General features: G+C 64.6%; 4 protein-coding genes across 7 annotated transcripts in view; 2 read left to right on the top strand and 2 right to left on the bottom strand.

Moving 5' to 3' along the window:
- Positions 1 to 12,636, bottom strand: part of LOC142823579 (uncharacterized) — a 14,016-nt gene extending 1,380 nt beyond the window's left edge. Inside the window, exons 1-7 of the mRNA XM_075914834.1 lie at positions 12,621 to 12,636; positions 8,364 to 8,596; positions 4,267 to 4,303; positions 4,044 to 4,119; positions 3,857 to 3,971; positions 3,685 to 3,783; positions 396 to 438 (exon numbers count right to left, since the gene is read on the bottom strand). Of these exons, the coding sequence (XP_075770949.1) occupies positions 396 to 438; positions 3,685 to 3,783; positions 3,857 to 3,971; positions 4,044 to 4,119; positions 4,267 to 4,303; positions 8,364 to 8,596; positions 12,621 to 12,636 (619 nt within the window). The remainder of the gene's footprint in view (positions 1 to 395; positions 439 to 3,684; positions 3,784 to 3,856; positions 3,972 to 4,043; positions 4,120 to 4,266; positions 4,304 to 8,363; positions 8,597 to 12,620) is intronic.
- Positions 12,637 to 25,866: 13,230 nt separating this feature from the next.
- LOC112545017 (B-cell antigen receptor complex-associated protein alpha chain) lies at positions 25,867 to 31,646 on the top strand. Of its 2 annotated transcripts, none has more exons than XM_075914830.1 (5): positions 25,867 to 26,047; positions 28,091 to 28,555; positions 29,861 to 29,979; positions 30,732 to 30,797; positions 31,094 to 31,646. In XM_075914830.1, exons 1-5 carry the CDS (start codon positions 25,993 to 25,995, stop codon positions 31,205 to 31,207), a joined length of 819 nt encoding a protein of 272 aa, XP_075770945.1. In that variant the 5' UTR covers positions 25,867 to 25,992; the 3' UTR covers positions 31,208 to 31,646. The 2 variants fall into 2 exon arrangements, with proteins under 2 accessions (XP_075770945.1, XP_075770944.1); XM_075914829.1 differs by having other exon boundaries at positions 25,873 to 26,047; positions 30,729 to 30,797.
- Positions 31,647 to 34,171: 2,525 nt separating this feature from the next.
- LOC102446823 (histone-lysine N-methyltransferase PRDM9-like) lies at positions 34,172 to 54,222 on the bottom strand. The gene is made up of 11 exons (XM_075914832.1): positions 53,956 to 54,222; positions 51,941 to 52,048; positions 49,961 to 50,084; positions 48,841 to 48,945; positions 47,366 to 47,439; positions 45,009 to 45,141; positions 43,278 to 43,403; positions 41,336 to 41,607; positions 40,826 to 40,893; positions 40,117 to 40,307; positions 34,172 to 35,391 (listed from the first exon to the last, which is right to left on the bottom strand). The coding sequence occupies exons 2-11, from the start codon at positions 52,019 to 52,021 to the stop codon at positions 34,256 to 34,258; spliced, it is 2,310 nt and encodes a 769-aa protein (XP_075770947.1). The 5' UTR covers positions 52,022 to 52,048; positions 53,956 to 54,222; the 3' UTR covers positions 34,172 to 34,255.
- Positions 54,149 to 60,820, top strand: PRR19 (proline rich 19). 3 transcript variants are annotated; one of them, XM_075914828.1, is made up of 4 exons: positions 54,149 to 54,282; positions 55,411 to 56,334; positions 59,272 to 59,429; positions 59,691 to 60,820. In XM_075914828.1, the coding sequence occupies exons 2-4, from the start codon at positions 55,425 to 55,427 to the stop codon at positions 60,726 to 60,728; spliced, it is 2,106 nt and encodes a 701-aa protein (XP_075770943.1). In that variant the 5' UTR covers positions 54,149 to 54,282; positions 55,411 to 55,424; the 3' UTR covers positions 60,729 to 60,820. The 3 variants fall into 3 exon arrangements, with proteins under 3 accessions (XP_075770943.1, XP_075770941.1, XP_075770942.1); XM_075914826.1 differs by having other exon boundaries at positions 55,411 to 56,379; XM_075914827.1 differs by having other exon boundaries at positions 55,411 to 56,352; positions 59,691 to 60,819.
- The last annotated feature ends 5,479 nt before the right edge of the window (positions 60,821 to 66,299 follow it).

Here is a 66,299-nt window from a genome sequence, read left to right as displayed (position 1 = left end):
ATTCCCGCCCCTGCCACTGCCCCCCGGCCCCGCCGCTGCCCCCCATTCCCACCCCTGCCCCCCGGCCCCGCCGCTGCCCCCCGGCCCCGCCGCTGCCCCCCATTCCCACCCCTGCCCCCCGGCCCCGCACTGCCCCCCATTCCCACCCCTGCCCCCCGGCCCCGCCACTGCCCCCCATTCTCACCCCTGCCCCCCGGCCCCGCCGCTGCCCCCCAGCCCCAGAATGCTCCCTGTTCTAAGGTGCTGGTGGTACAAAGAGCTGCCGAGCACGGGGGGGGGGGGGAGAAGCGACAGGATTCGGGGCCCCAGTGTCCCCATCTGATGCTCCGGGAATGGGAGGGCGGGGGGGGGGGGCAGGTTCCTTCCTTCCCCCAGGCTCGGAGCACGACGCTCACCCAGTTCAAACTGCACATGGGGTGGGACCGGCACCCGCAGGAGCTGAGCAGAGAGAGAAGGGGGGTTAGAACGAAGGGCTTGTGATGGGCAGGGGGGCTGGGGAAGGATGGAGGGCAGGCGGGGACATGAGGGGGGCACGAGGGGGATGGGGGCAGGCAGGAGCGCGAGGGGGACACAAGGGGGGACGTGGGTGACGTGGGGGTGGTGGCAGTGCAAGGGGAACTCGAGGGGGCAGGGGGGGACGTGGGGGGTGGCGGGAGGGCAAGGGGGGCACAGGCGGATGTGGGGGCGGTGGGAGTGTGAGGGGGGCACGAGAAGGATGTGGGGGTGGGGTGAATGTGGGGGGGCACGAGAGTGCAAGGGGGGCAGGGGCGGATGTGGGGGCGGTGGGAGTGTGAGGGGGCACGAGGGCGGATGTGAGGGCGGTGGCAGTGTGAGGGGGCACGAGGGCGGATGTGGGGGCGGTGGGAGTGTGAGGGGGGCACGAGGGGGATGTGGGGGCGGTGGGAGCGTGAGGGGGGCACGAGAGGGATGTGGGGGCGGTGCGAGAGCAAGGGGGCACGACAGGGATGTGGGGGCGGTGGGAGCGTGAGGGGGACACGAGAGGGATGTGGGGGCGGTGGGAGCGTGAGGGGGCACGAGAGGGATGTGGGGGCGGTGGGAGTGTGAGGGGGACACGAGAGGGATGTGGGGGCGGTGGGAGCGTGAGGGGGCACGAGAGGGATGTGGGGGCGGTGCGAGAGCAAGGGGGCACGACAGGGATGTGGGGGCGGTGGGAGCATGAGGGGGCACGAGAGGGATGTGGGGGCGGTGGGAGCGTGAGGGGGACACGAGAGGGATGTGGGGGCGGTGCGAGAGCAAGGGGGCACGACAGGGATGTGGGGGCGGTGGGAGCGTGAGGGGGCACGAGAGGGATGTGGGGGCGGTGGGTGCGTGAGGGGGCACGAGAGGGATGTGGGGGCGGTGGGAGCGTGAGGGGGGCACGAGAGGGATGTGGGGGCGGTGGGAGCGTGAGGGGGCACGAGAGGGATGTGGGGGCGGTGGGAGTGTGAGGGGGCACGAAAGGGATGTGGGGGCGGTGCGAGAGCAAGGGGGCACGACAGGGATGTGGGGGCGGTGGGAGCGTGAGGGGGCACGAGAGGGATGTGGGGGCGGTGGGAGCGTGAGGGGGACACGAGAGGGATGTGGGGGCGGTGGGAGCGTGAGGGGGACACGAGAGGGATGTGGGGGCGGTGGGTGCGTGAGGGGGCACGAGAGGGATGTGGGGGCGGTGGGAGCGTGAGGGGGACACGAGAGGGATGTGGGGGCGGTGGGAGCGTGAGGGGGCACGAGAGGGATGTGGGGGCGGTGGGAGTGTGTAGGGGGCACGAGGGGGGATGTGGGGGCGGTGGGAGTGTGAGGGGGGCACGAGGGGGGATGTGGGGGCGGTGGGAGCGTGAGGGGGGGCACGAGAGGGATGTGGGGGCGGTGCGAGAGCAAGGGGGCACGACAGGGATGTGGGGGCGGTGGGAGTGTGAGGGGGCACGAGGGGGGATGTGGGGGCGGTGGGAGCGTGAGGGGGCACGAGAGGGATGTGGGGGCGGTGGGAGTGTGAGGGGGACACGAGAGGGATGTGGGGGCGGTGGGAGCGTGAGGGGGCACGAGAGGGATGTGGGGGCGGTGCGAGAGCAAGGGGGCACGACAGGGATGTGGGGGCGGTGGGAGCATGAGGGGGCACGAGAGGGATGTGGGGGCGGTGGGAGCGTGAGGGGGACACGAGAGGGATGTGGGGGCGGTGCGAGAGCAAGGGGGCACGACAGGGATGTGGGGGCGGTGGGAGCGTGAGGGGGCACGAGAGGGATGTGGGGGCGGTGGGTGCGTGAGGGGGCACGAGAGGGATGTGGGGCGGTGGGAGTGTGAGGGGGCACGAAAGGGATGTGGGGGCGGTGCGAGAGCAAGGGGGCACGACAGGGATGTGGGGGCGGTGGGAGCGTGAGGGGGCACGAGAGGGATGTGGGGGCGGTGGGAGCGTGAGGGGGCACGAGAGGGATGTGGGGGCGGTGGGAGTGTGAGGGGGCACGAAAGGGATGTGGGGGCGGTGCGAGAGCAAGGGGGCACGACAGGGATGTGGGGGCGGTGGGAGCGTGAGGGGGCACGAGAGGGATGTGGGGGCGGTGGGAGCGTGAGGGGGACACGAGAGGGATGTGGGGGCGGTGGGTGCGTGAGGGGGGCACGAGAGGGATGTGGGGGCGGTGGGAGCGTGAGGGGGACACGAGAGGGATGTGGGGGCGGTGGGAGCGTGAGGGGGCACGAGAGGGATGTGGGGGCGGTGGGAGTGTGAGGGGCACGAGGGGGGATGTGGGGGCGGTGGGAGTGTGAGGGGGGCACGAGGGGGGATGTGGGGGCGGTGGGAGTGTGAGGGGGGCACGAGAGGGATGTGGGGGGCGGTGGGAGTGTGAGGGGGCACGAAAGGGATGTGGGGGCGGTGGGAGTGCAAGGGGGCAGGGGCGGATGTGGGGGCGGTGGGAGCGTGAGGGGGGCACGAGGGGGAATGTGGGGGTGGCGGGAGTGCAAGGGGGGCACGAGAGGGATGTGGGGGCGGTGGGAGTGCAAGGGGGGGCACGAGAGGGATGTGGGGGGCGGTGGGAGTGTGAGGGGGCACGAAAGGGATGTGGGGGCGGTGGGAGTGCAAGGGGGCAGGGGCGGATGTGGGGGCGGTGGGAGCGTGAGGGGGGCACGAGGGGGGATGTGGGGGCGGTGGGAGTGTGAGGGGGCACGAGGGGGGATGTGGGGGCGGTGGGAGTGTGAGGGGGGCACGAGGGGGGATGTGGGGGCGGTGGGAGTGTGAGGGGGCACGAGGGGGGATGTGGGGGTGGCGGGAGTGCAAGGGGGGCACGAGAGGGATGTGGGGGCGGTGGGAGTGTGAGGGGGCACGAGAGGGATGTGGGGGCGGTGGGAGTGTGAGGGGGCACGAGAGGGATGTGGGGGCGGTGGGAGTGCAAGGGGGCAGGGGCGGATGTGGGGGCGGTGGGAGCGTGAGGGGGGGCATGAGGGGGATGTGGGGGCGGTGGGAGTGTGAGGGGGCACGAGGGGGGATGTGGGGGTGGCGGGAGTGTGAGGGGGGCACGAGGGGGGATGTGGGGGCGGTGGGAGTGTGAGGGGGCACGAGGGGGGTTGTGGGGGTGGCGGGAGTGTGAGGGGGCACGAGAGGGATGTGGGGGCGGTGGGAGTGCAAGGGGGGCACGAGAGGGTTGTGGGGGTGGGCGGATGTGGGGGGCGGTGAGAGCGCGAGGGGGGCGCCAGGCTCACCCCCGCCTTGTCCAGGAAGGTGTGGCAGAAATCCAGGAAGAGTTTCCGGCCCTCCTTGGCGCTCATGCTGTTGATCAAGTCCACGTGCAGGTAGCAGAGCTGAGGAGCGGACGGGGGTCAGCACAGGGGCACTGAGGAGCCCCCCCGACCCCCCGACCTGCCCCCCACTCACCACGGGGCTGGAGTCGAACTGGAGCACCCACGTGGTGCAGGAAGGCCATGAGGTAGGCCGGGTGCCGCAGCACCAGCTCCATGCTCTGGAAGACGCTGCTCTGCTCGTCGGGAGTCTGGGGGGAAGCCGAGAGTCAGCCCCACGGCCCGGCCCGGCCCCCCCTTCCCAGGGACACGGCCCCCCTCACCGGCTCCATGTCGTTCTCGAAGTACTCGTCCTCCGCCCCAATGATGGGGCAAGCTGGCGGCGCCGGGGCCCGGGCCCTGGGGGCAGAGAGAGGGTGGGACGGCCCCTGGGGACTCCAGGGGGAACACAAAGGGGTCAGGACTGAGGAAGCCCCCCCACCTGCGTCAGTGGGGGGCGCATCAGCATGGGGTACGGGGGACCCTCCCCTGCCCCCAGCCACTCACCTCGCTGTACGGCTCCATGCTGCTCCAGGGGACCCACCTGCCAACGGCACCAGGGTCAGTCCCAGCCCCCCAGTTCAGCCGGACTGAGCCCCCAAGGGAAAGGCTGCCCGCCCCTCCCCCGCAGGCGCTGGGGGGTTCTCCTGCGCACCGCGTCTCCCGGGCTGGCTCCGACATGGCGGCGCGAGCGGAGGTGAGCGGGATGAATGCAGGGTCTGTGCCGCACAAAGAGCCTCACATCCCCGCCGGCCTGACTCACCTCCCCCGCGCACGGCGGGGTGTGTGCGTGTGCGTGTGTGTGTGTGTACGTACGTGTGTGCGTGTGTGTGCTCACCCCCCCGCCCGCCCGCCCATGTGTACGTACCTGTGTGTGTGCGTGTGTGTGTGTGTATGTACCTGTGTGTGTGTGTGTGTGTGTGCTCACCCCCCCGCCCGCAGTGTGTACGTACCTGTGTGTGTGTGTGTGTGTGCTCACCCCCCCGCCCGCCCGCGTAGTGTACGTACCTGTGTGCGTGTGTGTGTGTGCGCTCACCCCCGCCCGCCCGTGTGTGTACGTACCTGTGTGTGTGTGTGTGTGTGTACTCACCCCCCGCCCATGTGTACGTACCTGTGTGTGTGTGTGTGTGTGTGTACTCACCCCCCGCCCGCCCGTGTGTACGTACCTGTGTGTGTGTGTGTGCTCACCCCCCGCCCATGTGTGTACGTACCTGTGTGCGTGTGTGTGTGTGTGTGTGTGCGCTCACCCCCGCCCGCCCGTGTGTGTACGTACCTGTGTGTGTGTGTGTGTGTGTACTCACCCCCCGCCCATGTGTACGTACCTGTGTGTGTGTGTGTGTGTGTGTACTCACCCCCCGCCCGCCCGTGTGTACGTACCTGTGTGTGTGTGTGTGTGTACTCACCCCCCCGCCCGCCCGCCCGTGTGTACGTACCTGTGTGTGTGTGTGTGTGTGTGCTCACCCCCCGCCCGCCCGTGTGTGTACGTACCTGTGTGCGTGTGCGTGTGTGTACGTACCTGTGTGTGTGTGTGTGCTCACCCCCCGCACGCCCGCATGTGTGTACGTACCTGTGTGCGTGTACTCACCCCCGTGTGTGTGTATGTACATGTGTATGTGTGCTCTCCCCCCCACGCGCACAGGTGTGTGTGTGTGTGTGTGTACTCACCCCCCCTGCCTGCCCGCGTGTGTGTACTCACCTCCCCATGTGTGTGTATGTACATGTGTGTATGTGTACTCACCCGCCCCCTTGTGGGTGTGTATGTACGTGTGCGTGTACTCACCACCCCTGCCCGCGGGGGCGTGTGTGTGCGTGTCACAGGCCTGGCTGAATGGGAGTGTGGGGGATTCCCCCCTCTTCCTCCTTGGGGGTGGAAATTGACCCCCTTAGCCTTCCCAAAGCAGCTGAAAAATGTTAGCTGGGGGAGGAGGGCAGAGGACAGTATGTGGGGGGAGGTGCGTGGGCCGGGCTGGGGCAGTACGTGGGGGGAGGGGCTTGGGCAGGGCTGGGGTAGTACGTGGGGGGAGGGGCTTGGGCAGGGCTGGGGCAGTACGTGGGGGGAGGGGCTTGGGCCGGGCTGGGCAGTACGTGGGGGGAGGGGCTTGGGCCGGGCTGGGGCAGTACGTGGGGGGAGGGGCTTGGGCCGGGCTGGGGCAGTACGTGAGGGGAGGGGCTTGGGCCGGGCTGGGGCAGTACGTGGGGGGAGGGGCTTGGGCAGGGCTGGGGCAGTACATGGGGGGAGGGGCTTGGGGCCGGGCTGGGGCAGTACGTGAGGGGAGGGGCTTGGGCCGGGCTGGGGCAGTACGTGGGGGGAGGGGCTTGGGCTGGGCTGGGGCAGTACGTGGGGGGAGGGGCTTGGGCAGGGCTGGGGCAGTAGCTGGGGGGAGGGGCTTGGGCCGGGCTGGGGGCATCAGGCTGGGAAGAAGAGGGAGGGGATGGGGGGCAGCCTGAACCAAGGGGGCGCAGGAGTTGACTCCCCTCCAGCGGGGCGAGGGCCCGGCCGTGGGGGCGCCCGTAGCCGGGACCTACCTCCAGAGGACACCTAGAGGCGGCTGCAGAGCAAACCGGCCCCCGCCGGGGGCTCAGGCCCGGACCCCGGGTCCCTCACGTGCCCCTCCCCCAGCCGGAAGGCCGCTCGGCTGGGCTGCGACACCAACACGAGGCCCCAAATTACTGACAGCGAGAGACTCGACTTCCTGCAGGAAACGCAGGGGGGAGCCACGGCCCCGCCCCCCCTGCAGCCGGGCACCCCCCAGGGACACACGGGCCTGTGGCGCCCCCCCGCCGCCGGCCCCCCGCCCTGCCGGCGCCCCCACGCCCGGCCCCCCCGCCCTGCCGGCGCCCCCACGCCCGGCCCCCCCGCCCTGCCGGCCCCCCCACGCCCGGCCCCCCGCCCTGCCCCCCTGCAGCCGGGCACCCCGCAGGGACACACGGGCCTGCGGCGCCCCCCGCCCGGCCCCCCGCCCACCCCCCCGCCCGGCCCCCCGCCCTGCCGGCGCCCCCTGGCCTGACCCCCCGCCCAGCCCCCCGCCCTGCCGGCGCCCCCAAGCCCGGCCCCCCGCCCTGCCGGCCCCCCCGCCCTGCCGGCGCCCCCCTCGCCTGACCCCCCGCCCTGCCGGCGCCCCCTGGCCTGACCCCCCCGCCCGGCCCCCCGCCCTGCCGGCGCCCCCACGCCCGGCCCCCCGCCCTGCCGGCCCCCCGCCCTGCCGGCGCCCCCCTGGCCTGACCCCCCGCCCGGCCCCCCGCCCTGCCGGCGCCCCCACGCCCGGCCCCCCGCCCTGCCGGCCCCCCGCCCTGCCGGCGCCCCCTGGCCTGACCCCCCGCCCGGCCCCCCGCCCTGCCGGCGCCCCCTGGCCTGACCCCCCGCCCGGCTTCCCGCCCTGCCGGCCCCCCCACGCCCGGCCCCCCCGCCCTGCCGGCCCCCCCACGCCCGGCCCCCCGCCCTGCCGGCGCCCCCTGGCCTGACCCCCCGCCCGGCCCCCCCGCCCTACCGGTGCCCCCCCCCCTGCCGGCCCCCCCACACCCGGCCCCCCGCCCTGCCGGCGCCCCCTGGCCTGACCCCCCGCCCGGCCCCCCGCCCTGCCGGCGCCCCCTGGCCTGACCCCCCGCCCGCCCCCCCCGCCCTGCCGGCGCCCCCTGGCCTGACCCCCCCCGCCCGGCCCCCCGTCCTGCCGGCGCCCCCTGGCCTGACACCCCGCCCGGCCGGCGCCCCCCTGGCCTGACCCCCTGCCCTGCCAGCGCCCCCACACCCCACCCCCCACCCTGCTCCCAGCCCTGCCGGACCCCCCCCATGACCCTCCGCCCTGCCCCCAGTTCTGCCGGCACCCCCACACCTGACCCTCGCCTCTACCCCCCACCCCTGCCAGTACCCCCCACATCTGACCCACAGCCCCTGCCTCCTCAGCCCTGGCCCCAGCACTGCTGGCACCCCCCATGCCCAACCCCCAGCCCTGCCAACCTGTCCCTGTGCCCCAGCCCTGCCAGTGCCCCCCCCACTCCCACCCCATATTCCCTTATGGCCTCCTCTTTCTGAGCCAGCAGCACCCCCCCCACCCCCCCATATCTACTCCAGCTGTTGCTGACAGGTGGAGGGTGGGGGGGGGGTCTCTGTGTCTACAGGCGGGGGGGGGGGGCGCTTTCCCAAACGCAGCCCCCGCTCTGCCGCGGGTCCCTGCCTGACCCGGGAGGGGCAGGTGGCAGGAAAAGGCCCGTGAAACATTTCACCAACTCCAGACATGGCAGGAAATGGGGGGGGGGGGTTAACATGCTCCAGCCCTGCCCCCCAGGTGCCCCATTTCCCCACCGGGCGCCCTAGCCCGGCTCCCTGGGCCAGCGCTGGGAGCCGAGGGGCAGAGCCGCGGGGCGGGGGCTCCTGCCCCCCCCCCCCACAGCCCGCTCCAGGGGGGTCATTCGGGGGCAGCTTGGGGGCCCGTCCGCCGCTAGGGGGCGCCACCTGGGGCGGGGCCAGCGCAGGTCCCGCCCCCGTACCCCGAACCCCTAGAGCCCTTCCCCCCCCCGCGCGCCCCGGCCCCGCCCCGCGGGGATTCCCACCGGAAACGCCACTTCCGCTCCGCGCCCCCCGCCCGGCCGCGTGGGGCGGGTCTCACCGGCCGCTCGCTCCGCGCCGAGCCGGGCCGGGCCGGGCTCAGGGCTCCGCTGCGCTCGGCTCCGCGGCGGGCCCAGGCCGGGGGAGGGAGCAGGAAAAGCCGCCGCCTTTTCCGGGCCCTCCCCCCCGCCTGCAGCGCTTCCTGCCCGGGCCCGAGAGCGCGGGACCCCCCCGCGCACCCCTCCCCCGCCTGCCCCCTCCCCGTGCACCCCCCCGCTCCCCGCCGCTCCCCGCCTGCCCCCTCCCCCGCCAGCTCCCTCCCGTGCACCCCCCCGCTCCCCGCCTGCCCCCTCCCCGCGCACCCCCCCGCTCCCCGCCTGCCCCCTCCCCAGTGCACCCGCCCGCTCCCCGCCTGCCCCTTCCCCCGTGCACCCCCCCGCTCCCCGCCTGCCCCCTCCCCGCGCACCCCCCGCTCCCCGCCTGCCCCCTCCCCCAGTGCACCCCTCCCCCGCCAGCCCCCTCCCCCAGTGCACCCCTCCCCCGCCTGCCCCCTTCCCCGTGCACCCCCCCGCTCCCCCCCTTCCCAGTGAACCCCCCGCTCCCCGCCTGCCCCCTCCCCCAGTGCACCCCCCGCTCCCCGCCTGCCCCCTCCCCCAGTGCAGCCCTCCCCCGCCTGCCCCCTTCCCCGCGCACCCCCCCGCTCCCCGCCTGCCCCCTCCCCAGTGCAGCCCTCCCCCGCCTGCCCCCTTCCCCGCGCACCCCCCCGCTCCCCGCCTGCCCCCTCCCCCAGTGCACCCCTCCCCCGCCTGCCCCCTTCCCCGTGCACCCCCCCCGCTCCCCGCCAGCCCCCTCCCCAGTGCACCCCTCCCCCGCCTGCCCCCTCCCCCAGTGCAGCCCCCCGCTCCCCGCCTGCCCCCTCCCCCAGTGCACCCCTCCCCCGCCTGCCCCCTCCCCCAGTGCAGCCCCCCGCTCCCCGCCAGCCCCCTCCCCCAGTGCACCCCTCCCCCGCCTGCCCCCTCCCCCAGTGCAGCCCCCCGCCCCCCGCCTGCCCCCTCCCCCAGTGCACCCCTCCCCCGCCTGCCCCCTTCCCCGTGAACCCCCCGCTCCCCGCCAGCCCCCTCCCCCAGTGCACCCCTCCCCCGCCTGCCCCCTTCCCCGTGCACCCCCCCCGCTCCCCGCCAGCCCCCTCCCCCAGTGCACCCCTCCCCCGCCTGCCCCCTCCCCCAGTGCACCCCCCCGCTCCCCGCCTGCCCCCTCCCCCAGTGCACCCCTCCCCCGCCTGCCCCTCCCCAGTGCAGCACCCCGCCCCCCGCCTGCCCCCTTCCCCGTGCACCCCCCGCTCCCCCGCCTGCCCCCTCCCCCAGTGCACCCCTCCCCCGCCTGCCCCCTTCCCCGTGCACCCCCCCCGCTCCCCGCCTGCCCCCTCCCCCAGTGCACCCCTCCCCCGCCTGCCCCCTTCCCCGTGCACCCCCCCCCGCTCCCCGCCTGCCCCTCCCCAGTGCAGCCCTCCCCCGCCAGCCCCCTCCCCCAGTGCACCCCCCCGCTCCCCGCCTGCCCCCTCCCCCAGTGCACCCCTCCCCCGCCTGTCCCCTTCCCCGTGCACCCCCCCGCTCCCCGCCTGCCCCCTCCCCCAGTGCAGCCCTCCCCCGCCAGCCCCCTCCCCCAGTGCACCCCCCCGCTCCCCGCCTGCCCCCTCCCCCAGTGCACCCCTCCCCCGCCTGCCCCCTTCCCCGTGCACCCCCCCGCTCCCCGCCTGCCCCCCCCAGTGCACCCCTCCCCCTCCTGCCCCCTCCCCCAGTGCAGCCCCCCGCTCCCCGCCTGCCCCCTTCCCAGTGCACCCCCCCGCTCCCCGCCTGCCCCCTCCCCCAGTGCACCCCTCCCCCGCCTGCCCCTTCCCCAGTGCAGCACCCCGCCCCCCGCCTGCCCCCTTCCCCGTGCACCCCCCCGCTCCCCGCCTGCCCCCTCCCCCAGTGCACCCCTCCCCCGCCTGCCCCCTTCCCCGTGCACCCCCCCGCTCCCCGCCTGCCCCCTCCCCCAGTGCACCCCTCCCCCGCCTGCCCCCTTCCCCGTGCATCCCCCCGCTCCCCGCCTGCCCCCTCCCCCAGTGCACCCCTCCCCCGCCTGCCCCCTCCCCCAGTGCAGCCCCCCGCTCCCCGCCTGCCCCCTTCCCAGTGAACCCCCCCGCTCCCCGCCTGCCCCCTCCCCCAGTGCACCCCTCCCCGCCTGCCCCCTCCCCCAGTGCACCCCTCCCCCGCCTGTCCCCTTCCCCGTGCACCCCCCCGCTCCCCGCCTGCCCCCTCCCCCAGTGCACCCCCCCGCTCCCCGCCTGTCCCCTTCCCCGTGCACCCCCCCGCTCCCCGCCTGCCCCCTCCCCCAGTGCACCCCTCCCCCGCTTGTCCCCTCCCCAGTGCACCCCTCCCCCGCCTGTCCCCTCCCCAGTGCACCCCCCCGCTCCCCGCCTGCCCCCTCCCCCAGTGCACCCCCCCGCTCCCCGCCTGGCCCCTCCCCCAGTGCACCCCTCCCCCGCCTGTCCCCTCCCCAGTGCACCCCCCCCGCTTCTCGCCTGTCCCCTCCCCAGTGTACCCCCCCGCTCCTCGCCTGCCCCCTCTGCAGTCCCCCCCCCGCTCCTCGCCTGCCCCCTCCCCAGTGAACCCCCCCGCTCCCCGCCTGTCCCCTCCCCAGTGCACCCCCCCTCTCCCCACCTGCCTCCTCCCCCAGTACACCCCCCCCGCTGCCCCAGTGCACCCCGCCTGCCCCCTTCCAGTGCACCCCCCGCTCCCCGCCTGCCCCCTCCACCAGTGCAGCCCCCCCCGCTCCCCAGTGCACCCCGCCTGTCCCCTCCCAGTGCACCCCCCCCGCTCTCCTCCTGCCCCCTTCCAGTGTACCCCGCTAATCCCTCTCTCCCCCGCTGCCTGCAGCGCTTCCTGCCCGGGCCGCGAGACCCCCCCCCGTGCACCCCTCCCCCTGCCTGCCCCCTTCCAGTGCACCCCTCTCCCTCGCTCGCATGCTCCGCTCCCGAGTGCACCCCCCCACGCACCCCTCCTGCCTCTTTCCAGTGCACCTTCCCCTGCTCCCCGCCTCCGCCTCCCCCACCTGCCCCCTTCCAGTGTACCCCTCTCCCCCGCTGCACTCCCCTACACCCTGCCTGCCTTCCCCCAGTGCACCCCTCCCCCACACCCCGCCTGCCCCCTTCCAGTGCACCCCTCCCCCACACCCTGCCTGCCCCCTTCCAGTGCACCCCCTTCCCCTGCTCCTTGCCTGTTCCCCTCCCCCACACCCTACCTGCACCCCGCTGCCCTCCCCTACATCCCGCCTGCCCTCCTCCAGTGCTCTCCCCTCCTCCACACTGTGCCTGCCCCCTTCCAGTGCACCCCACCCCGCCTGCTCCCTCCTCCATACCCCACCTGCCCTACTCCCCCACGTTTCCCGCCTGCCCCGTTTCTGTGTACCCCTCTCTGCTCGCCCCTTCCCCTGCTCCCCGCCTGCCCACTCCCCCAGTAAACCCCTTCCCACACCCCACCCGCCTGCCCCGCCCCCCACATTCCCTGCCTGCCCCCTCTGGCAGTCACCCCTCTCCTAGTGCACCCCGCAGCAGTCCTCCCGCCACTGCACCTCCTTGCCCTTCCCCCGCCCCCTCGCACCTAGCCACTGCTCTGCCCCTCCCCTCAGGACACCCAGCAGCCCCCGCTGCACCGCCCCCCGACTGCACTGGGGCCAGCCCGGTGCCCCCTCCCCCCAAATGCACCGCCTGGTACCCCAACCCTCCTGCACTGCTCTGCCCCCTACTATCCCGCCCCTCCCCCAATGGCTGCACCCCACATCTGCACCCGAACGCTCCGCCCACGCTCCTGTCTCCATCCTACCGGGCCCCCCCGCACGGTCACCCCAGCAGTTTGGGGTGCGCCCCCCAGTCCACGTGCCAGGCCCGATTCCCTGCTGGGGGGGCGTGTCTGCTCTAGGAAGGGAGTCTTCCCCCCCCCTTGGCGCGCTGCGTGAGCGCCCTCTGGCGGCGAAGTGCCGGTTCTGCGCCTTCCACTCCAGCCCCGTCGGACCCCGGTTCGGGGCTTGGGACCAGCGCGTGGGGGCGGGGAGCGGCGGGGCACGTTGGCTGCGCGGGGCCAATAGAAACTTGCTGCTAAGTGGCCGGGCGGGGCCGGAATCTCCCCGGGTGACCCCTGAGCGCTCAGCCTCCAGGGAAGACTGACCACGACCCCTCCCCCAGGCCTGGGGTGCGGCCCCTGGGGGGAGGGGGGGCTGGTCACACTAGTGACCACATGAGGATTTTCCCTTGTTTTGTGTGAGCCTGTGCCAGACCCACTGGTTTGCAGGAACATGGCGTGTGCCTCAGTTTCCCTGTGCATGGCACTGGTGTCTGGGTGGGGGTTTGTGGGGGCTGCTCCAGCTGCCAGCACTATGCCATGGCCAGCCCCTTCCTACCCTGTGCCCGGGGGGGGGTGTGGCCAGGTGTCACGGGATGTGGGGGGGTCCCCAGGCCCTGCCCCCCCCTACACCCTGACAGGACTCTCAGGCGGCAGGTAGAAGAGAAGGGCTGTTGGGTCCCAGGATTTGTTGTTACAGGAGCCAGGCGCAGCCAGCACAGCCCGGCCTGGGGGAGGGGGGGGCCTGAGCCCCGCCCCCCCCATGGCCAGCTAGACCCCCCCCGCCCGCTGTAAGCCAACCAAAAAACTAAACTAACCCACCTGGCAACCGGTCCCAGCCTGCCGGCAGCCCCGCCCCCCCCCCCCGTCCTGCCCCCGGGCGAGGTGTCACCTGCCCCCCCCAGGCTCAGGTCAAAGGGCAGCCTGAGTGATTGCTGTGGACATGCTGAGCTGGGGCAGCCCCCCTCAGTGAGAGCCACCCCCCCGCCAGGCAGCGGCGCAGTGCCCAGGGAAACTGAGGCACAGGCACTGGGTTACAACAGAGCCGCACAGGACAGTGGGACTCACAGAACAGGGCGAACACAATCCCAGCTGTGACTGGTGGCCTGGCTGGGGGAGAAGCAGTGGGTGTGTGACATCGCAGCGGGGTCCTGCCTCCTGCACCCCCGGAGCGGCACAAACAGACCCCCCAGCCAGTAGAGCAGAGGGAGTTTATCGCTTCTCCAGGGTACAGCCCAGCACAGATGTAATGTGGTTCCAGGGCAGGCCTAGGATGCCTCAGCCCCCATTGAGATGGGGGAGCCTGGGCCCCTAAATCCCAGCCCCTTGCTCAGGCTGCTTCCTCCATCATCACAGACAGAAACTAGAAAACCTTCCCGCCCTGCCCCAGCCAGCCCCCTCCCTTTGTCTCTCCCTGGGAGGCGACCGGTCGGACAGGTTGGGAGTCCCTTGCCTAGTGACTCAGCCCCTGTCCTGCTGGGCCCTGCTACAAACAGCCGCCAGCAGGGGTCACCCACAGCCCCCACCCGGCAGAGCAGCCGGCAAAGCCCTCCCACTACAGCAGTGTGTCAGGAGGCGGGGGAGGGCCCCAACTTAGGGCTCCCTGCCCCCACATGGACTTGACCTCCTGCTCCTGGTCCCTGTTCTCCAGTCTGGGTCCAGTCCCAGCGGGCTGCAGAATTGGGGGGCAGGGCCCTCGCGGCCCCCAGCAGCCCACCCCAGACAGACTCTGCAGGCTGCTGTTAGCTCAGACCCAGGCAGGGTGAGGCGACGGGGGCATCTTGCCCTAGAGTCAGGGTGCTCCGAGAGAGGCGGAGCCGCCGCAGGTTCCAGGCTGTATGTGGAGCCCTACCCCTCTGTGACAACTGGTGGCAGAAGTGGGATCAACTGCACTCTATGGACAGTGCATCCTGCAGCAAGTCCCGGGGAAAGCAGGCTCAGGGACAGACAGACGTGCTGGGCGGGGGGGCGAGGTTCCAGGAGGCAGAGGAGCCGATGGCTTCACCCAGGGAGAGGTTGCGACCCCGGAGGATTGGCACCCTCAGGGGATCCCCTCCCCCTGGACTCCCGGGGCCTCCCCTCCAGAGGAGCCCAGGGCAGGTTTGCTCCAGTCCGGGCTGACGGCACCGGGCCCTGGCTGAGGCCTCGCTCAGGCCCCGAGAGCCCCCGGCCCCACTGGGTCCAGACCCGCCCCCCGGCCCGTCCCGTCCTGCACAGCCCGGGCAGGGGAGCGGCCAGGCGCTACAATGGCGCGCAAACCTCCGGTAGCACCCGGCCCTCCCAGGAGAGCCTGGGCCTGCCTCTTGGGCTGGGGGGGGGCAGTCCCGGGTGGCTCTCACCTTGGCCGGCTCCGGCTCCGGCCGACCGCTCCCCCCCTTGTGGCCCAGACACCTCCCCTCGGCCAGCCCCACCCTGCACTTCCCGGCTCCTCCGGTCAGCCCGGCCCCCGGGAGACGGCCCGGCCCCTCTGCACCCGGCCACGTGGTCCTCCCAGGCCTGGCCACAGACACGGGATCGTGGAGAGAAGCCAAAGCCCAGTCCCCCCCCCCCAGTAACTGGCCCCCCAGGCGCTGGGAGGGGGCCGGGCCCCTGAGGCCAAAGGGCAGGACCAGGAACTCAAAGAGCCCCAGTGGGGTGATGGAGCCGACTTCCCCCGGGCCTCCGGGTCCCAGCAACTGCCAGTCCCCTTTTGGGCAGGTCCATGGCAGTGAGGAACCGGCCCCCCCTTGTCTGGGGTCCGTCAGCCCTGGCCATGGGTCGGCATCGGGCGCGGGGAGGGCGCCGAGTTCCCGACAGTCCACGCAGACCCGGACTGTTCCGTCTCTCCACTGGCCCGTTGGCCTGGGGTGACACACTGAGCCCAGGGGAGCCCACAAGCCCCAGAGCGGGGCCGACATTGGACCCCTGGTCCTTGAGAACCTCCTGGGGGACCCCCCCCGCTGAACAGGGCCAGCAGCGTCTGCCACCGGGTCTGCTCGCTAGGGGCAGGGCCGCGGCCCCGGGGCAGCGCGTCGTGAAATCCACCCCAGACCTATTGTCACGTCATTGGATTCTAAAGTGAGCAGCCAGCTCCCTGCTGCGCCCACGGGGGGGGGGGGGGTGCCCCAAGTTCTGTACAAAGGGCCGTGTGAGGTGTCACATGGAAGCTTTTGCTACTGAGTCTGTGTGACACTCGTGTGACATCACATCGGGGTCCTGCCCCTGCCCCCCCGGAGCGGCGCGGACAGACCCCCCCAGCCAGTACAATGGGGGGGGGGGGTTTATCGCTTCTCCCGGACACAGCCCAGCACAGATGGGATCTGGTTCCAGGGCCTGGGATGCCTCAGCCCCCTGGAGATGGGGGAGCCTGGGCCCCTAAACCCCAGCCCCTGCCTAGGCTGCTTCCCCCATGATCCCAGCCAGAAACTCAAACTCTCTCCCAGCCCTGCCCCCCGCCCGGTGCTGGTCTCCCCCCCCCCTTTGTCTCCCCCGGGGAGGCTGCGCCGGGGTGTCTGGTGAATCCACGTTTGGGGGAGTCCGTGGGAATCTCCCCTCCCAGCGCAGGGCCCCGGGGCACAGAGCAGACAGGCCCCCCCCCCCCCGCACCACAACTCGTGCTTGTGCGGCGTCTGTGCGAGGGGCTGTGACGGGCTGTGGGCTGGCGCTGGGCATGTTCTGTGGGTGACAGAGCAGAGCCTGGGCTGCCTGCTGTGCGGGGGGCTGTTCGGTTTGACTCTAACTAGCAGGCCTGCGGACAGGGCTCCCGGGAAGCCAGCACACGCCCGGGGCAGGCGTCTGAGGCCCTGCAGACCCGCCAGGGCAGAACGGCAGCCGGCATGAGGGACACGGACAGGTCCTGCTCCCGCCTGGGACACACCAGGGACGGAGAAAGCCCCGTGAGGCGGGATCCATCGTGTCTGTGATCTTGCTACTGATCCCAGATGCAGCCTCGCGAGGGACAGAGCCGGGGAGGAGGCCGGCCGGCCTGGCACAGGAGGGGCACCGGAGATGGCTAAGCTGGCAGCTTGGAACGTCTCTGCTGAGCGCCAGGCGACTGGCGCGTGTGACGTGTTCTCAGCAGCCCGACTCGCCGCCTTTTCTTTCCTTTGTTAAGAACCCTTCGGATTTCAGACTCTAAGGGCCCGTCTACACTAGCCCCGTGTTCGAACTAGGGAGGCTCGTGTCGGCATTCGATCTTGCAAATCAAGCCTGGGATTTAAATCCCGCACTTGATGTGCATCTTCCCGGCCGGGCGCCGTTTTTAAATCCCCTTCGTCCCAACCAACAGCCTGCGGCTCCACGCGGCCGTTAAGAGTCATTCGAACGAAGTCCTGGACTGAGGAGAAACAGGTCACTGGGACCAAGGACTCAGTTCGAATGATCTTTACCTGCCGCGTGGAGCCGCGTGGAGCCGCGGGCGGGCAGTTCGGACGAAGGGGATTTAAAAATGGCGGCGCCCGGCTGGGGATATTTAAATCCCGGGCTTCCCTTGCAACTCGAATGCCGACATGAGCCTCCCCAGTTGGAGCTCGGGGCCTCGTGTACAGACCCTTTGGGACGGTCTCCAGTCGCGGTTTTGAGAAACTCGCCCTGAGCTGACGCGGTCGCGATGCCCAGACCCGGCCCGGCCCGGCACAGGGCAGAGTCGGCAGGATCCACGGGACCTGGTCCATTGCACTTTGGATCAGGACCCCGCTGCTCTAGATTTGATGCTGGTGTTGAGAGTCCGTGGGTTAAAGAGCAGCCGCGATGAGTCAGCCAGTCTGAGGCTCCGGCTACACTGGAGCCTTCTTGCGGAAAAGCTCATGCAAATGAAGCGCGACGTGGACTATTGCACTTTGCATTTGCATGACTAATTAGCAGCCGCCTTGCGCACCCAGGAGCTGTGTAGACGGCTCCTTTTGGCGCAAACCCTCTTGCGCAAGAGCCGTTCTGCCGCGCGTCTCCAGGAAGGTCTGTGCTCGGAGAGAGGCATCGCCTGCCGGGAGAACGCGGCGCCACAGCTGGGATCGTTGGCAGCGGCCAGGGATGCGGCAGACGAAGCGAGCGGGCAGATCCAGTGAGGAGACCGGGACCTGAGGAATTCCTCTGCGAGCCGGGCACAGAGGGCTCAGGCAAACAGACGCAGCTGGAAGAAAGCCAAGGCAGCCCGAGAACACGCAGAGAGCAGGGCAGAGCTGGGCAGAAGAACCAGACAAGCCAGGGACAGAACAGCCAGATGTGAACTGAGCTTCAGGAATTGGAAGAAGAGCAGAGACTGTATCCGGGGAGCTCAGCGTGTCACCGCGTGGCTGGGACACGGCCCATGTGTTTAACCAGGCTGATGTCCTAGCGCAGCCCAGCACGGATGGACGCCGCTCCGCTGTGTCCCTGTGGCTAACAGGGAGGGATGGGAAGGGCTGCGTGTGACTCTGGCCAGTGGTCTGTGGCTTGCCGGTCACTGGGACCACAGGGGCGTTTCTCTAGATGTTTGCCTGGGGCAGGGGGCCGTGTGTCTGTGCAGGGGGCCGTGTGTCTGTGCAGGGGACCGTGTGTCTGTCTGTGTCTGTGCAGGGGGCCGTGTGTCTGTGTGTGTCTGTGCAGGGAGCCGTGTATCTGTGCAGGGGGCCGTATGTCTGTGTGTGTCTGTGCAGGGGGCCGTGTGTCTGTGCAGGGGGCCGTGTGTCTGTGTGTGTCTGTGCAGGGGGCCGTGTGTCTGTGAAGGGGGCCGTGTGTCTGTGTGTGTCTGTGCAGGGGGCCGTGTGTCTGTGCAGGGGGCCGTGTGTCTGTGTGTGTCTGTGCAGGGGGCCGTGTGTCTGTGTGTATCTGTGCAGGGGATCGTGTGTCTGTGTGTATCTGTGCAGGGGGCCGTGTGTCTGTGTGTGTCTGTGCAAGGGGCCGTGTGTCTGTGTGTGTCTGTGCAGGGGGCCGTGTGTCTGTGTGTATCTGTGCAGGGGATCGTGTGTCTGTGTGTATCTGTGCAGGGGGCCGTGTGTCTGTGTGTGTCTGTGCAAGGGGCCGTGTGTCTGTGTGTGTCTGTGCAGGGGGCCGTGTGTCTGTGCAGGGGGCCTTGTGTCTGTGTGTGTCTGTGCAGGGGGCCGTGTGTCTGTGCAAGGGGCCGTGTGTCTGTGCAGGGGGCCTTGTGTCTGTGTGTGTCTGTGCAGGGGGCCGTGTGTCTGTGCGTGTCTGTGCAGGGGGCCGTGTGTCTGTGCAGGGGGCCTTGTGTCTGTGTGTGTCTGTGCAGGGGGCCGTGTGTCTGTGCAGGGGGCCGTGTGTCTGTGTGTGTCTGTGCAGGGGGCTGTGTGTCTGTGCAGGGGGCCGTGTGTCTGTGTGTGTCTGTGCAGGGGGCCGTGTGTCTGTGTAGGGGGCCGTGTGTCTGTGTGTGTCTGTGCAGGGGGCCGTGTGTCTGTGCAAGGGGCCGTGTGTCTGTGTGTGTCTGTGCAGGGGGCCGTGTGTCTGTGCAAGGGGCCGTGTGTCTGTGTGTGTCTGTGCAGGGGGCCGTGTGTCTGTGTGTGTCTGTGCAGGGGGCCGTGTGTCTGTGCAAGGGGCCGTGTGTCTGTGCGTGTCTGTGCAGGGGGCCGTGTGTCTGTGCAAGGGGCCGTGTGTCTGTGTGTGTCTGTGCAGGGGGCTGTGTGTCTGTGTAGGGGGCCGTGTGTCTGTGTGTGTCTGTGCAGGGGCCGTGTGTCTGTGCAAGGGGCCGTGTGTCTGTGTGTGTCTGTGCAGGGGGCCGTGTGTCTGTGCAAGGGGCCGTGTGTCTGTGTGTGTCTGTGCAGGGGGCCGTGTGTCTGTGTGTGTCTGTGCAGGGGGCCGTGTGTCTGTGCAAGGGGCCGTGTGTCTGTGTGTGTCTGTGCAGGGGGCCGTGTGTCTGTGCAGGGGGCCGTGTGTCTGTGTGTGTCTGTGCAGGGGGCCGTGTGTCTGTGCAGGGAGCCGTGTGTCTGTGTGTGTCTGTGCAGGGGGCCGTGTGTCTGTGTGTGTCTGTGTAGGGGGCCGTGTGTCTGTGCAGGGGCCGTGTGTCTGTGTGTGTCTGTGCAGGGGGCCGTGTGTCTGTGCAGGGGGGCCGTGTGTCTGTGTGTGTTCTGTGCAGGGGCCGTGTGTCTGTGCAGGGGGCCGTGCGTCTGTGTGTGTCTGTGCAGGGGGCAGGTGAGTGAGGGTTCTGGGTGCCTGTCTCATGCCTCAGAGGCAAGGCTGGAGTCAGAAGCAGGGCAGGGGACCCCAGGGGTCAGGACAATGCTCCTCTGGGGTCGATTCCTCACTGCGGGACAAGATGAAGCTCTGGAGGGTGATGGGCTGTTGGCGACGACGCTTGTGAGTCTGAACTTGCACGAGTGGAAGTGAGTCGTGCGAGGGAGCTCAGCGTGAGCAGCCAGTGTGTGGACACCGGCCACTCGAGATAGCAGTGGGACAGTGAAGGAAGCTGTGTCAGTCGCGAGCCGTGTGCCGAGATCAGCCAGGGGGAGGGAGACACTGGCCCGCTGGTGTCTGTGCGGGGAGGGGGTTCCTCCGAGCCCCGTGTCTGAGGAAGGTGTCCCCCCGCCTGTGCTGGCTGGGAGCAGGGCGGCTGTGCCAGAGTTGGGACGGGATACAGCTAAGGCCCAGAACGGGGTGGCCCTGGGTTTGTGGGGTCTGCTGGGGAGGCTGCTGTGGCGGGTGGGCCCAGGCAGTGTCTTGCAGGAGCGCAGAGAGCCGACGGTTGTGGGGCTCGTGTGTTACCTGAGGAAGAGGGAGCGGTTCCTACCCGTGTGCGCTGGGACAGGGACCTTCAGGGGCCAGTCGGGAGGGCTGCAAAGGGAGGGAGACGTCGGCCCCTGGATCTCGTGAGCCCGGCTGTTTGCCGGAAGGGGGTTGTCCAGGAATCCTCCGGGGGGCAGGGATGCCCCAGGGAGTGAAGGGTCCCGGAGGGGCGGTGGCTCAGCAGGGCGCGGTTGCTCACAGGAGCTCATGGGGAAGCGAGTCTCGTGGTCATTTTGGTGAACGCTTTGCCGGGCTCCAGGGAGTGAAAGTGGAGGCAGCCGCCTGTCGTGTGAGACGCTTGTGCCGGTGCCCGACGGGCAGACTCGTTCTGTTGCCAGTGACTCCACAGACGTGGGTTTAGAAGGACCCAGTGTGGATGGGAGGGAAGGTCTCAGAGGGACCAGACGAGGCAGGAACAGCCAGAGAGTGGGAACAGTCTTGGAGAGCCAAGCGGCTGCATGTGGCCAGCTGGCTGGGAAGTGGGTGTGTTTGGGAGACTGTTCCCAGGCTGGGGATGAGGGCGGACGGCGAGTGTCTCAGGTTCAGGGCAGAACGGCTGTGTGGACAGTCTCTCTAGCATGCAGGGGTGGCAGGCGGACACTGGGGACACTTGCAATCGCTCCGGGAACTTAACCCCGAGTCCAGGCGGAAGCAGAGGCTGGTGCTGGCCGGAGGAGAGATTTCACGCCAGTGAGAGCGGAGCGTGTCTCCGGGAGGCAGAGAGCAGCTCAGACGCAGGGCGTCAGAAGGGGGCGGAGCCAGAGCGATGGCACAATGAGTGTTGTCAGGCTACACTGTTCCGATTGCTCATGTCAGCTTCTGTGACCAGCGTGCTGGTGTTACCCAGAACTGTGGAAATGCCTGATGTGCGGCTGTTTTGGAAAGACCATTGAACCTGTCCAGAAACGTACCAAACGTCAGACCGCCTGTTAAAGGACCGGGTGATGTTGATAGTTCACGGTTAATGCCTGTATCTGGTCTTGGAACTTCTTACAGCACAAAGGAGGTTCCAGCCATAATGTGCTGTGTGGAAGGGGAAACTGAGGCACGCCACCATGATGTTTTCCTGGCTAAGGGCCAAGATGCCTACACTGTGTGGGATGAGAATCCCCACAGTAACTCAGTGGTCACTGGAGTTCAGACAGTTGCCAGCGCTGGCCTGGACAACTTTACTATTTTCTGGGCCCTGCATTTCAAGAAGGATGCGGAGAAATTGGAGGGTCCAGAGAAGAGCAACGAGAATGATGAAAGGTCAGAGAACAGGAGCTCTGAGGGGACTGTGACGTAGTGGAGGTACCTGGCTGGTTTCTATGCTGCTGGCTCTGGGGTAACCCCACTGGCTGCCGTGGGGACCACGACCCAGCAAAACAGGATGAGTCACTATGCAAACGAGTATGGCCAGACACCCCCCATGGAGAGGAACAAAGGAAGGTGGAATGGTGCCATCTGTGCAGCTGGTGGGGTTGTGCAGAGAGAGGGGCTTGCCTGTGCGGAAAGCAACCAAGGCCCAGCTGATTACCCAGCTGGAAGAGAATGACCAGCCACGGGGCCAGGATCTTGTCCCCAGGGGAAGCAGCCAGACTCCCCCCCCCCCCCCCCCCCCCCGAGAGTGTGTCAGGCTCAGAGAGGGGGAGGAGACAGCGTCTCCCGGGAGGCCTGCAAGCCGTAGCCCATCTAGGGTAGGGGCCAGCCCAGCGGAGCTGCGGCGGCTGGAAATCCAGCTGCGGATCAGGGAATTGGAAGTAGAGGACCGAGAGAGGGACCGCCAGGACCGAGAGAAGGAGCGCCAGGACCGAGAGAGGGATCGCCAAGATCGAGAGAGGCAGCGGCAGCATGAGCTGGCCATGGCAGAGCGGAGAACCAGCGGGGCACCGGCTGCGCCAAGTGCGGATGGGCCCCAGGGTCCCAGGACTGCCAGACGCTTGGAGAGGCTCGTGGTGGCCCAATTGAAGGACATGGGTGACATAGACGGGTTCCTCAGCTCCTTTGAGAGGGCCTGTGGACTGCAACGGGTCCCCCCAGCTGACTGGCTGCAGGAGCTCATCCCCGCACTGAGCCAGGAGGCGGCCGGAGTGCTCAGTCAGCTGGAGGACCTACAGCCAGGGGATTACAACCGAGTCAAGGAGGCCCTGCTGCACAAGTTCGGGCTGACCCCCGAGATGTACAGGAAGAAGTTCCGGGGGGTACAGAAAGGGCCACGGGAGACCTATGTGGACCTGGCCTCCCGCCTGTCACAATACGGCCGCAAGTGGGTGTCCGGAGTCGGAGCCCAGACCGCAGAGGAGCTGCTCAAGCTGGTCCTGATGGAGCAGTTCTATGAAGCGTGCCCACCCAAACTGAGGCTGTGGCTCAAGGACCGGAGACCAGAGAACCCCCAGGAGGCCGGGAGACTGGCGGACGAGTTCACGGAGAGCCGGTCCGGGTGTAAACGGGAGTCCCAGAGAGAAAGAGAATCGCGCAGAGACCGGTTCTCGGCGGAGCAACGGAGAGAGACACCTCCGAGGCGAGACCCAGGGACCAGGACCAGTCATCGATACCCCAGAGAACCAGCCAGGCCCTGGACAGAGACAGCCCAAAGCCTAACTTGCCAGCGCTGTGGGCAAAAAGGCCACAAGAGGGCTCAGTGCACCAGGTCCCGGGACCGGGGACTTTCCAGGGTTAACTGGCTGGGGCAGGAGGAAGGGCAGGCTGCCCCAGAGGCAGGGGCTGGCAGGCAAACCTCAGCTCAGAGAGAGGGGAAGGATGCTCAGTGCACCTCCCCTGGGAGGTCTGATTCTCAGGAGGCGGATTTCTCCGTGTACCGGGTGGGGGCAGGACGGCCCCTGCGGAGCGAGTGCCTCATACCCCTGGAGGTGGATGGTAGGAAGGTGACGGGCTTCTGGGACACGGGGGCGGAGGTGACTCTGGCCCGATCCGACATAGTGGCCCCGGAGCGGATACTACCCCACACCCAGCTGACCCTGAAGGGCATAGACGGGTCCCCGTTTAAGGTGCCTGTAGCCCGGGTGCATCTGAAATGGGGGGCCAAGGAGGGCCTCAAGGAAGTGGGGGTGCACCCGCACTTGCCCACCGAGGTGCTGATGGGGAATGACCTAGAGGAGTGGCCCCATGAATCCCAGCGGGCTCTAGTCACTACCCGGAGCCAGAGCCAGCGGGGGGCTGACAACGTGGGTCCAGGGAAGGACTCCTGGCAGCGTCCTCAGGGTCCCCTCCCAGCGGACACGGGGTCCAGCCAGGCTGGGACTCCGGACCTAGGCAGAGGTGGGGGACAGGTCCCGATCCCTGCCTCAGCAGCTGAATTCCAGGCTGAGGTGCAGGCAGACCCCTCCTTGCAGAGGCTGAGGGACCAGGCTGGCCTCCGTGCAGCTCAGCCCCGGGGGAGAGGTGGCCAGGAGAGATTCCTGCGGGAGCGTGGACTCCTGTTCTGGGAATGGCTTCCCCCCAGGAAGGTGAGGGCATGGAAGGTCCAGCGGCAGCTGGTCGTCCCCTGAAAGTATCGCCTCAAGCTGCTGTATTTGGCCCACGACGTCCCCGTTGGGGGCCACCGGGGGATCCGGAGCACCCGGCTGAAGCTGCTCCAACACTTCTACTGGCCGGGAATCTTTACAGCCGTGCAGCGGTACTGCCGGTCCTGTGACTCCTGCCAGAGGGGCGGGAAGGCCCAAGACAGGAGGAAAGCGGCTTGGGGGTCTCTACCCCAGATAGACCCTCTGGGCTTGCTGCGAGAGCTATGGGAGGGGAAGTCCCCCCTGGATGGAGCATCGGGGATGGAAGCCGCTCTGGCTGTCCAGAGAAGGCTCGCTGGGCTCATGGCCCTGGCCCGAGAGACCCTGGCCAGAGATCAAGGCCAGCGGAAGGGTGGGTGTGACCCCCGAGGACAGGCCTGCGCCAGTCGCCCTGGAGCGGGGCAGCGAGTGGACAGAGGGAAGCCAGCTCATGTGGGGCCTCGCCACGGCCGGCCCGAGTCAAGGGGAGCACCCATGTCCCCGGGGCGGGTTCCCACGCAGAGGAACCAAACTTCCCTAGGTCACGAGCGGAGTGACCCTGCTCAGTTCGCTCTCGGAGGGGGGAGAACTGTGACGTAGTGGGGGTACCTGGCTGGTTTCTATGCTGCTGGCTCTGGGGGAACCCCACTGGCTGCCGTGGGTACCAGGACCCAGCAAAACAGGATGAGTCACTATGCAAACCAGTGGCCAGACACCCCCCATGGAGAGGAACAAAGGAAGGTGGAGGCTGCCCTGGCTGGGGGGCAGGGCTGGGAGAGGGTGAGTTAGTTGGTGTCTGGGAGCATGGAGGAGACAGCCTAGGGAGAGGAGCTGGAGTTTAGGGGCCCAGTCTCCCCCATCTCAAGGGGGCCTGAGGCATCCTAGCCCAGCTCTGTGACCAGATTCCATCTGTGCTGTGCTGTATCCTGGAGAGGCAATAAACTTCCTCTATTCCACCGGCTGGTACAGTCTGTTTGTGCCATTTCGGGGTGCAGGAGACGGGGGACCCCAACGCGCCGTCACAGGGAGGCTGAAGGAATTGGGTTTGTTTAGTTTAGAAAAGAGAAGACTGAGGGGGACACGAGCCGTTTCCAGGTGTCTAAAAGGGGGTCACAAGGAGGAGGGAGAAACCTTGTTCATCGTGGCTCTGAGGCCAGGACAAGAAGCAAGGGGCTTAAACTGCAGCCCCCCCCCCCCCGCACCACAACTCGTGCTTGTGCGGCGTCTGTGCGAGGGGCTGTGACGGGCTGTGGGCTGGCGCTGGGCGGGTGACAGAGCAGAGCCTGGGCTGCCTGCTGTGCGGGGGGCTGTTCGGTTTGACTCTAACTAGCAGGCCTGCGGACAGGGCTCCCGGGAGGCCAGCACACGCCCGGGGCAGGCGTCTGGGGCCCTGCAGACCCGCCAGGGCAGAACGGCAGCCTTTGGATTTGAGACGCTAACGGACCGGCCCAGCGGGCTCTTGGGTGAGATCCGGAGTGAACTGACCGGGGCTCGGGGGCTGCTTCTCTGGGGCCGGGAGGACCCGTCCGGGGAGGTGAGCTGGGTTCTAGAACCCTCCCGTGTCAGGCCCGGGGCTGACTGGGGCACAGGGGGAGCCGGGGTGGCCGAGGGGTTTTGCTCGTGAGGTTCCTGCTGGCCGGGTGGGCAGGTGAAGCGCTCGGTGGGGCTGGCGTGTGGCCTGGGAGGTCTCCAGTCTGGGGCTGTACGGAGCCCTGGTTCTGAGCAACTCGCCCTGAGCGGTGCCCAGACCTGGCCCGTCACACGTATTTCTTCCCCGTCCGGGTCGCCCGGCCCAGGATCCATCGCCCCTTCCGAAGGCTCCTCTGTGACGGGCAGGGCCTCAGACCTGGCCTGCCCCCCCAGCAGGAGTCACAGGCCTGCAATCCCGGTGAACAGCGCCGGACCCCGGCCAGTGACCGTTCTGCGCCGTGTGCCGGGCCGGGTCTGGGCACCGCTCAGTGCGAATTGCTCAGACTCAGGGCTCCTTACGGCCCCAGACCGGAGACCGGCCGCACTGAGCAAACCCCCCAGACGCCCGTCTGCCAGCCCCCCACCCCCCACCAGTGTCTCTGCAGGCAACGGGGCACCCGGGCCCCTCTTCTCCCCTCCCCCCAATGTTCCCCCCTCGCTGGGACCAGCTGGGCCAGGCGCCGGGTCCCCTCAGCCCCTTGTCTGTCTGGCCGGGGTGGCCGTGGGCTCTGAGCGGGGCCGGGGGCACCAGGGCGCCAGTCGCCGGCTCCAGATCTGGGCTGGGCCCTGCAACGACAACACCCCCCCTCGTCACATTGAACCAGTCACATCCGGGCGCTGAGTGCCCCATGCAGGCAGCCCCCCCGAACCCCGGCAACTCCCCCCTTCCTCACACAGGCCCCCCTGCTGGCCCTGAGCTGCAGCTGCCTCTGGGGAGGGGCACATGTTCTCGCTCAGCCCCCCTGGGCCCAGCACTGCGGAACCTCCCAGCCAAGCGTGACCTGTGCAGCAGCTGCTCCGGGGGCCGGGCGGGCACGGGGGGCAGGACGCTGGGGGGGGCAGCGGGCACCGCGGGGACAGGCAGGACCCGGACGGATGCTGAACAAAGCAGAGCTGGCTGCAGGCTCCTCCGCTGCGCCCGGCACCACGCGCCGCGAAGCCGCCCGCCATGGGGACGGGGCCAGTGTGGGTCTGTGTCGTGCTGCCCCTCTGCCTCCTGCCGGGTAGGTGCAGCCGGGACCCTGGGCTGGGAGCCCTGGCAAAGGGGGGAACGTGCCGCCGCAGCTGTGAGCTGGGCCAAGGGAGACGTGCAGGCTTGGCCCCGGGGAAAGACTCCCTGCTGCCCTAGAGGGGCTTGTCCCCCACCCTGCCCCCCACCCAGCCAGGGGCAGACCAGGGAGCACCCCCCAGAGCCCCGTATCCCCCCCCAGCCAGGGGCAGACCAGGGAGCGCCCCCCAGAGCCCCATATCCCCTCCCCACCCAGCCAGGGGCAGACCAGGGAGCGCCCCCCAGAGCCCCGTATCCCCCCCCACCCAGCCAGGGGCAGACCAGGGAGCGCCCCCCAGAGCTCCGTATCCCCCCCCCAGCCAGGGGCAGACCAGGGAGCGCCCCCCAGAGCCCCGTATCCCCCCCCAGCCAGGGGCAGACCAGGGAGCGCCCCCCAGAGCCCCGTATCCCCCCCCACCCAGCCAGGGGCAGACCAGGGAGCGCCCCCCAGAGCCCCGTATCCCCCCCCACCCAGCCAGGGGCAGACCAGGGAGCACTCCCTAGAGCCACGTGTCTGCCCCCCCACCCGCACCAGCCAGGGGCAGACCAGGCTGCGCCCTGTAGAGCCCCATGTCCCCCCCCCCCGCACCAGCCAGGGGCAGATCAGGCAGCGCCCCCAGAGCCACGTGTCCCCCCGCCCCGCCCAGCCAGGGGCAGAACAGGGAGCACCCCCTAGAGCCCCGTGTCCCCCCCCCCCCCGCCCAGCCAGGGGCAGACCAGGGAGCACTCCCTAGAGCCCCGTGTCTGCCCCACCCGCACCAGCCAGGGGCAGACCAGGCTGCGCCCCCAGAGCCACGTGTCCCCCCCCCCGCCCAGCCAGGGGCAGACCAGGGAGCACCCCCTAGAGCCCCGTGTCCCCCCCCCCCGCCCAGCCAGGGGCAGATCAGGCAGCGCCCCCAGAGCCACGTGTCCCCCCGCCCCGCCCAGCCAGGGGCAGAACAGGGAGCACCCCCTAGAGCCCCGTGTCCCCCCCCCCCGCCCAGCCAGGGGCAGATCAGGCAGCGCCCCCAGAGCCACGTGTCCCCCCGCCCCGCCCAGCCAGGGGCAGAACAGGGAGCACCCCCCAGAGCCCCGTATCCCCCCCCAGCCAGGGGCAGACCAGGGAGCACTCCCCAGAGCCACGTGTCCCCCCCCCCCCCCCGCCCAGCCAGGGGCAGACCAGGGAGCACCCCCTAGATCCCCCCCATCTCCTTGTCTCCGGAGCAGGGGCAGGTTCAGTTTCCTGTCAACAGAGGCAGAAAGGGGAACCGAGAGCAGCGGGGAGGGGGCGTCTCTCAGCCCCTGGTGCGCACGGCCCAGTGTCGGTTCCTTCTCCTCCGCGCTCGGGTGGGCTTGGATGCAAATTTCTGATCAAACAGCCAGAGCCTGGGGGGGGGCAGTGCTGTGCTCCAACCACTAGCCCCGACTCCCCTCCCCAAACTGAGCTAGAACCCAGCAGCCCTGGCTCCCAGCCCCCTAGACCACTAGAGAGGGCCCCATTTCACCCGCCTCCCACCGGTTCCTTACTCCGGGGTCAGGTGGAGACAGGGAGCTGGGGAACGGGGGGTCAGTAGGAGCAGACTGGCCCGGTGGGGTGGGGGAGCGGCAGGAGCGGAGTGGCCGGGGGGGGGGGGGGAACTGGCCGAGGGCGTGGGGGGGCTGCTGGGGGGGGGGGGGATTCCACTTCCTGATACTTTAATGTAATTCACAGATTGCAAAGTCCCAGAGGTTCTGGCGCCAGGGAGGGGCTGGGAGAGGGGGGCAGGGCGGTTCCCCAGGTCAGATCAATGCGGCCCCACCGCCTGCAGGAGGAGAGGGGCAGGGCAGGGGCGGGGCAGGGGCGCCCCATGTAGCTCGGGGGTGGTACGGCCCGTAAGGTGCTGCCATTAGTCACCTGAGCCCTCCAGTCCGGCATCAGCTGGGCTCTGCTGCTCCCCTGTGCCCCTCCCCGCCCCCCTGTGCCCCTCCCCGCCCAGGCCTGTGGCTCCGCCGGTGACATGAGCTGTCCCCAACCCGGCAGGTCGCCGCTGTGAAGCCTCCGGAACCACAACTGAGCCGTGCAACGCGACCGGCTGGAACGGGACCAACATCCCCCCGGCCTCCCGGCCCCCCTCCCCCAAGCCCCCGGTGGTCGTGGTGCCAACCCGCGTGGCCTACCAGCGCCGGGAGGCGCAGGGCGCTGTGGCCGTGGAGGCCGGCCCCCCCTCCGTGACCGTCACCGAGGGGAGCCCGGGGCGGCTGGACTGCCGCTTCCAAGCCCCGCCCGGGGCCCAGGTCACCTGGAGCCGAGTCTGCTCCGGGAACTGCAGTGAGCTCCTGGCGGTGCTGAACATCAGCGGGCCCGGCGTGGCCATCGACACGCGGAACAGCGTCTCCTCCCTCGTCTTCCACCGCGCCCGCAAGAACGACACCGGCCTCTACTTCTGCCAGGTGCAGAGCCAGAGGAACTGGGCCCAGTCCTGCGGCACCTACCTGCGTGTGCGCAGTGAGTGAGCCGCGTCCCCCGCGCCGCCCTCTGCCTCGGCACCCCTGTGTCCCCCTGCCTCCGGCACCCCCGTGTGCCCTGCCTCCGGCACCCCCGTGTCCCCTGCCTCGGCACCCCCGTGTCCCCCCCTGCCTCGGCACCCCCGTGTGCCCTGCCTCGGCACCCCCGTGTCCCCTGCCTCGGCACCCCCGTGTGTCCTGCCTCGGCACCCCCGTGTGTCCCCCTGCCTCGGCACCCCCGTGTCCCCTGCCTCCGGCACCCCCGTGTGTCCCCCTGCCTCGGCACCCCCGTGTCCCCTGCCTCGGCACCCCCGTGTGTCCCCTGCCTCCGGCACCCCCGTGTCCCCCTGCCTCCGGCACCCCCGTGTGTCCCCCTCTGCCTCCCGCACCCCCGTGTCCCCCTCTGCCTCCGGCACCCCCGTGTGTCCCCCTGCCTCCGGCACCCCCGTGTGTCCCCCTCTGCCTCCGGCACCCCCGTGTCCCCCTGCCTCCGGCACCCCCGTGTCCCCCTCTGCCTCTGGCACCCCCGTGTCCCCCTGCCTCCGGCACCCCTGTGTCCCCCTCTGCCTCCGGCACCCCCGTGTGTCCCCCTGCCTCCAGCACCCCCGTGTCCCCCTGCCTCCGGCACCCCTGTGTCCCCCTCTGCCTCCGACACCCCCGTGTGTCCCCCGCTGCCTCCGGCACCCCTCCCCCTGCCCTCCCCTCTGCCTCCGGCACCGTCGTGTCCCCCTGTGCCCCCGGAACCCCTTCCCCTGCCCACCCCTCTGCCTCCGGCACCCCTGTGTCCCCCTCTGCCTCCGGCACCCCCGCATCCCCCTGTGCCTCCGGAACCCGTCCCCCCACGCCACCCCTCTGCCTCTGGCACCCCCGTGTCCCCCTCTGCCTCTGGCACCTCTGTGTCCCCCTCTGCCTCCGGCACCCCCGCATCCCTCTGTGCCTCCGGAACCCCTCCCCCTGCCCACCCCTCTGCCTCCGGCACCCCCGTGTCCCCCTCTGCCTCCAGCAGTCCCTGCCAGGGGGTGGGGGCAGCTGCCTGGTGCCACAGGGGCTGCACAGCAGGAGCCTGGGGGAGCTCCCTTGCCTGGGGCAGCCCTAGGCGGGGGGGCAGCACAGCCTGGCTCCCGGGGGGTGCTGGAAGTGCCATCCCTGGAGGGTTCAGGCCTGGCTGGGCTGCCCGAGTGGGGGCTGGGACTCCCAGGTCCCGTCCAGCTGCTAGGGTGCTGTGACCTCACCCTGCTGACATGGGGGAGGGGAACCTCGCCCCACCCCAGACGCGGTCGCAGACCTGACCCCTCCCCCGTTGCAGAACCCGCCCCTGTTCCCTTCCTGAACATGAGGGAATCCACCAAGAACCAGCTGATCACGGCGGAGGGCATCCTGCTGCTGCTCTGCGCCGTGGGGCCCGGCCTCGTCCTGCTCTTCAGGGTGAGTGGGGCCGGGGGGCAGGCGAAAGGGCAGGCTCGCTCTGGGGCAGGGTCTCCATTGGCTGTGATGGGGGGGGGGCTGTGACGGGCTGTGACGGGGGAGGGGGCTGTGACGGGGGGGGCTGTGACGGGGGGGGCTGTGACGGGCTGTGACGGGGAGGGGGCTGTGACGGGGGGGGCTGTGACGGGCTGTGACGGGGGAGGGGGCTGTGACGGGGGGGCTGTGACAGGGGGGGCTGTGACGGGCTGTGACGGGGGAGGGGGCTGTGACGGGGGGGGGCTGTGACGGGGGGGGGCTGTTCACTCCTGTGGCCCTGGGCCCACGCCGGTCGGGCGGTCACTGGTCACTGCTGGGCTGGGGCTGACCCCTACTGGCTGGTGTGGGTAGCACTGCCCAGAGGGGGGGTCCCTGGGGCAGGCAGACCATGACTAGCAACTTCCCAGCTGGCCAGGGGAGGGGGGCGAGCAAAGGGGCACCGGGGAGGCGGGGCAGGCTGAGCGCGGGGGAGCGTGGAGGGGGCAGAGTGACGCCAGTTCGGGGGTTCAGGGGCCTGTGAACCCCTCCCCCCGGGGCACTAGGGCCGTCGGCCTGCCCCATGGCCACGCCCAGCCTGCGCCGCGCTGCGTCTCGCAGCAGTGACCCCTCTGCTCCACGGGCCGGCGCAGTCACATCTGGCCGCGGTCGGGGTGCGGGGTCGGGGGCCCCACGTGCCGGCACACGCCCTGCCTCACCCCCTTGGGTTGCTGCAGAAGCGGTGGGAGAACGAGCGGCTGCTGCAGGCCAAGCAGAAGGCCTACGAAGAGGAGAATCTGTACGAGGTGAGCGGGGCCCCGTGGGAGCATCGGGGGCTCATGGGGGGGGACTCAACCTTTGCCCCTCACAACACTAGGGCAGAGCGGGGTCACTAGACTGTGCCCGAGGGGCGCTGGGCTGCAGGCAGTGGGGGGTTCTGTGGGGGACCCTGGCCCGTATCACAGTGGTTCTAGACACCCCACCGCTGCGGTGGGAATACCGTGGGGCCGGGGGAGGTGTCAGCTGACACCCCTTGGCGTCGGTGGCGAGGGCTGAGCCCCTCCATTGGCCCCAGACAAGCCAGCCCGTTTCGCTGCTCTAGGGCCTGAACCTGGACGAGTGCTCCATGTACGAGGACATCTCGCGAGGCCTGCAGGCCACCTACCAGGACGTGGCCAACATCCGAGTGCTCGACATGCAGCTGGAGAAGCCGTGAGGGGTCACTGTGGGGCTGGCAGGGGGACTGGCCAGTTTGCCCCCAGGCTGCCATGCAAGGCCTCTGGCAAACGCTTGTGACCTTGGCTGTGAGCCATATGTCTGGGTACAGGGGTGAGGGGAGGGGGGCGGCTGCTCATCACCAGGGGACAGCCTGTTGGGCCACGTGTCACTTGAACACGGTCCACGTCACAATGGTGCCTGTTCCACACAGGGCAACAGGCGGGGAAAGCTGCCGGGGAAATCTGGCAGCAGCGGGCACCCTGCCGGCAAGGGAAGAGGGTGGGCCCCTGGGTGGGCCCCTGCACCCTCAGCCAGGTACCGCTCACTCGGGGACAGACTGCCAATGCGCTTGTCTTCCAGCCAGCCCGTCGCAGCTGGCACAGTCGCTAGTTTGGATGAGCTAAGCTTCATTAAAGCAGCAGCATCTTGCGAGCTAACCGGTCCAGAAAGCCTGTTGTTTTCCCTGCCGCCATGTCTCGTCCAGCCGCCTCCTGCTGTCACTCCAGTCTCGGTTTCCAGGTGTTTCCTCTCTAGAGGAGGGGCTGTGCTGGAGGCGGAGCGGCGGCGACGGGACGGGTTTCTCTGGTTTTCCTTTCTTTTGCCAAGGCGTTTCTCTGCTACTGGGGCTTCTCACGGAGGATGTGGAGGCAGAAAGGCCCCATCACGAGCTGACTCGCTCCCAGCCAGGGTTACGCCCCGAGGTCTAGTCTCCAGCGCCTCGCAGGACGACGGAGGCTTCTTGCTGAGGTGCAGCGCCTCACTCCTGCCCCAAACGGGGCTTCTCTAGGTTCAGATTCTTGGGGACTTTGGCATGGAGGGGTGTGCACTGCCCTGCCCAGACTCGGGAGACTCGCCCTTCTCCCCGCCTCATGCCCCAGCTCTGACATCGTGCGGCTGCTCTGCTCCCACTAGCAGCCAGGCCCCTAGGGACGGGGCAGGTGTTTTTCCGGCATGTCTTGCTGCGATGCAGGACAATCATCCTTCGCCTCCTGTCAGTCAGTCTAGCCCCATGGCCTGTTTCTCTGCACAGACCATCAGCTGAACCCGTTGGGACATGCTGCAGCTGCAACTGCATCTGAACAGGGGCCTCTCCCTGATGCTCTGAGCTACCCCAACAGGAATATTTGCTGCTCAAGAACAAGCCGTTTCCTTTCCAGAGGGAGTGGCTGCTGTTGGCCATGACAGGCTGTGGCTGTGTAAGGCGGAGGGGGAGGGGGCATGAGGTTAGAACAGACGGGGTCAGGCCAATGGTCCATCCAGCCCAGCGTCCTGTCTGCCCACAGCGCCAGAGGGAGGGATAATCTTCATGCGATCCCTCCTGTCACCCACCTCCAGGGAAACAGTCACCCAGGGACACCATCCCTACCCATCCCGCCTAACAGCCATTGCTGGACCTCACCTCCGGGACTCTCTCTAGCTCTTTTTTGTTAAGTTCTAGCCTTCAGCACAGCCCCCGGCGAGGGGTTCCACAGGCTGACTGTGCACGGAGTGAAGAACAACGTCCTTTGGTTTGTTCTGAAGTGTGTGGGAACAGAGCGGTATCCGCTCAGCCCTCTCAAGCTCCGCTCCTTTACCCCATTTACCACAGTGACAGCGCCGTGCGGCTCCACTCTTTCAGCTCAGAGTCCAATGGTTTTGTGGCCCCCTCCCCTTTACTGTCACAGTAACTGTCGGAGTAAACTTGTGCGAGGGACAGTGCTACATACAGCCCAGCGACCACAGTGACGTCATGCACTCGGCTGCACAGGCTAGAGTAACGTTCCCATGGCTCTTGCACTGAGGGCTAGGAGCTGGAGTCCAGGGCAGGTGCCGTACTACCAGCACAATCCAGTGTCTTCCCTCCAGCAGCCCTCTCTCCCCTCCTGCATTCCCTGGTTTGCAGAGGGTTACGTTTAGCCTCTGTACGCTAGGAGGGAAGCTGGGCAAACTTCACTCGCATTAACTACATTTTGGGACAATGAATAGAAATGTGAGTCTGCTGCTCCATCTGCTGGAGCAGGTCCTGTAGCTCAGGCACAGAAGCGGATGCCCTGAGCGCCTGCTGCTTTGGGCTCCATCTCCACGCAAGACTATGAGAGCCGTCTCTTTAGAAGCTCATTTTATTAACACCAGCTTAAAGAAATTCTGTTCAGACGAAAACTATTGTCTTCCCGAGATGGAGAGAATGAATTAATGGGAACAAAACCTGAGTAACAGAGTTAACTGGCAGAGAGCTTTGGTAAGTCAGCCCCCGCGGGAGACTGACCAGAGCTCCAGGCGCCGCCCCACCAGTACCTATCCTGAGTTAGTCCCCAGCCTTGCCTTGCTCGCTTGACCTCCTGTTGATACAGTCGGACTAACTCTTGCCTGCTGCCTGGCTCCTACTGCACTAGCCATGGGACCTGGTGTGACAGGCTGGTGAGAGGAAGAACCAAGAGGTTTGTATAAGGACCCCCGTGCTCTCACCCCGGCCTGGCACCCCCTCAGACAGTGGCAAGGCTGCACAAAGCACAGACAGGGGTTGGAGGGGATTCCTGCACACCCAAGCCTAACAGCACCGCTTTGCTGCTGCCCTTGTTGGGCACGAGCCAAGCCTCCTCCAGACAGGCCCAGCAGGACGCTGAGGAAAGCAGAGGGGCCGAGGCAGCGGCCCAGCTTAGTGAACAAAGGCCCTCGGGGGTAGGAGGGAAGCGCCCCTCCACGCCTATAGGAGCAGAGCGGAAGGGCGTTACCCTGAGCACCGCGGTCACTAACCCAGAGCTCCCTGCCACACCCACAATCCCGCCTCCGGGGAGGGGCCAACGCCCAGAGCCCGGCCCGCTGGGCCGTTACTGTAAGAGAAGCGGCAGCCGGAGGCCTGGGCCCGTCACATTGTCGCGGGAACACCGCGCTCTGGGCAGCGAGGCGGAAGCGCCAAAGGCTGGCTGTGACAGCCCCGCCCCTTCCCCTCGAGGCCACGCCCCTTCCGGGAGTGCGGAGCCGCTCCCTGGCTTCCACTGATTGTCGTGCAGCCCTCGTGTCAGTCAGCTGCCCGCTCTCACAGCTGTTGTCCCCGAGGTGTTTCCCACTAGGCGTGGGTGCGGCGGTGTCTGGCGAGGTGTGACGATCGGCTGAACCTCTTCCCGCACTCCGGGCACTGAAAGGGCCTCTCTCCCGTGTGGGTGCGGTGGTGTTTGGTGAGGGTGGATGAACAGCTGAACCTCTTCCCGCACTCCGGGCACTGAAAGGGCCTCTCTCCCGTGTGGGTGCGGCAGTGGGTGGCGAGGTTGGATGACTGGCTGAACCTCTTCCCGCACTCCGGGCACTGAAAGGGCCTCTCTCCCGTGTGGGTGCGGCGGTGGGTGGTAAGGGTGGATGATCGGCTGAACCTCTTCCCGCACTCCGGGCACTGAAAGGGCCTCTCTCCCGTGTGGGTGCGGCAGTGGGTGGCGAGGTTGGATGACTGGCTGAACCTCTTCCCGCATTCCGGGCACTGAAAGGGCCTTTCTCCCGTGTGGGTGCGGTGGTGTTTGGTGAGGGTGGATGAACAGCTGAACCTCTTCCCGCACTCCGGGCACTGAAAGGGCCTCTCTCCCGTGTGGGTGTGGCGGTGGGTGGCGAGGTGGGATGATTGGCTGAACCTCTTCCTGCACTCCGGGCACTGAAAGGGCCTCTCTCCCGTGTGGGTGTGGCGGTGGGTGGTGAGGTGGGATGAACAGCTGACCCTCTTCCCACATTGATTGGATTTCTCTCCCATATGACTATGCTGATGTTTAACCAGGTGTGATGGCCTGTGGAAATTTTGCCCACACTTGCTGCAGGAATACCACTTCTGTCTGCAACTGCCACCCCGCTCCTCCCCTGCATCACTTGGTGTATGTGGCTCCCTCTTTGTGTCTGTCCACTGCTGTGGTGGCAGGTTTGACAATAAAGCAAAAGCCTCTCTACCTCCTACCCCTTCTCTCTGTCCTTGTAAAGGTGCTTTCTTTCCCCGTGCACTTTTACTCACAGAGCTGCAATTTGGTGTCAGCTGCTGTGTTGGTGGGTCCCACGGGAAGGCAAGACCTCCAGTTTTAGGACAAGATTCCCCTCCCAGAGCATCTTCTTCAGTCTGCAATCCAGTGGGCAGGTGCTTATGCTTCAAGTGTTGGCTGAGGTAATCTTTGCTGCTGAAAGCCAGCCTGCAGCGAGGGCATGGATGGCAGTGTGGCTCCTGCCCACGCACTGTGTCCAAAAAACAAATCAGAATTCAGATAGGAAGTGACAATTGTTCCAATGTGCTGACCCTGCCAGAGGCTCTGTGCTACTATCCTGCCACATAGGAAGGGCCAAGAGCACCAATTAGTTTTAGGATCCAGAATGAACCATTCCCTGGAGTACCGGACCTTATGGGTGACGCCTCTCCAGGGTTCAGTTTGATTCCCTGAACGTCAGCCAGACTGGGACCGAAAGCCATGCCTAGTTGTCCGGGGTCCCTGCCACGAGTGTCATTTTCTTTCTCTTCTCTCCCAGCTGGTGGGGTTCTAAACCAGTCCCTGCAGGCCCCTCTCTCCCAGGGCCAGCGGAGTAAGCCATGGCAAAGAGTTATATCGATTGGCATTTAGAAATTGCCCTCCCCCGTAGTCCTTAGGAGCTAAGAGCAGAGACCTCCTCTCCGTGATGACCCTCCAGTGTCTCCTCCCCCTCTTCGCCGCGCTGGGTGTTTTGCAGCGATAGCTGTGCATTGATGCTCTGAGCCCAGGGGCACTCGGCAGTGGAGACCTGATGACTTTGAGGAACCCCTGGCTACACCCCTCCAAAGCCTTCCCCCACCTTTAAGCTGCTCTTGAAGATATCAAAAACAACTTGTATAGATTTAGTTTCTGAACTCGGGCATCCTGGACAGTGAGGGTAGCAGGTGGCTTTGCACCCATGGTAACACTGAAGCTATTTTTACCCACTCTTTGTAGATCACCTGACAGAGTCCTGGCTGGTTAGTTTAATTTTAAATACTGTTCTTCCTGTTTTCAGTCTCAGCCTTCAGCTCCCATTAGAAAGCAGATTCTGAGGTCGAATTGGGTTGGAAAATAAAGTCATGGGAAGAGCAGGAGGGGCACCTGACAGTGTTGCAGCTGTTAGGCTGGGAACTCCCGCATGTCAGCAGCTGCGTCTCCCCTGGGTCCCTGTCTCTCAGCTATTTGATATAAGGAACTTGGTGGCTGCCGTCCTAAACGGTGCCAGGGAGATCCCAGAGACTGGCTGTTGAGAATCACTGAGCTGAGAACCCCCTATACATGGATGTGTTGGAGGTTTTGCCAGTAGCTGAGCAGACGGCAGCTGAAGAGGGAGGTTCTTCAGCAGACCCTCTTCTAGGGCAGGGATAGTCAGCAGGCAGGCCAAGGACCGAATCCAGCCCACCCGATGCTTTGAACAGACTGAAATGTTGACTTATTGCCATTCTAGTTATAGCAATGTGCAAAATGTTTCTCCAGAGTTTGGATTTTGGATATACCCAGGGCTGTTCATACAGGTTTCGGGGCCTGGGACACCCCCCTCCACCCCAGGCTCCACTCCTGCCCTGACTCTTCCTGCCCCTGCTGCGTCCCTCCGCCCCATCGCACCTCTTCTCCCAAGCCCCCTCCCCTGAGTGACAGCAAGGGTCCCCAGCCCGCTGGACTCTGCAGAGCCCAACCCCCAGCCTCATGGCTTGGGGGAGTGGAGCAGGCTGGGGCTGGGGTGCTCTGCTTCCCTCCACTGCAGTGAGGCAGAGCATTCCCTCTGGCAGAGGGCGGGACGGCGCAGGGCAGGCTGGTGGGTCATGCCACCACTGGTGAGTGAAGGGGTGGGCCTGACACCTGCTGCCAGTGCCAGGCCCTCCGTTAATCCTCCAGCCCCCTGTCCCCCACAGGACCCCGCTCCCTGCAAGTGCAGGACCCGGGGTGGCTGCCCCAAATCATCCTATGTGCAGGATGGCTTGGGCTATATCTTTGACAAAACAATGGATCCCTTTGTTCTAGGGAGAGCAGAGCGCTCCCCGAATTAGGCCCATTCCAGCCATTAGTGGCAGTGCTGGCTGCAGCGTCGCCCTTCCCCAGCTCCCCTCATCGCAGTTACACTGGAGATGGCCCCAGGGCGTTCGTGACAGAGAGGGCAGGGTGAGACGTGGGAGTGCCTGGTGCTTACGGACTGTGCCGTGCACACAAGCCAGGGGCAGGGTGAGACGTGGGAGTGCCTGGTGCTTACGGACTGTGCCGTGCACACAAGCCAGGGCAGGGTGAGGCGTGGGAGTGCCTGGTGCTTACGGACTGTGCCGTGCACACAAGCCAGGGGCAGGGTGAGGCGTGGGAGTGCCTGGTGCTTACGGACTGTGCCGTGCACACAAGCCAGGGGCAGGGTGAGACGTGGGAGTGCCTGGTGCTTACGGACTGTGCCGTGCACACAAGCCAGGGGCAGGGTGAGGCGTGGGAGTGCCTGGTGCTTACGGACTGTGCCGTGCACACAAGCCAGGGGCAGGGTGAGACGTGGGAGTGCCTGGTGCTTACGGACTGTGCCGTGCACACAAGCCAGGGGCAGGGTGAGACGTGGGAGTGCCTGGTGCTTACGGACTGTGCCGTGCACACAAGCCAGGGGCAGGGTGAGACGTGGGAGTGCCTGGTGCTTACGGACTGTGCCGTGCACACAAGCCAGGGGCAGGGTGAGGCGTGGGAGTGCCTGGTGCTTACGGACTGTGCCGTGCACACAAGCCAGGGGCAGGGTGAGGCGTGGGAGTGCCTGGTGCTTACGGACTGTGCCGTGCACACAAGCCAGGGGCAGGGTGAGACGTGGGAGTGCCTGGTGCTTACGGACTGTGCCGTGCACACAAGCCAGGGGCAGGGTGAGGCGTGTGAGTGCCTGGTGCTTACGGACTGTGCCGTGCACACAAGCCAGGGGCAGGGTGAGGCGTGGGAGTGCCTGGTGCTTACGGACTGTGCCGTGCACACAAGCCAGGGGCAGGGTGAGACGTGGGAGTGCCTGGTGCTTACGGACTGTGCCGTGCACACAAGCCAGGGCAGGGTGAGACGTGGGAGTGCCTGGTGCTTACGGACTGTGCCGTGCACACAAGCCAGGGCAGGGTGAGACGTGGGAGTGCCTGGTGCTTACGGACTGTGCCGTGCACACAAGCCAGGGGCAGGGTGAGGCGTGGGAGTGCCTGGTGCTTACGGACTGTGCCGTGCACACAAGCCAGGGGCAGGGTGAGGCGTGGGAGTGCCTGGTGCTTACGGACTGTGCCGTGCACACAAGCCAGGGGCAGGGTGAGACGTGGGAGTGCCTGGTGCTTACGGACTGTGCCGTGCACACAAGCCAGGGGCAGGGTGAGACGTGGGAGTGCCTGGTGCTTACGGACTGTGCCGTGCACACAAGCCAGGGGCAGGGTGAGGCGTGGGAGTGCCTGGTGCTTACGGACTGTGCTGTGCACACAAGCCAGGGGCAGGGTGAGGCGTGGGAGTGCCTGGTGCTTACGGACTGTGCCGTGCACACAAGCCAGGGCAGGGTGAGACGTGGGAGTGCCTGGTGCTTACGGACTGTGCCGTGCACACAAGCCAGGGGCAGGGTGAGACGTGGGAGTGCCTGGTGCTTACGGACTGTGCCGTGCACACAAGCCAGGGCAGGGTGAGACGTGGGAGTGCCTGGTGCTTACGGACTGTGCCGTGCACACAAGCCAGGGCAGGGTGAGGCGTGGGAGTGCCTGGTGCTTACGGACTGTGCCGTGCACACAAGCCAGGGGCAGGGTGAGACGTGGGAGTGCCTGGTGCTTACGGACTGTGCCGTGCACACAAGCCAGGGGCAGGGTGAGACGTGGGAGTGCCTGGTGCTTACGGACTGTGCCGTGCACACAAGCCAGGGGCAGGGTGAGGTATGGGAGTGCCTGGTGCTTACGGACTGTGCCGTGGACACAAGCCAGGGCAGGGTGAGACGTGGGAGTGCCTGGTGCTTATGGACTGTGCCGTGCACACAAGCCAGGGCAGGGTGAGACGTGGGAGTGCCTGGTGCTTACGGACTGTGCTGTGCACACAAGCCAGGGCAGGGTGAGACGTGGGAGTGCCTGGTGCTTACGGACTGTGCCGTGCACACAAGCCAGGGGCAGGGTGAGGTGTGGGAGTGCCTGGTGCTTACGGACTGTGCCGTGCACACAAGCCAGGGGCAGGGTGAGGCGTGGGAGTGCCTGGTGCTTACGGACTGTGCTGTGCACACAAGCCAGGGGCAGGGTGAGGCGTGGGAGTGCCTGGTGCTTACGGACTGTGCCGTGCACACAAGCCAGGGGCAGGGTGAGGCGTGGGAGTGCCTGGTGCTTACGGACTGTGCTGTGCACACAAGCCAGGGGCAGGGTGAAACGTGGGAGTGCCTAGTGTTAACGGACTGTGCCGTGCACACAAGCCAGGGGCAGGGTGAGGCGTGGGAGTGCCTGGTGCTTACGGACTGTGCCGTGCACACAAGCCAGGGGCAGGGTGAAACGTGGGAGTGCCTGGTGCTTACGGACTGTGCCGTGCACACAAGCCAGGGGCAGGGTGAAACGTGGGAGTGCCTAGTGTTAACGGACTGTGCCGTGCACACAAGCCAGGGGCAGGGTGAGGCGTGGGAGTGCCTGGTGCTTACGGACTGTGCCGTGCACACAAGCCAGGGGCAGGGTGAAACGTGGGAGTGCCTGGTGCTTACGGACTGTGCCGTGCACACAAGCCAGGGGCAGGGTGAAACGTGGGAGTGCCTAGTGTTAACGGACTGTGCCGTGCACACAAGCCAGGGGCAGGGTGAGGCGTGGGAGTGCCTGGTGCTTACGGACTGTGCCGTGCACACAAGCCAGGGGCAGGGTGAGGTGTGGGAGTGCCTGGTGCTTACGGACTGTGCCGTGCACACTAGCCAGGGGCAGGGTGAAACGTGGGAGTGCCTGCCGTGCACACAAGCCAGGGGCAGGGCCAGGCTGTAGCGCGGTACCTTTGGGTGGCGCTGCGCTCTTCCATCTCGTGCCCCACTTGATGCCCAGCTCCTTGCCGTACTCGTCCCCGTACCAGACCAGGAGCTCGCAGTGCGGCGGGATGGCCCTGCACACTCTGTAGTAGATTTTCCCATGATACTGGAAAGCAACAAGGTTCTGTTCTTCCTCATCCCGAGCACAGTTAACGTACCTGCACGTTCGCCGGGAAGGAAAGGTTTGTTAGCCATATGGTCTTTGGATGGGGAAGTGCCAGTCGAAGAGCGAGACAACACAGCAGTGACATGGCCACAGCATGTTCCTTAATGGGATGAATAGATTAGTGGTCCAAGCCAGGAGATTTCAGATGTCACTGGCTAGGCACTGAAAGCTACATCGGGTGGAGGAAAGCCAAATATCTGCACAGCTTCCGTAGAAAGGGAATTCTGAGGAAGGAAGCTTCCTTCTCTGTGCCTGGGTACGAGAGGGCTAATGCCTCTCCCCATCCAGGCACTGTTTTGGTTTTGGAGTTTGTGGTGCAACCTTAATGCTGAGACTGTGATGCTGTGAATGCTGACACGACAGGGGAAGTAACTTCCTGCTTGGAGGCTGTTTCTGGGGCCACAATCTGTAAAAATGAATCCTGTGTCTTCATATACCTGAAACACTGACCCTCCCGGAGCCAAGATTCTCTAAGGTCACACTGGAGAGGACAGGAGAACAGGGACTTACCTCATCCAGTTGGCATTAGCTTCATCCTTTCCATCGATGTACATGTACCAGTTTCTTCCTCTGGTGATCTGGAGTGGAACCAAAGACGACTCAAGAGGGCACTCTTCCATCAGCGAATGAGGGAAGTAAGTGACAAAGGTCATTCTTTGGGTTCACTGTGTCCTGAACATAGTTCAGAAGAAATCCACACACACAACTGGCAGGGCCAAAGCAGCGCTCACAGTGACACATCCAATGGGGCTGCCCGGTGTGACTGACAGGACAACCTGGGCCTTGAAACAGTGTCTCCCAAACTCTGAGAGTGCTACCACCATCAAGTAAACTAAGCCAACTGCACCCCCAGAATAGACACTGTGAGAACGGCTGATGTAAGGGCACAGTACTAAAACATTAATGAATAGAAGGGAGCCTGTGCCAAGGAGCACGCTTCGCCTCCTGCCTTTCACACTCCGATGCACTAGAACATGGCCCAGTGTTATATGGACACCCAGCACGATGGGCAATTCATACCAGCCAGGAATAGCCATTGTGTGCGGCTTCCTCCTCCTCCGTTATCCTTCCATCGTATGGGCCAAAATGAACTCCCACTGGTAGGGTGTCCGCCTCATTCCAGACTCCAAGCCCAGCCTGTGGGATACTTGAAAGCCCAATTCTCATCCCTGGGGGCAACGTGAGAGCTGCTCTCCTCTCCTGTCCTGTCTCTACTACTGGGTCTTTGATGAAAACCGGGGGGCCGTGAACTGAACACTCATCAGTGAAGAAGGTCAGGCACGCCTCGCAGACTAGGAGAGGAAGAGAAATAGAGACGGACTCCATCAGTTAGTGTCTGCTCCACTCCCCTCGCCCCGTCTGCACACCTGGCCATTAATCCCATCACACAGGCGGGTGAGTTACATCCTGGGCAGCTGCTCTGCAGCTGTTATACGTGGGCTGAGCGGCAGAGAGTCATTCCCCATATCAGAGGCACATTTTCAGAGAGTTTCTGCCAGGCGGTCGATTGGCTCCAGCAAGCACTCCGTGGAAAGTGGACACAGCAGCTGCAGGTCGCTGTGAATGTGTCACCCAATGCTTAGTTCTCTGCACTGGTTCCTTAGGCCATGTCTACACTACAGAGAAGATCGAGGCAGCCAGGGGGCGGGGCCCAGCCATGTACATCACTATCTCACCCCCCTTTGCCTCCCGCTGTGCCGCTCAGCCGGGCCGCTGCAGGGGAGCCCAAACGGCCACTTGCTCTGCTTGCTACCCCGCAGCAGCCCAGCTGAGCAGCGCAGAAGTCAGCCGAGCGCCACGGCGGGAGGCGAAGGGGGGGCGGTGACGTGCGGCATGACAGCGGCTCCAGGCCCTGCCCCCTGGCTGTGAACAGACCCTGGCCAGGGGGAGGGGAGAACGAGGGGGAGGGGGAGAGGGAGGGGAAGGTGGAGGACAACTGGGAGGCTGCAGGATCAGTGCTGGGGTGAAGGAAAATGGTGCAGGAGGGCAGCTGGAGCTCATAGGCAGCCGCTCAGCCGGGCTGCCACATGGGAGCAAGTGGTGCAAACAGCCTTTTGGGCTCCGCGTTCCCCATGCAGGAGGAGGAGGAGAAGAGAGAATGAGAGGCAGGAGGGGGAGAAGAGAAAGAGAGATGGAGAGAGAGGCAGGAAATAGAGGAGAGCTGAGAGAGAGAGAGGGGGAGGCAGTAGGAGGAGGGGAGAGAGAGAGAGACGAAGCGAGAGACTGGAGGCTCAGGAGAGAAGACCGAGATAGAAAGGGAATAGGATGTGGAGGAGAGTCCTGAAAATCCCGTTTTATGGCAGGCTAATTGGCTAGTCATATATTTAGTAGCCCAATGTCTGTGACTGTAGCATTGTAGCGTTACGTCTTGCCTCTGGGGGGCGCTGTTGCCTCCCACCGTGGCACTCGGCTGACTTCTGTGCTGCTCAACCGGGCCCCCGTGGGGGAGCCCAAACGGCCGCTTGCTCCCCTGCGGCGGCCCAGCTGAGCAGTGCAGAAGTCAGCAGAGCGTCACGGCGGGAGGTGAAGGGGGACGGGGCGGCCCCGCCCCCTGGCTGTGTATGTCACTGCCCCACCCCCCTTCCTCTCCCGCTGGGGTGCTCGGCTGACTTCTGTGCCGCTCAGCCAGGCCTCCGCGCGGAAGCAAGTGGCACAAGAGGCTGTTTGGGCTCTGCGGTCCTCATGCTGCATGGGGAGCACGGAGCCCAAACAGCCATGTGGGCTCTGCGGTCCCCCAAGTGAGAGGCAGGACGGGGGAGAAGAGCTGAAAGAGAGAGGTGGGAGGCAGGAGGAGGAGAGAGAGAGATGGACATGGAGGAGAGACCCAAAAATCCCATTTTATGATGGGCTGTTGGCTAGTTCTTAAATCTGTTGGAGATACTCAGACCCTGTAGTATAGGAGGCCACAGGGAAAGACATTTGGGGCTCAGAGAGCAATACTAAAAGAAACAGTGTGACTTACATAAGTAATCATCATCTTGTGGTTCATTTATTTCAGCATACACTTTTCTCTCCCTCTTTCGCAAGCTGTAGGTGTTAACTTGGGTGTTCTGCCCCTGGGCTTTAGAAACTGCTACCCTGGGTAGAGCTGAAGAGGGTAGGTTAATACTGTGCGGTTCCAGAACTGATAGCAATAACTAGGCAGTGACATTTTCAGGCCCAAATCTCATTTATATTGAGGCTGCTTTACACAGCTAAATGGCTATAGGGTATGTAAGAGTCAGGCCCTTTGCACACAAAAAAATGCATAAACATGAGCCATACGGCAGTTTCTAGGAACAGAACACTAAAAGCCACTGTTGACACTTTCTGACTATAATTAACTAAGTAGTAACATTGCCTCCTTAAATTAGTGTCTAGTTTAGTGCTCTGCACTCAGTGCCAACAGCCACCCTGAAATGGTCTAGTATGAGTGTGACATAGTGGGGACTGTAGTCACTCTGTTTGCCTTGTTGCATTGTATGTGATTCTACTGTCCTGTCCTGTCCTGTCCTGTGTGTGCGTGCGTGCGTGTGTGTGTGTGTAGAGTGCCCAGCGGGGGATCGGATCTCTGTGTGTGTGTGTGTAGAGTGCCCAGCGGGGGATCGGATCTGTGGGTGAGGACTCCTGAAGGGAGGCTGGTAGGGAATGTCCCAGGTCTCCTGTCACCTGATCCTAGGGGAAAATGCAACCAGGATAAAGATAACACCTTGGGCCCTGGGAATCTGAACAAAGAAGGGGATGGGGCTACCTAAAGGGCTGAGACCCACGGCTGGGTGTGTGAATTAGGGAGAAGGGAGTCTAGCTGGGTTGGGGGGGCCAGGCAGGGGCCCAGAACCAGGGCTCTGGGTCCCTTTTACAGCCAAGTTGGATTGTACTGAATGCTCCAGGTTCCTGTAACAACAAGTCTGTGCTACATCAGTGAATAGCAGTGAAGGTCAGTGAATAAACCTTCTGTTCTACTTTCTGCTGAGAGTCACATCAGGCTGCGGATGGGGGTGCAGGGCCCGGGGACTCCCCCACACTCCCTGACAATGAGAGAATCCAGACCCGAGCAAGACAGCAGTTAAAGGCCAGTCTATGTCCTTTGCATTGGCAGGCTGGACTCAGCCCGGGTTAGAGGTCTTCCTGGTTTCTTATGGCAACAACAGGAGTGCCGCAGAGGCTCACTCTGCCTTTCGTCACAGGGGTCCGAAGGGAATCCCATCAGGTTGGTGGTGTCAGCGGGGGTGCTAAGAGATGGAGTGTTGATCAAGAGAAGGGATGGACTCTCGGGGGTGTCTGCCCAGCAGGGCTAAAGTGGAATTAAGCTACATCAATTGCGTAGCTTAAGTCAAAATAGCTTAATTCGGCTTTTGGCGCTGTCTACACAGTGGGAAGTTGAAGGAAGGACACTTTTCCTGTGACTTCCTTTACTCCTCCAGCTCGACATTGTGAGGCAGAGTTCGATTATTTTGAAATAAAGGCTTGCTATTCAGAAATAATGCTGCTGTGTAGACATAGCATCAGGGACTGAGGACTCAAAGGGAAATGCAGCGGTAAGTATAACTGTGGTATTCACTATAATGAAAGATATTTTCATGTTGCTACCGATAAAGGGAATTACATGTCACTCTCGAAACCCTGGAATGCACCTAATCTCATAGGCTGCAGACCTGACAGTCCTCAGAGCTATCATGAAAACACAGAGCTTTCCCCCATGTTCTGGACTTACCAGTTTTCAGGTCAGCAACATTAGTGGCAGGTATTCTGGTGCACACCTCTGATTTTTTGTCCAGTTTCTCAGTGTCTGTTAGATTCTCAGAGGCTTCCTTCTTAGAGGCCTTCTCCAGCACTCTCTCTTTATTCTGAACACAAAGTTATTTTCCATAACAATTACCATACTGCTCTGGTTTGCTCAACCCAGAACCTGTACTGTGGGGAAACTAACAGCAAAGACTACAAAAGGCAGGCGGCCACGTAGAACTAAGTCGTCCCACTGCAGCAAAGGAGTATTCAGGCACGGCACCGCAGTTCTCCCCAAACTGTACTCTCCACTGACAGTCTTAGTGATCTCTTTTCCCATAACTTGGTCTTCTTGCTCATTCCAGAAAGCCCAGATTCCTCACCAAAGAGTCTTAGGGCCCCCAATCTGAGGTCTATGGGCCTCACATTCTTTCTTCAAAGTTTTCTAACGTCCTTTCCCATTCTCTGGGCTCAGATCACCTTATCAGTGTCAGAAGGGGAGTCTGAGTTCTCCCACTACACCTGGTCCCAGCCCAGAAGCCTTCAGCCAGCAATGCAAATCCACTCCTTGCTGCTGCTGCCATTTGCTTAGGCTTCTTCCTAGCTAGTAGCTAGGCCTACGTCTACGCTGAGGAGTTTTTGTGCAAAAACTCATGGAGCGCCCACACTACAAGCGCGTACATGTACAGGAGATCGTCAGAAGACAGGGCTTTTTGTACAAGCGTTATTCCTCTTTCTATGAGGAACAAGCCATGGAAGAGCAAAAGCAAAAATAAGAGCAAGAGCTCTTGCATGAAAAGGTGTGCGTGGATGGACAACAGGGGTTTCTTGCGCAAGAAACCCCTATCAGAAAAAGCACAGGTGCTCTGATGGCCATTCTGTGAATGGCCATCAGAGCTTTCTTGCTCAAGAGCATCCATGGTAGTGAGGACGCTCTCTGGCACAAAAGCACCTGGCAGTGTGAATGCACTCTTGTGTAAAAGCACCTGGCAGTGTGGACGCGCTCTTGTGTAAAAGCACCTGGCAGTGTGGATGCGCTCTTGTGTAAAAAAACATGGCAGTGTGGATGCGCTCTTGTGTAAAAGAACATGGCAGTCTGGACGCACTCTTGTGTAAAAGCACATGGCAGTGTGGACGCACTCTTGTGTAAAAGAACATGGCAGTGAGGACGCTCTCTGGCACAAAAGCACCTGGCAGTGTGGACGCGCTCTTGTGTAAAAGCACATGGCAGTGTGGACGCGCTCTTGTGTAAAAGCACATGGCAGTGTGGACGCGCTCTTGTGTAAAAGTACATGGCAGTGTGGACGCCCTCTTGTGTAAAAGAACATGGCAGTGTGGATGCGCTCTTGTGTAAAAGAACATGGCAGTGTGGACGCGCTCTTGTGTAAAAGCACATGGCAGTGTGGACGCACTCTTGTGTAAAAGAACATGGCAGTGAGGACGCGCTCTTGTGTAAAAGCACCTGGCAGTGTGGACGCACTCTTGTGTAAAAGCACATGGCAGTGTGGACGCACTCTTGTGTAAAAGAACATGGCAGTGAGGACGCTCTCTGGCACAAAAGCACCTGGCAGTGTGGACGCGCTCTTGTGTAAAAGCACCTGGCAGTGTGGACGCGCTCTTGTGTAAAAGCACATGGCAGTGTGGACGCGCTCTTGTGTAAAAGTACATGGCAGTGTGGACGCACTCTTGTGTAAAAGCACATGGCAGTGTGGATGCCCTCTTGCTCATAATCATATTTGCTTTTTTGCAACAGCGTAATACTGTTGACTCCTATTTAGCTTGTGGTCTAGTCTGACCCCTAGATCCCTTTCTGCAGGACTTCCTCCTAGACAATCACTTCCTATTCTGTATATGTGAAACGGATTGTGCCTTCCTAAGTGGAGTACTTTGCAGTTGTCCTTATTAAACTTCATCCTCTTTACCTCGGACCACATCTGCAGTTTGTCCAGATCATTCTGATTGTGTTTTACCCTCTCCTCCAAAGCACTTGCAACCCTTCCCAGCTTGGGATCATCTGCAAACTTAATAAGCGTCCTCTCCATGCCAATTTCCAACTTGTGGATAAAGATATTTAACACAACCGGTCCCCAAACAGACCCCTGTAGAACCCCACGTGTTCAGTCCTTCCAGCAGGATTGTGAAATGTTAATAACGACTCTCTGAGAACAGTTCTCCAGCCAGTTATGCACCCACAGCTCTGACATTCCTAGGAAGTGTCACAATAATTATTGAATTATTAATTGAATCAGCAGATTATATAGCATCTAAAAAGCACTTTATGTTCATATTGCTATAGAGGCATTTGTTAATTAACCTCATCTAGCAAAAAGTACTCAGTAAGCTTACGTGATTGATGTTTTGCTGTTTCTTTTTTTCCTTTTTCAAGCTGTCCGATGTACGTGGTGGCCTGAAGGTTTTAACTGTAAGTGTAAACAAACCAAACACGTTCCCAAATGCTGCATAACCAACATTACTGCAATTGTAGTGCCACAGGCGGGAAGCTGCCAGCTGTTTCATGTTCTGACTTACTATCACAGAAATCAGAGATGGAGGAGCCCTATAAGAAAGTAATCTTAGCCCTCCCTCCGCAGCCACTACTGGCTGTTACAATATCACTGATTTCAGTGTGGGAGGGTAACAAAGAGAGAGGACAGGATGTTAAACTAATGTTTTTTATGTAGGAAACTGCTCTTCACTCATCATCATCCACTATACAAATGAGCAATACTCATCCCATTATGGGTCTGTCTACACTACCCCGCTAGTTCGAACTAGGGTGGCTAATGTAGTCATACGAACTTGCAAATGAAGCCCGGGATTTGAATTTCCCGGGCTTCATTTGCATGTTGCCAGGTGCCGCCATTTTTAAATGTCCGCTAGTGCGGACTCCGTGCCCGCGGCTCCACGCGGCACGAACTAGCTAGTTCGGACTAGGATTCCTTTTCCGAACTATCGTTACACCTTGTGGTTCAAACTAGGGTGGTAGTGTAGACATACCCTATGATAGTAGACATACACACGGCTCCCTCCCTCCCTACTGCCCCCTATGGGGCCTCTTCCCTTCCCACTGCTCCTGGGGCTGGGGAGGCTTGGGCTGGCTTGGAGTGGGGGCTCCTCCCTCCATGCTGCTCCTGGGTGTGGGGAGGTTCAGGCCAGGCAGCCTCTTCTCCCCACTGCTCTGGGGATGCTGGGGCACGTGTGCACTTTTCCCCTTCCCGTGGTTGGGACGGGGCCTCAGCAGAGGGGACGGGGCTGTAGGTGGGGCTGGGGGCCTGCCTCCCCTAGGAACTTCTAAGTCTTCTCAAATATTCTCTGAGACAGCATAAGGGACGCCTCTCCTTTTGTAAGAGTCTAGAACAGATAGAGATAACATACAGAGTGAGTGCTTGAAGCCCGCGCGACTAAGCAGCAGTTTGAATCTATATGAAACCTTAAGCTCCCATGTAACACAGGTGTCCCACAGTGGTTTAGACCCTTTACACTTCTCTGTCCATGTTGCACATTCCCTGCTGTCTTGCCGCTGCCATAGAACGTTTGTGAGTACAGAGTAAACTGTTCACTTTCTAACCCAAATGCCCCACACTAGAGCAGGAAGAGCTTCATGTTTCCATCCTTGTGGTAGATTAAAGTGTCTAGTTGAGGATCTCCAAAATAATTGTCTCCTGTTCTCCAGGGTGGGAATGGTGGAAAGTGCAACACGAGACCTTTGAGTCTGGGGACTGCGTGGGAAGCAGCTGATTCCCCTAAGAATATTTTAACTAGTGGAGATGCCCAGGAAAGGTAGCTCATTTAAGTGAAGAGTCACTTCTCTGCTCTGTTACCTAAAGGTTTGGGAGTCCAGTCTTCATCCGACTCAGAGTCGTAAATGATGGGGTTTCGGGGCCATCGACCACGACACATAAATGCAGGTTTTGGGGTAGGAAGGCCTAGCAAAGAAATCCATTATAAGCAGTAGTAGGCAGCTGATGTGATCTGAATCTCTCTCATGCAATAAGCCATCTTCCCAACTCCTTGCATTGGAAAAACAGGCACGGGAACTTGGTGACAAGCTATCTGTTCCAATCTGGAAAACATGTGAGGCTGCCTGGCACTTCAGGACCCTTACTGCCCAGGCCAGAGGGCCTGAAGCAGCCTCAAGAGCCTACTTTGAAGTAGGAATAAGATCCTCCGGAAAAGGGCGCTTTTTCCAGAGGATCGGGGCCAGTGTAGACGCTCTTTTCCGGCTTTTCTAAAAGCCGGAAAAAAGCGGCGGACATTTTTATTTAAATGCCGCGGGGGATATTTAAATCCCCCGCGGATTTCCCTATTGCGATCTCTGAAATTAACATGCCCCTTCCGGAAAAGGGGCCAGTGTAGACGTAGCCCAGATGTATATGTTGGTTTCTCTCTGTTAAGTCTACACTTAAAGCATGAAACTGCGGCCAGAGCAGCGCTTTGAACTGAAAGTATGACCCCGGCACCATAGAGCTCTCCCAATGTTCTTTGTAAACCACCCAGTCCATTTACCCTTTACAGCGCTGGAAATTGCTGCACTGGGGGGAAGTGAGTTTTTTTCACAATTCAGAGCCAGAGTTGCAGCCCTGTAAAGTGGCCATGTAGACATGGCATAAAGTTTTATTTACACTGCCAATTGAACAACAAAACTGTTGTCGTTCACAAGTGCTTAACCCCCCAGCCCTCTACCGAAAGACAAGTTTTGCAGTGGCAAGAAGCAGTGTAAATAGTTAATAGTCAAGTGGAGTGCTCTCCTGTGGACAACATGAACCTTACTCATTGGGGATATGCACACACACAGCATTTACACTTCCTGGCCACATGACCGTGTCACTAAAAGCTGTGTAGAGTAGACAAAGCAGTAGAGGAGGACAAAATACACCTTCAACTCTCCAGCTGCCTGTGCCACTAGGAATCACGTTTTTCACCCAAAGCTGGCTCCCTCACCTAATGCAACCATAAACTCATAATTCTGCTTCATGTTCCTGTAGCGGGTTTTCTCCCAGTCTCCCATCTCTGCCCATTGGTCCTTAGGGAAGTAGATGGACACCTCTTGGAATTCATCTTTCACCTAGTCAAGAGAATAAAAGTGCCACTAGTCACAATCGGAATTTTTTCCCCAAAAGAGAACACTTGCAAAGCAGTAGACTTTCCTTTCTTCCCTTGCAGGAGGAATAACAGGTAGTTGTATTTAGGGCTTTAATTCAAAATACCGGGTCCCTGCCGCGTGTAGATGTGGGCCGTTAGTCCGGACTTGTACATTTCAAAAAATGGTGACCAGCTGGGAAGATGCAAATCAAGCTCGGGATATTTAAATCCCAGGCTTGATTTGCAACTTCGAATGCCTACATTAGCCTCCCTAGTTCGAACTAGTGGGCTAGCGTAGACATACCCTTAGAGTTCTTTGAAGGGGTTAACAAAAATGTGGACAAGGGGATCCAGTAGATATAGTATACTTGGATTTTCAGAAAGCCTTTGACAAGGTCCCTCACCAAAGGCTCTTGTGTAAATTACAGTGTCATGGGATAAGAGGGAAGATCCTTTCATGGATTGAGAACTGGTTAAAAGACAGGAAACAAAGGGTAGGAATAAATGGTAAATTTTCAGAATAGAGAGGGGTAACTAATGGTGTCCCCCAAGGGTCAGTCCTAGGACTAATCCTATTCAACTTATTCATAAACGATCTAGAGAAAGGGGTAAGCAGTGAGGTAGTAAAGTTTGCAGATGATACTAAACTGTTCAAGATAGTCAAGACAGAAGTAGACTGTGAAGAGAGAGCTTCAAAAAGATCTCACAAAACTGAGTGATTGGGCAACAAAATGGCAAATGAAGTTAATGTGGATACGTGTAAAGTAATGCACGTTGGAAAAAATAACCCCAACTATACATATAGTATGATGGGGGCTAATTTGGCTACAACAAATCAGGAAAGAGATCTTGGAGTTATCGTGGATAGTTCTCTGAAAACCTCCACAGAATGTGGTGTGGCAGTCAAAAAGGCAAATAGGATGTTAGGAATTATTAAGAAAGGGATAGAAAATAAGACACAGAATATCTTACTGCCCCTGCATAAAACTATGGTACGCCCACATCTTGAGTACTGTGTACAGATGTGGTCTCCTCACCTCAAAATAGATATTTTGGCCTTGGAAAGGGTTCAGAAAAGGACAACTAAAATGATCAGGAGCTTGGAACAGGTCCCATGTGAGGAGAGGCTAAAGCGACTGGGACTTTAGTTTGGAAAAGAGGAGAATGAGGGGGGATATGATAGAGGTCTATAAAATCATGAGTGGTGTGGAGAGGGTGAATAAAGAAAAGTTATTCATTAGTTCCCATAATATAAGGACTAGAGGACACCAAATGAAATTAAGGGGTAGCAGGTTTAAAACTAAGTGAAAGTTCGTCTTCACACAGTGCATAGTCAACCTGTGGAACTCCTTGCCAGAGGAGGGTGTGAAGGCTAGAACTATAACAGAGTTTAAAGAGACGCTAGATAAATTCATGGAGGTTAGGTCCATAAAAGGCTATTAGCCAGGGGGTAGAAATGGTGTCCCTGGCCTCTGTTTGGAGATGGATGGCAAAAGACAAATCGCTTGATCATTGTCTTTGGTCCTCCCCCTCTGGGGCACCTGATGCTGGCCACTGTCGGCAGACGGGCTACTGGGCTAGATGGCCCTTTCGTGTGACTCAGTACGGCCGTTCTTATGTTCTTATGTTCAGTGCTGCGAGTCTCAGCCCATGGCTCTTGCTTCCCAAGGCATAGGGATACATGCTTCTTCCTCTGCAGGTGGAATCCCAGCCAGTTCTGCTCCAGTCGACTCGCTGTGGTGCCCCAGATGCTCTCCCCTCCTGCAATGGGGAAGACAAATTTCCCAGCTCCCCCTGGGGGCCATCTGCTTACAGCAGCTGCTTTCCTGGACTCCTCACCTTGGAATTTTCCCTTGCTTTCCTGCTTTTTAGCACTTTCCTCTTTTCTGGTGCTCTCCCTTCTCCAGCATTCTCTCCCATGGTGCCTAACAATTTGCCCGGTACACTCTGTAAGGGGATAGTGAAATGAGGGCCCTATGCCCAGGAAGGTATCACTTCTCTTTATGCAGTTCAGCCTTTTGGGGGGTCTTTGTGGTTCAGCTTGAATTGGGGTCCTCCTGCCCCAGAGGTTTTCCCGAGTTTGGGGTGTACCCCTGTCATCCTATGAGTCTCAGCCTGGGCTGGCGTGCCTCGCCTCAGCTCCTGAGGCTAAGCCCAGGCAGGTATTTCATGCCTTGGCCCCAAGCAGCCTCAGCATGAGTTTGCATCTCTCCCCGTGGCCCCTGGGACCCGGCCCGGGCTGGGGTCTCTCCCCTGGGCCCCGGCCCGGGCTGGGGTCTCTCCCCTGGGCCCCGGCCCGGGATAGGGTCTCTCCCCTGGGCCCCGGCCCGGGCTGGGTCTCTCCCCTGGGCCCCGGCCCGGGCTGGGGTCTCTCCCCTGGGCCCCTGGGGCTCGGCCCGGGCTGGGGTCTCTCCCCTGGGCCCCTGGGGCTCGGCCCGGGCTGGGGTCTCTCCCCTCGGCCCCTGCGGCTCGGCCCGGGCTGGGGTCTCTCCCCTGGGCCCCTGGGGCTCGGCCCGGGCTGGGGTCTCTCCTCTGGGTCTCGGCCCGGGCTGGGGTCTCTCCCCTGGGCCCCTGGGTCTCGGCCCGGGCTGGGGTCTCTCCCCTGGGCCCCTGGGTCTCGGCCCGGGCTGGGGTCTCTCCCCTGGGCCCCTGGGGCTCGGCCCGGGCTGGGGTCTCTCCCCTGGGCCCCTGGGGCTCGGCCCGGGCTGGGGTCTCTCCCCTGGGCCCCTGGGGCTCGGCCCGGGCTGGGGTCTCTCCCCTGGGCCCCTGGGGCTCGGCCCGGGCTGGGGTCTCTCCCCTGGGCCCCTGGGGCTCGGCCCGGGCTGGGGTCTCTCCCCTGGGCCCCTGGGGCTCGGCCCGGGCTGGGGTCTCTCCCCTGGGCCCCTGGGGCTCGGCCCGGGCTGGGGTCTCTCCCCTGGGCCCCTGGGGCTCGGCCCAAGCTGGGGTCTCTCCCCTGGGCCCCTGGGGCTCGGCCCGGGCTGGGGTCTCTCCCCTGGGCCCCTGGGGCTCGGCCCGGGCTGGGGTCTCTCCCCTGGGCCCCTGGGGCTCGGCCCGGGCTGGGGTCTCTCCTCTGGGCCCCTGGGGCTCGGCCCGGGCTGGGGTCTCTCCTCTGGGCCCCTGGGGCTCGGCCCGGGCTGGGGTCTCTCCTCTGGGCCCCTGGGGCTCGGCCCGGGCTGGGGTCTCTCCCCTCGGCCCCTGGGGCTCGGCCCGGGCTGGGGTCTCTCCCCTGGGCCCCTGGGGCTCGGCCCGGGCTGGGGTCTCTCCCCTGGGCCCCTGGGGCTCGGCCCGGGCTGGGGTCTCTCCCCTGGGCCCCGGCCCGGGCTGGGGTCTCTCCCCTGGGCCCCGGCCCGGGATAGGGTCTCTCCCCTGGGCCCCTGGGGCTCGGCCCGGGCTGGGGTCTCTCCCCTGGGGCTCGGCCCGGGCTGGGGTCTCTCCCCTGGGCCCCTGGGGCTCGGCCCGGGCTGGGGTCTCTCCCCTGGGCCCCTGGGGCTCGGCCCGGGCTGGGGTCTCTCCCCTGGGCCCCTGGGGCTCGGCCCGGGCTGGGGTCTCTCCTCTGGGCCCCTGGGGCTCGGCCCGGGCTGGGGTCTCTCCCCTGGGCCCCTGGGGCTCGGCCCGGGCTGGGGTCTCTCCCCTGGGCCCCTGGGGCTCGGCCCGGGCTGGGGTCTCTCCCCTGGGCCCCTGGGGCTCGGCCCGGGCTGGGGTCTCTCCTCTGGGCCCCTGGGGCTCGGCCCGGGCTGGGGTCTCTCCCCTGGGCCCCTGGGGCTCGGCCCGGGCTGGGGTCTCTCCCCTGGGCCCCTGGGGCTCGGCCCGGGCTGGGGTCTCTCCCCTGGGGCTTCCCCCTCCACTGACTGAACTGGTCAGAACTGGGCTGCAACAGTCTCCAGCCGCATCCCTTTCCCTTGTCTCACAGAGCCCGCCAAAACCCCGAGCCAATCATCGGGAGGCATTGGTGTGTTGTGGCCAATCAGCGCGGGCGACAAGATAACGGGCGCCAATCAGCGAGGAGCGCGGGAAAGAGAGCTGGTCTCGCGCCGGGCTGAAGGCAGCTAACAGCTGAGGCGCGAGGGTAGGGGAGGGAACAGAACAGCCCCGCCCCCGGGGGTCGGTCGGCCACGCCCACTTCGCGAGGGGAGGGGGAGAAGGGGAAGCCGTACTCGGGCCGTTGGAGGAGGGGCATGGAGGTGGGGGCGGGGAGGGGCATTGGGGAAGGGGAGTTGCGGGTGGGGGGGTCTTGAGGGGGGGTGGCGGGGGGGTCTTTAGGAGCATTGAGAGGATAGGTCCCTGGCTGGGGGGGAGGGGCTCAGAGGGGGGAGCCTGTAGGGGATGGGGGAGGGGCTCAGAGGGGCGGGGCCTGTAGGGGATGGGGGAGGGGCTCAGAGGGGGGAGCCTGTAGGGGATGGGGGAGGGGCTCAGAGGGGGAGCCTGTAGGGGATGGGGGAGGGGCTCAGAGGGGCAGGGCCTGCGGGGAATGGGGGAGGGGCTCAGAGGGGCGGGGCCTGCGGGGGATGGGGAGGGGCTCAGAGGGGCGGGGCCTGCGGGGGATGGGGAGGGGCTCAGAGGAGCAGTGCCTGGGGGATTTGGGGGGGTTGAGGGGAGGGGCTCAGAGGGGCAGGGCCTGCGGGGGATGGGGGAGGGGCTCAGAGGGGCGGGGCCTGCGGGGGATGGGGGGCTGAGGGGAGGGGCTCAGAGGGGCGGGGCCTGTAGGGGATGGGGAGGGGCTCAGAGGAGCGGGGCCTGGGGGATTGGGGGGGGTGAGGAGAGGGGTCCCTGGATGAACTGAGAGGAGGGATCTGGTGTCAGCGAGGGCAGGATCCCAGGGGTGCTGGGGGAGGGTCTTAGAGGGATCCAGGTGCAGACACCCCCCACGCAGAAAGGCCCACGGATTCAGTGCAGAGAGCTTGGTGCAGGCTCACTGCCCCCCCCACCTCCTGCCCCGTCCCCCCTTCACTCCCCCCCCCACACTTTGTGAGCCAAGGTGCTGGGGTCTCAGCGCAGGCTCCTGCCTAGCTAGTGCCTGGCACCCTTGGGTGGAAGCCTCCTTCCTTTCACCCCTGCCCAGGCTGCTGCCTGGCCCCTCACAGCAGACCGGCTGAGGGCTGACCATGGGGCCTGTGCCCTGCCTCAGCCTTTGTAGGTTTCCCCGCAGGGCGCTCCGAGGACAGGGCCTGGCGCTCTCCAGGCTCCTCCTGGCTGGGCAGACCCAGCAGCCTGTGACCTGTCTGGCCAGCAGCACTAAGGCAAGGGGGCAGGGCTGGGTGGCTGGCAGGGGACTCTAAGCTCTCTAACATTGCCCTTGCTCCTTGCAACAGGAGCTGCAGCCGGCATGAATCCCTGCAGCAGAAGAGGGGCAGGGGATGAGAGCAGCCGTGCCCCCTGTGGCTCCCAGCTGATGGCAGCAGAGCCGGGACACAATGGTGCTGGGCAGAGACCCGGACGAGTCCAGCGCCGTAAAACGAAACGGGAGCGCAACTCCGCCAGGTTCGGCAGGAACGCCGCAGCGGAGCAGAGGCCTGGCGGCAGGGTGCCTCAGAGGGTGCTGCCCCCGGGCTGGGGCTCGCACGGTGCTGGCTATGCCAAGTCCATCCTGCTGGAAGCCACCAGGAAGGTCTCCAGCTCCCTGCCGGTCATCATAACGCAGCACAGGCTCAGCCAGCACCTGGGCATGTTTAACAGGGAGGTGAAATCAGCGGACATTGAGAGGCTGCTGGGTCCCCAAAGCGAGCGAGAGACAAGTCCTGGCATTCCTGGTGCACTCTGCCAGGCTTGGGAACCCTGCCCTCCTGGCCAGGCGAGCTTTCCGGACAGGCAGCCTGGGGCCAGCACGCCTGCCCCCTGCACAACTGGCAAAGGGCCTCACACTACCCCTGCTGCCAGGGAGCCGGGCCCCAGCCACTCGGAAACCGTGGTGCTGGAGACAGGACGAGCTCCCCCGGCCGAGAAGGAGAATGTCCCTCCGAAAGGAGCCGTCACAAGGGAGCCGAGCCCCCACCCAGGTGCCGTCACAAGGGAGCCGAGCCCCCACCCAGGTGCCGTCACAAGGGAGCCAAGCCCCCACCCAGGTGCCGTCACAAGGGAGCTGGCCCGGGAACTGCAAACCCGTCTTGACCTGACGTCGATGTTCCTGGGACGCAACTTAGTCAGCGAGCAGCGCCAGACGATACTCCGCCTCCTGCTGGACCGGCACCAAACCCTGCCCAGTCTCGCTGCCCTGGTGGTGCATGACAGGCGGGCAGGTGACTCTGCCCTGGGAGGTACAGGCCTGGCCTGTGGCCAAGCAGGCGGGGCTCAGCCCACTGGTGGCATCGCTGCAGTGTCCCAAGCTAGGCAGGGACTGGCCCTGGGAGGGGAGACTTTCCAGTGTCCCGGGGGTGGGGTGAAGGTTCAGTAGGTGACACTCTCCTAGCAGGCAGTGGGGGCCTAGGGGCAGGGGCCCTCGCTCTCCTGGCAGTGAGCTGGCCCCAATGCCCCGTGCAGCACTAAGCCTTTATGGGGCACACCCCAGCTCCTGGGTCTGACCCCAGAGTTAGGGCACCACCTTGCTGCTCTGGCCAGGCACAGCTCATGCAGTTCCACTCTGGCCCCTCATCTCCTCTGCACTTGCCTTAGTTCGCATCCCCCCCAGTGGGAGCAGCGGCTCCCTAGGCTAGCCCCTGGGATCTGGGCTGGGTGGGGTACAGAATGGGTAACCCCTCTCCCCCGGCAGTGGGAGCAGCGGCTCCCTGGGCTAGCCCCTGGGATCTGGGCTGGGTGGGGTACAGAATGGGTAACCCCTCTCCCCCGGCAGTGGGAGCAGCGGCCCCCTGGGCTAGCCCCTGGGATCTGGGCTGGGTGGGGTACAGAATGGGTAACCCCTCTCCCCCGGCAGTGGGAGCAGCGGCTCCCTGGGCTAGCCCCTGGGATCTGGGCTGGGTGGGGTACAGAATGGGTAACCCCTCTCCCCCCCAGTGGGAGCAGCGGCTCCCTGGGCTAGCCCCTGGGATCTGGGCTGGGTGGGGTACAGAATGGGTAACCCCTCTCCCCCCCAGTGGGAGCAGCGGCTCCCTGGGCTAGCCCCTGGGATCTGGGCTGGGTGGGGTACAGAATGGGTAACCCCTCTCCCCCGGCAGTGGGAGCAGTAGCTCCCTGGGCTAGCCCCTGGGATCTGGGCTGGGTGGGGTACAGAATGGGTAACCCCTCTCCCCCCCAGTGGGAGCAGCGGCTCCCTGGGCTAGCCCCTGGGATCTGGGCTGGGTGGGGTACAGAATGGGTAACCCCTCTCCCCCGGCAGTGGGAGCAGCAGCTCCCTGGGCTAGCCCCTGGGATCTGTGGTGGGTGGGGTACAGAATGGGTAACCCCTCTCCCCCGGCTGTGGGAGCAGCGGCCCCCTGGGCTAGCCCCTGGGATCTGGGCTGGGTGGGGTACAGAATGGGTAACCCCTCTCCCCCGCCAGTGGGAGCAGCGGCTCCCTGGGCTAGCCCCTGGGATCTGGGCTGGGTGGCAGATTTGGGTATTTCCCCACAGGCAGGAGCAGTGACTCCCCTATGCTAACCCCTGGGTTCTGGGGGTGGGAGGTGTACAGATTGGAGTATCCCCTGGTGGTGGGAGCAGTGACTCCCCTGTACTAGCTGCTGGGTTCTCAATGTGTGTGTGGGGTACAGAGTGGGTTACCCCCCTCCCCTGGCATGGGAGCAGTGACTGCCTGTGCTAGCCCCTGGGGTTCTGGGTGTGGGGGGGTACGGTTTGGGTTACCCCTCCCCAGGCAGTGGGAGCAGTGACTCCCTGTGCTAGCCCCTGGGGTTCTGGGTGTGGGGGGGTACGGTTTGGGTTACCCCTCCCCTGGCATGGGAGCAGTGACTGCCTGTGCTAGCCCCTGGGGTTCTGGGTGTGGGGGGGTACAGTTTGGGTTACCCCTCCCCCGGCGGTGGGAGCAGTGACTGCCTGTGCTAGCCCCTGGGGTTCTGGGTGTGGAGGGGTACGGTTTGGGTTACCCCTCCCCCGGCGGTGGGAGCAGTGACTCCCTGTGCTAGCCCCTGGGGTTTGGGTGTGTGGGGGGGTACGGTTTGGGTTACCCCTCCCCCGGCGGTGGGAGCAGTGACTGCCTGTGCTAGCCCCTGGGGTTCTGGGTGTGGGGGGGTACGGTTTGGGTTACCCCTCCCCCGGTGGTGGGGGCAGTGACTCCCTGTGCTAGCCCCTGGGGTTCTGGGTGTGGGGGGGTACGGTTTGGGTTACCCCTCCCCCGGTGGTGGGGGCAGTGACTCCCTGTGCTAGCCCCTGGGGTTCTGGGTGTGGGGGGGTACGGTTTGGGTTACCCCTCCCCAGGCAGTGGGAGCAGTGACTCCCTGTGCTAGCCCCTGGGGTTCTGGGTGTGGGGGGGTACAGTTTGGGTTACCCCTCCCCCGGCGGTGGGAGCAGTGACTCCCTGTGCTAGCCCCTGGGGTTCTGGGTGTGGGGGGGTACAGTTTGGGTTACCCCTCCCCCGGCGGTGGGAGCAGTGACTCCCTGTGCTAGGCCCTGGGGTTCTGGGTGTGGGGGGGTACAGTTTGGGTTACCCCTCCCCCGGCGGTGGGAGCAGTGACTCCCTGTGCTAGCCCCTGGGGTTCTGGGTGTGGGGGGGTACAGTTTGGGTTACCCCTCCCCCGGCGGTGGGAGCAGTGACTCCCTGTGCTAGCCCCTGGGGTTCTGGGTGTGGGGGGGTACAGTTTGGGTTACCCCTCCCCCGGCGGTGGGAGCAGTGACTCCCTGTGCTAGCCCCTGGGGTTCTGGGTGTGGGGGGGTACAGTTTGGGTTACCCCTCCCCCGGCGGTGGGAGCAGTGACTCCCTGTGCTAGCCCCTGGGGTTCTGGGTGTGGGGGGGTACGGTTTGGGTTACCCCTCCCCCGGTGGTGGGGGCAGTGACTCCCTGTGCTAGCCCCTGGGGTTCTGGGTGTGGGGGGGTACGGTTTGGGTTACCCCTCCCCCGGTGGTGGGGGCAGTGACTCCCTGTGCTAGGCCCTGGGGTTCTGGGTGTGGGGGGGTACGGTTTGGGTTACCCCTCCCCCGGTGGTGGGGGCAGTGACTCCCTGTGCTAGCCCCTGGGGTTCTGACTCCGGGGGTGACAGATTCCCATGCTGCCTGTCACCCTGAGGAGGAGCCTGGCCCACACTTGGTTTGATTCCTGGGTTTGCTGGTCCCTTATTTTCTGCTGCCCTCAGCTCTCCGGGGCCCAGGTGCCAGAGGGCAGGAGCTGCCACTGGATCCGGGCTCGAGCGGCAGCAGGAGCTCGGAGCAGGGCACGGCGGGGAAGCGGAGAAGGGAGCAGGAGCCGCTGTGTTTCGGGAGCCCCAGCCCAGCGCACGTGGTTGTGAAGTGGGTGAGTGGCCTAGCGCCCGAGGGGAGAGCGAGGCCCCGTGGCCACGGGGGGGTGGGGCAAGCTGGCCCAGCGTTGCCGGGAGGGCTGATTGGGGAGACTCGCTACGCCAGACCTGCTGCAGAGCAGCTCCCCCAAAGCGCCCACGCCAGCCCCACAAGCCAGCGGGAGCTAGGCCCCGGGAGGGGTGGAGTCAGCACCCCCCTAGCTGGGCTGCTGTCCTTCCGCTCCGGGACGAGCCGCACCCCTTCTCTTTCCATGCAGGGAGAGGAGCGAGCGACCTGGAGGGACCTGCAATCCCGCAGCGCACGCAAGCCGGCAGCAGCTCCGTCCCGCTCGCCTGGCTCTGCCCCCCACAAATGCACAGGTGCCCCCTCTGGCCCCCAAGCACCAGGCCCCTGGCCCAGAGGGGCTCCATGCTGCGGGGGATCTGTCTGGGAGCCCAGGACCAGGCTGGAGAGAGCCACGGTGGCCTTCAGGCAGGCCCGAAAGGAGAGCGCTGATGAGGGACAGGGCCGTGGGCACTGGCTGCCGTTCGCAGTGGGGGACTCGGGGAATCCCTCACCTCCGGATCCGGCCAGCAGGAGCCCCTGGGCTGAGCCCTCCTGGCCCCTGCGTGGCCACAGATGGAGTCCCAAGCTGTGGCCGGCGTTTCCGACCCAGGCCCATCACCAGAGGTGCCCCCTGGAGCCACACAGTTCCCCGTGCCCGGACGCAGGGCTCAGGACCATGGAGAGAGCCGCTTCGGCCTCCTTTCATGTCTTGAGACGCCTCTGCAGCCCCAGCCAGGCAGGAGAGGCCTCAGCCACTCGGGTGCTGGCCTGGCCTCGGCCCGGGCACAGGGCAGTCTCTGGGGAGCTGTGCTCTGACCCAAAGCTCTCTCTGCAGGCCGCCTTGCTGCACAGGCAGGGGCCTGACCCAGAGCTGCTCCTGACCCCCAGGCAGGCTCGGAGGCCCAGGCATGCCAGCGGCTTGCTGCCCATGCTGGGCAAGCCCAGGGGCTCCTGCCAGAAGCCACCATCCGTGGAGCCAGGGGGCATCCTGGGCTGCCACCAGCCATGGGACTCACGAGCTGCCACTGGCAGGACCTGGGATGTGCCAGTGGCCGGTGGGGGTGGGGGTGGGGCGAACCAGCTCCCCATGGGGGGGGCCCAGCAGCTCCGTGCACTCCAGCTGCCCATGTCCTTCTTCCCCCCCTCGGAGGCGCTGGAGCACGGCCACTCGCCGCTGCCCGCTCTGCACAGACAGCTGGAGGACAGCAGTCCAGAGGCCTGGGCCTTCCCCCGCATGAAGCTGTACTGAGAGCCTGGCTCGCTGCTCCCGCGGGGCTCCCCCGGCCACCTGAGCAAGCTCCCCAATAAAGGCCGGTTGTTAAGAAGTGGCGCTGTGGGGTTTCCTTGGGCACCGCCCATTCCCAGAGCCTCTGCGCTGCCAGGCCAGCCCGTCGGCAAAGGGCCCTTGCTTGGAGCCAGGAGCCCCCCGAGCAGCACCTGCGCTGCCAGGCCAGCCCGTCGGCAAAGGGCCCTTGCTTGGAGCCAGGAGCCCCCCGAGCAGCACCTGCGCTGCCAGGCCAGCCCGTCGGCAAAGGGCCCTTGCTTGGAGCCAGGAGCCCCCCGAGCAGCACCTGCGCTGCCAGGCCAGCCCGTCGGCAAAGGGCCCTTGCTTGGAGCCAGGAGCCCCCCGAGCAGCACCTGCGCTGCCAGGCCAGCCCATCGGCAAAGGGCGCTTGCTTGGAGCCAGGAGCCCCCCGAGAAGCACCTGCGCTGCCACAAACAAAGTGCCCCGGACCAGCAGGCGCATCGGGCAGGGAGGCGCCATGATGCCCCCCCCCCCTCCCATGCCCACAGGGAGATGGCTGCCTGCTACGCTGAGCCAAGCACATCCCCTTCTGCTTCCCACTGCCGCCAGCCCCTCTCCTGGGCTGCACAGACAGAGGGACAGACAGACAGATCGATCCCAGGCTGAATGCCCCGTTACTCCCCCACACAGACGGAGGGATGGATGGACAGATCGATTCCCATGCTGAATACCCCATTACTGTCCTGCGCAGATGGAGGGATGGACGGACAGATCGATCCCAGGCTGAATGCCCCGTTACTCCCCCGCACAGACGGAGGGACAGACGGACAGATCGATCCCAGGCTGAATGCCCCGTTACTTCCCCGCACAGACGGAGGGATGGACGGACAGATCAATACCAGGCTGAATGCCCCGTTACTTCCCCGCACAGACGGAGGGACAGATGGACAGATGGATCCCAGGCTGAATGCCCCTTTACTCCCCCTCACAGACGGAGGGATGGATGGACAGATCGATTCCCAGGCTGAATGCCCCGTTACTCCCCCGCACAGACGGCTGGATGGACAGACAGATCAATCCCAGGCTGAATGCCCCGTTACTCCCCCGCACAGACGGAGGGAATGACGGACAGATCGATTCCCAGGCTGAATGCCCCGTTACTCCCCCGCACAGATGGAGGGACGGACAGACAGATCAATCCCAGGCTGAATGCCCCATTACTCCCCCACACAGACGGAGGGACGGACGGACAGATCGATTCCCATGCTGAATGCCCCGTTACTGTCCTGCGCAGATGGAGGGATGGACGGACAGATCGATTCCAGGCTGAATGCCCCGTTACTCCCCCGCACAGACGGAGGAACGGACGGACAGATCGATCCCAGGCTGAATGCCCCGTTACTCCCCCGCACAGACGGAGGGATGGACGGACGGATCGATCCCAGGCTGAATGCCCCGTTACTCCCCCGCACAGACGGAGAGATGGACGGACGGATCGATCCCAGGCTGAATGCCCTGTTACTCCCCCGCGCAGACGGAGGGACAGACGGACAGATCGATCCCAGGCTGAATGCCCAGTTACTCCCCCGCACAGACGGAGGGACAGATGGACAGATCGATCCCAGGCTGAATGCCCCATTACTCCCCCGCACAGACGGAGGAACGGACGGACGGATCGATCCCAGGCTGAATGCCTCATTACTCCCCCGCACAGACGGCTGGACGGATGGACAGATCGATCCCAGGCTGAATGCCCCATTACTCCCCCGCACAGACGGAGGAACGGACGGACAGATCGATCCCAGGCTGAATGCCCCGTTACTCCCCCGCACAGACGGAGGAACGGAAGGACAGATCGATCCCAGGCTGAATGCCCCGTTACTCCCCCGCGCAGACGGAGGGACGGACGGACGGATCGATCCCAGGCTGAATGCCCCGTTAGTCCCCCGCACAGAGGGAGGGACGGACGGACGGATTGATTCCAGGCTGAATGCCCCGTTACTCCCCCGCACAGATGGAGGGACGGACGGACAGATCGATCCCAGGCTGAATGCCCCATTACTCCCCCGCACAGACGGAGGAACGGACGGACAGATCGATCCCAGGCTGAATGCCCCGTTACTCCCCCGCACAGACGGAGGAACGGAAGGACAGATCGATCCCAGGCTGAATGCCCCGTTACTCCCCCGCGCAGACGGAGGGACGGACGGACGGATCGATCCCAGGCTGAATGCCCCGTTAGTCCCCCGCACAGAGGGAGGGACGGACGGACGGATTGATTCCAGGCTGAATGCCCCGTTACTCCCCCGCACAGACGGAGGGACGGACGGACAGATCGATCCCAGGCTGAATGCCCCGTTACTCCCCCGCACAGACGGAGGGATGGACGGACGGATCGATCCCAGGCTGAATGCCCCGTTACTCCCCTGCGCAGACAGAGGGACGGACGGACGGATCGATCCCAGGCTGAATGCCCCGTTACTCCCCCGCACAGATGGAGGGACGGACAGACAGATCAATCCCAGGCTGAATGCCCCATTACTCCCCCACACAGACGGAGGGACGGACGGACAGATCGATTCCCATGCTGAATGCCCCGTTACTGTCCTGCGCAGATGGAGGGATGGACGGACAGATCGATTCCAGGCTGAATGCCCCGTTACTCCCCCGCACAGACGGAGGGACGGACGGACAGATCGATCCCAGGCTGAATGCCCCGTTACTCCCCCGCACAGACGGAGGGATGGACGGACGGATCGATCCCAGGCTGAATGCCCCGTTACTCCCCCGCACAGACGGAGGGATGGACGGACGGATCGATCCCAGGCTGAATGCCCTGTTACTCCCCCGCGCAGACGGAGGGACAGACGGACAGATCGATCCCAGGCTGAATGCCCAGTTACTCCCCCGCACAGACGGAGGGACAGACGGACAGATCGATCCCAGGCTGAATGCCCCATTACTCCCCCGCACAGACGGCTGGACGGACGGACAGATCGATCCCAGGCTGAATGCCTCATTACTCCCCCGCACAGACGGCTGGACGGATGGACAGATCGATCCCAGGCTGAATGCCCCATTACTCCCCCGCACAGACGGAGGAACGGACGGACAGATCGATCCCAGGCTGAATGCCCCATTACTCCCCCGCACAGACGGAGGAACGGACGGACAGATCGATCCCAGGCTGAATGCCCCGTTACTCCCCCGCACAGACGGAGGAACGGACGGACAGATCGATCCCAGGCTGAATGCCCCGTTACTCCCCCGCGCAGACGGAGGGACGGACGGACGGATCGATCCCAGGCTGAATGCCCCGTTACTCCCCCGCACAGAGAGAGGGACGGACGGACGGATCGATCCCAGGCTGAATGCCCCGTTAGTCCCCCGCACAGAGGGAGGGACGGACAGACAGATCGATCCCAGGCTGAATGCCCCGTTACTCCCCCACACAGACAGAGGGACGGACGGACAGATCGATCCCAGGCTGAATGCCCCGATACTCCCCTGCGCAGACGGAGGGACGGACGGACAGATCGATCCCAGGCTGAATGCCCCGTTACTCCCCCGCACAGATGGAGGGACGGACGGACGGATCGATCCCAGGCTGAATGCCCCGTTTCTCCCCCGCACAGATGGAGGGACGGACGGACGGATCGATCCCAGGCTGAATGCCCCGTTACTCCCCCGCACAGACGGAGGGATGGACGGACGGATCAATCCCAGGTTGAATGCCCCGTTACTCCCCCGCACAGACGGAGGGACAGACGGACAGATCGATCCCAGGCTGAATGCCCCGTTACTCCCCCACACAGACGGCAGGACGGACGGACAGATCAATCCCAGGTTGAATGCCCCGTTACTCCCCCGCACAGACGGAGGGACGGACGGACGGATCGATCCCAGGCTGAATGCCCCGTTACTCCCCCGCACAGACGGAGGGACGGACGGACAGATCGATCCCAGGCTGAATGCCCCGTTACTCCCCTGCGCAGACGGAGGGACGGACGGACAGATCGATCCCAGGCTGAATGCCCCGTTACTCCCCTGCGCAGACGGAGGGAGGGAGGGACGGATCGATCCCAGGCTGAATGCCCCGTTACTCCCCTGCGCAGACGGAGGGACGGACGGACAGATCGATCCCAGGCTGAATGCCCCGTTACTCCCCCGCACAGATGGAGGGATGGACGGATGGATCGATCCCAGGCTGAATGCCCCGTTACTCCCCCGCACAGACGGAGGGACGGAGGGACGGATCGATCCCATGCTGAATGCTGTGGATTGGCTGTCACACTAGGAGCACTCCTTGCTTTTGTGGTGGCTGTCCCCCCCATTGCCTCCCAGAGGCCATTAGGCAGGGGCAATTAGCTGGGAGTGGGGACTCTCTGCCCCCCCCCCCTCGGCACTGGGAATGGTTATTTTCTGTTCTCTTGCTCCACCCACCCCAGCCTGCCCTGACCTCCCTGGGCCCAGCTCTCCCAGCATCTCCCCACAGCGTCCTGCAGCCTGTGCGGAGGGGCCGTGGCCAGGCCGCCCAGTAGGGAGCAGGTCTCGCTGATCCCGGCCGGTGTCTCTTGTCCCCTGCAGCCCACCAGTGGCGCAGCGGAGCCGTCACTGCGCAGAGAGAGGCTGGGGACACGGAGCTTTTTATTGGACTGGCTCCCGGGGGGAGGGAGACAAACTTTCCCTCAGGGTCACTGGCCGAAGGGCCGATTAAGGGGCCATGCTGAGGGAGTCTGCATTGCCAGGTGCCAAGCGCAGGAGGCTCGCTGTTCTGAGTGCAGGGAGGGGAGCGGGGGCTACTGGTCAGAGCAACGGGGCTGGGAGCCAGGACTCCTGTGTTCTCTGTTGGCTCTGGAGGGGAGTGGGGCTGGTGTCAGAGCAGGAGGGTGCAGGAGCCGTCTGCCCCGGAGCGCTGCGTCCCCTCCTGGGGGCGGCTAGACTGCCCTTGGGCGGGCCATGCGACAGCTTAGCTGCTGTCCGAAGCGCACGCGGAGCTCGGGAAGCGCGGGGGCATAAGGAGTCGCGCCGACCAGCCCTGTCGGGCCGATTTCTGTTGCCTTCCCCCGGCATCTCCTGGGCCTGGAGGGCTGCGTCCACAGCCTGTCCTGGGATGAGTTCAGAAGAGGGTGGGTCCCCAGGCCCCGCTCTGCCCTCCCAGAGGCTCACTGGGTCCCACGGGTGGGTGGCTCTCATGCCCACGGGTATGTCTACACTACCCCGCTAGTTCGAACTAGGAGGGTAATGTATGCATACCGCACTTGCTAATGAAGCCCGGGATTTGAATTTCCCGGGCTTCATTTGCATAAGCGGGGAGCCGCCAGTTTTAAATCCCCGCTGGTTCGAACCCCGTGTAGTGCGGCTACACGGGGCTCGAACTACGTAGTTCGGACTAGGCTTCCTATTTCGAACTACCGGTACACCTCGTGGAACTAGGGCATGGAACAAGGAGTACCGGTAGTTCGGAATAGGAACCTAGTTCGAACTACCTAGTTCGAGCCCCGTGTAGCCGCGCTACACGGGGTTCGAACCAGCGGGGATTTAAAAATGGCGGCTCCCTGCTTATGCAAATGA

This window comes from Pelodiscus sinensis, unplaced genomic scaffold (assembly GCF_049634645.1).
Source record: "Pelodiscus sinensis isolate JC-2024 unplaced genomic scaffold, ASM4963464v1 ctg220, whole genome shotgun sequence".
NCBI classification, from domain to species: Eukaryota; Metazoa; Chordata; order Testudines; family Trionychidae; genus Pelodiscus; species Pelodiscus sinensis.
The sequence above is the reverse complement of the archived record's forward strand: the minus strand, read 5'-3'. Positions and strand labels throughout refer to the sequence as shown.

Bases quoted from the DNA above. Each gene is read 5' to 3' on its own strand.
- LOC102446823 (XM_075914832.1), bottom strand. From the start codon at position 52,021: ATGGGAGAGAATGCTGGAGAAGGGAGAGCACCAGAAAAGAGGAAAGTG. The intron at 50,085-51,940 runs GTGAGGAGTCCA...TCTCTTGACTAG, and splicing joins AAGCAAGGGAAAATTCCAAG to GTGAAAGATGAATTCCAAGA. The intron at 40,894-41,335 runs GTATGAATTGCC...GTTCCACTCCAG, and splicing joins ACAATGGCTATTCCTGGCTG to ATCACCAGAGGAAGAAACTG.
- LOC112545017 (XM_075914829.1), top strand. From the start codon at position 25,993: ATGGGGACGGGGCCAGTGTGGGTCTGTGTCGTGCTGCCCCTCTGCCTC. The intron at 26,048-28,090 runs GTAGGTGCAGCC...CCAACCCGGCAG, and splicing joins GCCCCTCTGCCTCCTGCCGG to GTCGCCGCTGTGAAGCCTCC. The intron at 30,798-31,093 runs GTGAGCGGGGCC...TCGCTGCTCTAG, and splicing joins AAGAGGAGAATCTGTACGAG to GGCCTGAACCTGGACGAGTG.
- PRR19 (XM_075914826.1), top strand. From the start codon at position 55,425: ATGAATCCCTGCAGCAGAAGAGGGGCAGGGGATGAGAGCAGCCGTGCC. The intron at 56,380-59,271 runs GCGGGGCTCAGC...TGCTGCCCTCAG, and splicing joins CCTGGCCTGTGGCCAAGCAG to CTCTCCGGGGCCCAGGTGCC. The intron at 59,430-59,690 runs GTGAGTGGCCTA...CTTTCCATGCAG, and splicing joins CGCACGTGGTTGTGAAGTGG to GGAGAGGAGCGAGCGACCTG.